The 61,500-nt window shown below is 32.2% G+C and overlaps 4 protein-coding genes across 7 annotated transcripts in view; 2 read left to right on the top strand and 2 right to left on the bottom strand.

The window, feature by feature from the left end:
• Window positions 1-2,172, top strand: part of LOC114169553 (metacaspase-5-like) — a 3,347-nt gene extending 1,175 nt beyond the window's left edge. The window contains exon 2 of the mRNA XM_028054754.1: window positions 872-2,172. Within this exon, the coding sequence (XP_027910555.1) occupies window positions 872-1,785 (914 nt within the window). The 3' untranslated portion in view covers window positions 1,786-2,172. The remainder of the gene's footprint in view (window positions 1-871) is intronic.
• Window positions 2,173-18,060: 15,888 nt separating this feature from the next.
• Window positions 18,061-20,404, top strand: LOC114170591 (metacaspase-5-like). The gene is made up of 2 exons (XM_028056101.1): window positions 18,061-18,549; window positions 19,333-20,404. The coding sequence occupies exons 1-2, from the start codon at window positions 18,204-18,206 to the stop codon at window positions 20,238-20,240; spliced, it is 1,254 nt and encodes a 417-aa protein (XP_027911902.1). The 5' UTR covers window positions 18,061-18,203; the 3' UTR covers window positions 20,241-20,404.
• Window positions 20,326-41,341, bottom strand: LOC114170590 (protein FORGETTER 1). 3 transcript variants are annotated; one of them, XM_028056098.1, is made up of 32 exons: window positions 40,701-41,339; window positions 37,413-37,478; window positions 37,108-37,281; window positions 36,896-37,026; window positions 36,703-36,779; window positions 35,927-36,108; window positions 35,709-35,786; window positions 33,862-33,994; window positions 33,318-33,378; window positions 33,149-33,230; window positions 32,435-32,560; window positions 32,190-32,333; window positions 32,027-32,126; window positions 31,823-31,954; window positions 30,291-30,361; window positions 30,044-30,216; window positions 29,766-29,859; window positions 29,371-29,468; window positions 29,158-29,293; window positions 28,920-29,026; window positions 28,016-28,111; window positions 27,842-27,929; window positions 27,627-27,747; window positions 27,393-27,504; window positions 27,189-27,312; window positions 27,011-27,088; window positions 26,811-26,929; window positions 22,787-22,840; window positions 22,605-22,707; window positions 21,998-22,126; window positions 21,520-21,631; window positions 20,326-20,767 (listed from the first exon to the last, which is right to left on the bottom strand). In XM_028056098.1, the coding sequence occupies exons 1-32, from the start codon at window positions 41,163-41,165 to the stop codon at window positions 20,736-20,738; spliced, it is 3,798 nt and encodes a 1,265-aa protein (XP_027911899.1). In that variant the 5' UTR covers window positions 41,166-41,339; the 3' UTR covers window positions 20,326-20,735. The 3 variants fall into 3 exon arrangements, 2 of the variants coding, with proteins under 2 accessions (XP_027911899.1, XP_027911901.1); XM_028056100.1 differs by having other exon boundaries at window positions 37,113-37,281; window positions 40,701-40,875; XR_003601103.1 differs by lacking the exons at window positions 20,326-20,767; window positions 21,520-21,631; window positions 21,998-22,126; window positions 22,605-22,707 and having other exon boundaries at window positions 22,786-22,840; window positions 27,646-27,747; window positions 40,701-41,341.
• Window positions 41,342-51,709: 10,368 nt separating this feature from the next.
• Window positions 51,710-56,594, bottom strand: LOC114169625 (pentatricopeptide repeat-containing protein At4g17616). Of its 2 annotated transcripts, XM_028054861.1 has the most exons (4): window positions 56,374-56,594; window positions 55,434-55,765; window positions 53,479-55,278; window positions 51,710-52,154 (listed from the first exon to the last, which is right to left on the bottom strand). In XM_028054861.1, exons 2-3 carry the CDS (start codon window positions 55,484-55,486, stop codon window positions 53,649-53,651), a joined length of 1,683 nt encoding a protein of 560 aa, XP_027910662.1. In that variant the 5' UTR covers window positions 55,487-55,765; window positions 56,374-56,594; the 3' UTR covers window positions 51,710-52,154; window positions 53,479-53,648. The 2 variants fall into 2 exon arrangements, with proteins under 2 accessions (XP_027910662.1, XP_027910661.1); XM_028054860.1 differs by having other exon boundaries at window positions 53,479-55,765.
• Window positions 56,595-61,500: the final 4,906 nt, after the last annotated feature.

A 61,500-nucleotide genomic window follows, 5' to 3' on the forward strand; every position in this document is an offset into this window, starting at 1 on the left:
GAAGTTTTCAGAAACTTCAAGAAATACTTTTTAAGTTTTGCATCCAAATAAACACTCAGTCCTTAAGTAAGCAATCTATGCATTGATTTTGCAATGTCCTGAACAATTGGTCAAACGTGACAACTTTATTCACGTTAGCAATTACTATCTATCATGTGCGATATTTTATTAGTTATGGAAATTAAATTCTTCCGGTGATGTCACCCATACATAGACAATGTGAAGTTTTTCCTATAATATCATCCAATTATAAAATACTTTATAATTACAATTGCTAGGATTTTGTGATAATTACTCTGCTAGCTGACCGATTGACGATATAATTTTATAGATTATATTGCTAGTATATGAAAATTAAACTCTTCTTACTGATGCTTATAATTTCATACATTAAATTGATTTATTATTATTGCTTTTTCTTTAATGGGTGATGATTACGTTTGACGAGTATCCTGCAAAGTTGAGACCAAATTTGGTCTACCATGGTCAGAAATGGAAAACAGATGGATCTGTTTAGTTAGTAAAATGAGCCGATCCGTGTTTTTTCTTTAGCCCTATGTTCATGCTGTGTTTGTTTGAGTAATTCCGACTTAATTGGGAAATAATGGCAGTAGTATTTTCGTGTTTTTCGGTACACCATTGTTGCATTGGCTTGATTTATTTGAGTGTGTGATAAACTATCTGTGTAGGTCAGTGCAAACAGGTGATGATTCAGGGAATTTCTTGAAAACTGATGATGATTCTTATGTTAATAGCTACTTAATTCAAACATAGTAGAAGTAAATTGTTATGTTTGAGATGAAAGATTGTTTCATCGGCATGATTTTTTCGTGGGAAGTAACAGGCCATTTGTGTATGTCTGTGAAAACAGATGATGATTTCAGGGAGTTTGTGGATGGGATTCCCAGAGGGGTCAGGATCACAATTGTGTCTGATTCTTGCCACAGTGGTGGCCTACTTGAAGAAGCTAAGGAGCAGATAGGAGAGAGTACAAAGGGAGAGGAGGAAGAGTCTCAGTCTGGCTCTGGCTCTGGCTTTGGATTTTCAAATTTTCTCCATCGGAAGGTGGAAGATGCCATTGAGTCTCGCGGATTCCATATCCCTTCAGGTTTGCGCCATCACAGAGACAGGGATGATGGTGATGAGGCTGACGATAGGGATATCGATCTTCCACATGGGGACTATGGCTATGTAAAGAATAGATCTCTGCCCCTTTCAACCCTCATTGATATACTAAAGCAGAAAACTGGGAAAGATGACATTGATGTTGGGAAACTCAGACCTACCCTTTTCGATGTCTTTGGGGAAGATTCTAGTCCTAAAGTGAAGAAGTTCATGAATGTCATTTTGAATAAACTCCAACAAGGAGGTGGTGAAGGTGGGGGTGGAATATTGGGATTTGTGGGTGGTCTTGCCCAAGAGTTTCTCAAGCATAAGCTTGATGATGATGAGGGATACGCCAAGCCTGCACTGGAGACACGTGTGGAAAGTAAGCAGGAGGCATATGCTGGATCATCCAAACACAGCCTTCCGGATGGTGGGATTATGATGAGTGGATGTCAGAGTGACCAAACTTCTGCAGATGCAAGTCCTTCGGGAAACGCTGCCGGTGCTTATGGAGCTTTCAGCAATGCAATACAGGAAATACTTAAGGAGAGTGATGGTGCAATCACAAACCACGAACTTGTTCAGAGGGCACGAGAGAAGCTCAAGAAAACCGGTTTCACTCAAAAACCGGGACTCTACTGCAGTGATCACCATGTTGATGCTCCTTTTGTGTGTTGATCTGCGCTTTTCCGATGCAGAAGAGAACAAGAGAATAATGTGTTGTTTACTTGTTTATAGTATGCTTGTGTATTGCTGTGTATGTTTGGTATGAAAATGAAGTTATTGCTTTCATACAGTTATCATATGCTGCTCTGCTATCAGGTAAGGACTATTTAAAATTATAGTGTCTTTGTGGTTACATTCATTGTGCTGAGAGACTGAAATATCAGAACAAGGTTCATGCACCAGACCTCAGATTTTGAATCTGAATACTTGGGTGTACGTGGAATTATTATAAAATATAGTGTTAAATTTTGTGTCGTTTGAATTATTCTTGCACCTTTGTAAGGATTTGATTTGTTGAACAAGGTTGTATGTTATGTAATGCTCAGTTGTATCTCTTTCTTTGTTCAGCCGTTCAGAACAAGGTTGTATGTTATTCAAACACTCACAAAACAACATTAATTTGAGACTTGTTAAATTTACAGTGTTCTTAAGAACTTTTGAGTATGATATGCAAGTTTTTGATAATATAACATGTTCTACAAAATTAGGAGTGTACATATCACATGAAATAGGAAACTAGAGAACCATACGGATCAGTGTTCAAACTTCATACCGGTAGGCTCCAAGTCTGATGACCGATCAGTTTCAAAAAAGACAATGTGACAATTAATTATGGGATTATCATATTAAACAAGATTAAAAGATAATTGGGTTATTATTAGATAATCATTAAGGTAAAAACTCATTTAATGATCTATAAAAATGGTATATTTTTGAATCTACTATATTTCTTAAATCATGTCTTAATCCGATATTGACTTGAATGTTAAAGTATTTTTGATAATTTAATAGATAATTGATCAGAAGAATATGACAAAAGATGAAGTCGCGACAAAAAATAAAATAAACAATAACAAAACTAAATAATATAAGTATTAGTGTATATTTAGTCTTACAAGAACAAGAAGAACAAAATTCAAAAGTTTTGTAGGATAAATATCTAAAAACATACGTGGAGAAAGGAAAATGTAGGAGATTAAACACTAAATAATAAAATTTTTGATATAACATTATTTATGATAAAAAAAATTGTTTAAAGTGCCCTGAGATAAAATGAGGTGAAATCTAAAATTTTCAACTTTTTACTGGTTTTCTTGTATTGACCATTAAAAGTTAACTAGTTAACTTTTACATTATCTTTATTCGTATATATCTTGATGTCTAATCGTAGGATAACAATTTACCCCCTTATGTAGTTTCTTGTAAATAAAGACATGAAAATATCCAAAATCTTACATTAGATTGTAACTTTATTACACTCTTTAGCATTTAATCTTACTACATTTTCGACATATTTTTACCATTTATTTTCTTATTCCTTAATACAAAAGACACATAATCATTCTTAAGTAGTACTTTACTTTCAAGTCATTTTTACACTTATTATAGGTTAAATCATATTTTTTTCCTTTTTTATTTATATTATTCAATTTCGAAAAAGTATAAGAACAAGTAGAATTTTGTTATAAATAATTTTAAAGTTTTATTGTAAAAGAAGAAAAACTATTATATGTAATTTTGTAAATGTAAAGTAGAACTATACTCTAAATTTGATTATATATAAATGGTTGAAAGTCACAAATAGCTTATATAAGTTTAAATGTATTTTCATAAACAATTAAAAGGGATTTGTTCAAACAAATTAATAAAAGCATAAAACATCCATTTTTTTAACCAATAAGTCAAATTCCACCATTAGCTGATAAATAAGTCACTCCATATTTACTTAGCTTTTCCAAACTAACCTTCAAATTTTACACAACACTAATATTCTCATGTTCTATGGTTTTGTCTTATATGTGAGAATGAGTTTTGTCTTGTAGTGATGTGTGATAAGGTTTTTTAAGAACAAGTTAGAGCATTCTTAGTTCTTCTCTCTTCAAATTGAAAACATGAAATTTTAAGGTAAAGGAAGTTATCTTGAATTGAATGGTTTAATAGATAATTGAGTTTTGAGAAGGAATTTTGTTGATTTAAGAATTGAGCCTTCAGTTAAACACCATGTAAGTGTACGAAGATAATTGGATTTAATCAAGATTAAGAAATGTTATTTATCTAAAGATTTTGAATATTACTTTAAAATATTAGTAGATGTATTTTCTAATTGGTCTAAATCACCATCACTTTGAAAATATTATTTAGTACGGTTTAATGATCGTTGGTTGTTTATGATGCCAATGGTGACATTGTTGTATGTTTTTTTAGTAAGAAATTAATAAGAAACATTTTAGAAATATGAAAATTTTCAAATTGTTGGTTTTTGAAATCATAATAAACACACAACTTGTTCTCGATAATTTCCTCTCTTGAGCTACAGTTTTACTTAAGCTAAAGATTTCTTACTCGTAATATTTTTACTCAAACATGATATTTACTAAAAATAAATCATTTTCTCTAATGAATTTTGATGCATATAAAGATTTTTTCTCAAGTGAGAGAGATAGAGACCAAATCATTTTTTTTCTTCGATAAATTCGTGCTTTAAATAGAAATCCTGACAAAAATTAATTTTCTTTTCTATTCTTGATATTTATTCACTCAAGTGACTTTTATGTGATGAAATTCATATGTTTTTAAGTTGATAACATTTGGTATGTGTATATAATTGATTAATTGATTTAGAGACTAGTTGTTAAATTTCAAATGATGATTGAATGATTAGTTAAATGTTATGTATGAGTTGAAATAAATAATATTTTTGAGTAATGATATAATTATAAAAGTAAAATTTGCTTACTATATAAATTGTTTATGATTAAATGAAGATTCATAAATCTAATCTCACACCTAAATATGGTGTGTGGATCATGTGTGTATTTATAAGTATTAAGTTGTGTGCATTTATAAGTATTAAGTTGATAAATATAGATATTTTTGTTTCACAAATTCTTAAAGTCATGTGAGCTAAGATACTAAGTTGTGAGAAATTAAAAAAAAAAAATCATTGACAATTGTAACATTTTGTATATTTGCGATTGGGTTGTATTAAATCCATCATAATCCTTTACTCTTAATTAGGTTTGTCCTTGACCCAAGACTTAGATTTTTCTTTGTATTCCAAGATTAATTATTTGTTGGAAATAGTCAAAGTTTGAGTCAAACGTTTCACATCGGATAGAATATATATAAAGTTAAACACTATATAAAGTTAAACACTATATAACATTTTGGGGGTAAAAGTGTGTCAAATGCCTTATATAGAATCACAACAATAACTATAATCCTCATATGAAACATAACTCAATAATGAGAGTTAACGAAGTGACTGACCGCATAATCACAACAAGAAGTAGTCACCATACACCTGAAGGGAAATATACCATATGAAGTGAGTCAAAAGTTCCACATTGAATAAGGGTTACCATACACCTGAATGGAAATATACCATATGAAATGAGTTAAAAGTCCCACATTGGGTAGAATAAACAAAGTTAAACACTTTATAAGAATAAATGTCCATAAAACTATGACTTGAGGCTTTTGAGGTCAAAGTTGATGGGTTTATATTTATATATATATATATATATATATATATATATATATATATTTATATATTTTCCATATATTTTGGTTATATATGGGTTGACATATATAAGATATTTAACACCACTTTAACCCCAAAACCTTAAGGCAATGGTATTATGTGTCTTTATTCTTATATAGTGTTTAGCTTTATCTTTTTTATCCAATGTGGGACTTTGACTATTCCCAATACAAATGGTGCCAAATATCTTATATATATGTAAGACCAATGTCATAGATATCTAGAACCATAATCTCTATAACCATAACTATATGACTATAACCAAACATATGAAACATAATCCATCATTATTAATTTATCATTGTGTTTGAGATATAAGTAAATCATTATTATTGTTCAATTATACAATTATTTTAATTTGTATTAGTTCATAATATTTTGTGTTTTGTTGTGCTTCAATATAGTTCTTGATGGTAATCTTAAATAATGATAATTTTGTATAATACTTTATGACTCTCCTTAACTATTAATAATACAGGGTTTTACAAAATTCCATATTTCTCTTATGGGTGTGACAAAGTGCAACATTTACTTCTCAGTCTTTGTATGTCACACATTTTAAACCTTTAAGTCGTTATCAATTTTCGTTCTCACGCTTCCAATTTTTGTTAGTTTAATTTCTTGTCAATGTAGGTAATCTCTGTTAGTTGAACTTCTTTTTCAATCTAACTCCCTTTGCAATTTTATTTTATTTTTTTAACTTTTTGTGATTAATTTATTTCTTATCTGATCAACAGACTCATTTTTTTTTCAATTCATTTTGCGAACCATTTTTTTTCACCAATTATTGTGATAACTTCTTTTCTTACATTTCTACAAGATTATTGTATAGCTTAAGTTATCAATAAATTTCCTATTAATAATAGAAAAAGGTTTAATTAGTTGCATGTACCCATTTTCGTTCAGATGTATCAATTTGATACCCACTCTAAAAAAAGTGTCAATGGAGTCCCAACTTTTAAAAAAAATGTCTCAATTAGGTCATTTTCATACAAAAATTATTAACGCCGTTAATTTTATTCAAGACTTTTACCACGAAATTTTGATATAAGTATCAATACTTAATTTTGTAAGTCATTTTAAATATCAATACCATTAACAATGTTAATAATTTTTTTCTGAAAGGAACCTGATTGATGCAACTCTTCAAAAGTTAAGACTCAATTGACACATTTTTAAAAACGAAAAACAAACTGACACATTCGAAAAAAGTAAGTATCATCTAACTAATTAAACCAAAAACTAACTAAGTAAAAACTCATTTAAAGACTTGTAAAGATGATATATTTTTGAATATACTGTATTTCTTGAATTATGTCTTAATTAGACATTAACTTGAATGTCAGAATACCTTTAATAATTTAATAGATAATATATTGGAGGAACCTAATGACAAAAGAGAAAGTCGCGAAAAAAATAAATAAACAATAAGAAGTGTGACACTAGTGAGTATTAGTGTATATTTAGCCTTACAAGAATAAGGAAGAACAAAACTCACAAGTTCTCTAGAAAAAATATTCTAAAAATATACGTGGAGAAAGGAAAATGGGGAGATAAACACTAAATAATAAAATTTTCACTATAACATTATTTATGATCAAAATTATTTCTTAAAAGTACCCTGAGATAAGTTGAGGCGAAATCTAATTTTTTTCAACTTTTTACTGGTTTTATTGTAGTGATCATTAAAAGTTAACTTTTACATTATCTTTATTCGCATATATATCTTGATGTCTAAACGTAGGATAATAATTTACCACCTTATGTAGTTTCTTGTAAAAAAAGACATGAAAATATCCAAAATCTTACATTAGATTGCAACTTTATTACACTCTTTAGCATTTAATCTTATTACATTTTCGTCATATTTTTACCATTTATTTTGTTATTCCTTAATAGAAAGGCACGTAGCCAATCTTAAATAGTACTTTACTTTCAAGTCACTTTTACACTTATTATAGGTTGAATCATATTCTTTTTTCTTTTTTATTTATATTATTCAATTTCGGAAAAGTATAAGAACGAGTAGAATTTTGTTATAAATAATTTAATGTTTTATTGTCAAAGAAGAAAAACTTTTATATGTAATTTTGTAAATGTAAAAGAGAACTATACTCTAAATTTGATTATATATAGATGGTTGAAAGTCACAAAGAGTTTATGTAAGTTTAAATGTATTTTCATAAACAATTAAACATAAGGGAATTTGTTCAAACAAATTAGTAAAAGCATAAAATATCCATTTTTTTTTTACCAATAAGTCAAGTTCCACCATTAGCTGATAAATAAGTCATTCCATATTTACTTAACTTTTCCAAACAAACCTTCAAATTTTACACAACACTAATATTCTCATGTTCTATGGTTTTGTCTTATATGTGAGAATGAGTTTTGTTTTGTAGTGATGTGTAATAAGGTTTTTTAAGAACAATTTAGAGCATTTTTAGTTCTTCTCTCTCTTCAAATTGAGAACATGGAATTTTAAGGTAAAGTTGTCTTGAATGGTTTAATTGTTAATTGAGTTTTGAGAATAAATTTTGTTGATTTAAGAATTGAGCCTTCAGTTAAACACCATGTGAGTGTAGAAGATAATTGGATTTAATCAAGGTAAAGAAATAATATTTATCTCAAGATTTTGCATATTACTTTAAAATATTGGTAGATGTATTTTCTAATTGGTGTAAATCACCATCACTTTGAAAATATTATTTAGTACGGTTTAATGATCGTTGGTTGTTTGTGGAATATAGTTATGATGTCAATGGTGTCATTCTTGTAATACTTGATTATCGAAAAACTAATTAGACCAAAATATGTTTATTTTGAATAAGAAATTAATAAGAAACATTTTAGAAATATGAAAATTTTCAAATTGTTGGTTTTTGAAATCATAATAAACACACGACTTGCTCTCGATAATTTCCTTTCTTGAGCTACATTTTTCACTCAAGATTTCTTACTCATAATATTTTTACTCAAACAAGATATTTACTAAAAATAAATCATTTTCTCTAATGAATTTTGATGCATATAAAGTATTTTTGCTCAAGTGAGAGAGATAGAGACCAAATCATTTTTTTTCTTTGATAAATTCATGCTTTAAATAGAAATCCTGACAAAAATTAATTTTCTTTTCTATTCTTGATATTTATTCACTCAAGTGACTTTTATGTAATGAAATTCATATGTTTTTAAGTTGATAAACATTTGGTATGTGTATATAATTGATTAATAGATTTAGAGACTAGTTGTTAAATTTCAAATGATGATTGAATGATTAGTTAAATGTTATGTATGACTTGAAATAAATAATAGTTTTGAGTAATGATATAATTATAAAAGTAAAATTTGCTTACTATATAAAATGTTTATGATTAAATGAAGATTCACAAATCTAATCTCACACTAATATGGTGTGTGGATCATGTGTGTATTTATAAGTATTAAGTTGATAAATATAGATATTTTTGTTTCACAAATTCTTAAAGTCATGTGAGCTAAGATATTAAGTTGTGAGAAATTAAAAAAAAAATCATTGACAATTGTAACATTTTGTATAATTGTGATTGGGTTGTATTAAATCCATCATAATCCTCTACTCTTAATTAGGTTTGTCCTTAGCCCAAGACTTAGATTTTTCTTTGTATTCGAAGATTAATTATTTGTTGGGAATAGTCAAAGTTTGAGTCAAACATTTCACATCGGATAGAATACATATAAAGTTAAACAGGGTTAACGAAGTGACTGACCGCATAATCACAACAAAAAGGGATTACCATACACCTGAAGGGAAATATACCATATGAAGTGAGTCAAAAGTTCCACATTGGATAAGGGTCACCATACACCTGAAAGGAAATATACCATATGAAATGAGTCAAAAGTCCCACATTGGGTAGAATAAACAAAGTTAAACACTTTATAAGAATAAATGCCCATAAAATTATGACTTGAGGTTTTTGAGGTCAAAGTTGATGGATTTTTATACATACATATATATATATATTTTGGTTATATATGGGTTGACAATTGTATTACACATATATAAGGTATTTAACATCACTTAAACCCCAAAACCTTAAGGCAATAGTGTTATGTGTTTTTATTGTTATATAGTGTTTAACTTTGTCTTATTTATCCAATGTGGGACTTTGACTATTTCCAATAAAAGTAGTGCCAAATATCTTTTATATATATATATATGACCAATGTTATAAATATCTAGAACCACAATATCTGTAACGATAACTCATGACTATAACTAAACATATAAAACATGATCCATCATTATTAATTTATCATTGTGTTTGTTTGAGATATAAGTAAATCATTATTATTGTTCAATTATACAATTATTTTAATTTGAATTAGTTCATAATATTTTGTGTTTTGTTGTGTTTCAATATAGTTCTTGATGGTAATCTTAAATAATGATAATTTTGTATAATACTTTATGACTCTCCTGTAACTATTAATAATACAGTGTTTTAACTTTTTGTGATTAATTTATTTCTTATCTCATCAACAGACTCATTTTTTTTTTGACAATTCATTTTGCGAACCATTTTTTTTCACCAATCATTGTGATAATTTCTTTTCTTACATTTCTACAAGATTATTGTATAGCCTAAGTTATCAATAAATTTCCTATTAATAATATAAAAACTTATATAGAACTAAGTAAAATTCTTCTTAACAGAAACAGAAAAATAACATAAGATACAGTAGAATAACAGAATATAAAAAAAGTAACAAAAAAACAAATTTATTCATGACTATATAATCTTATCTAATATTTCCTTAAATGTTAATTTTTTCGTTACATATAAATTAAAGCTCTTAAGGTGTTTCTGCTTTTTTGTAGCAGTATGTTTGGACAAAATTATCTAAAATAATACCCTATATATATATTTGTTTCGGTAGAAATGAAGGAATAAAATAAATATAAATAGATAGGATAAAAATACTATATTTACATGGTTTGCTTGAGAAGAAAACTAAGACAGAATTTTTTTTTTCAATTTAAAAAATCATAATAAACTTTTGGAAACAATAAAAAGGCTAACATATTAAGAAACAGATATTATTTTAAATCATTAAAATATATTATCGTATAACTTTTTTGAAAAATCCCTACACTTTCTTCTACTCTATTCTATCAATCAATCGATATATGTTTTGTATTACATTTTTCTTTGTTTTTTTTAATTTTTGTTTTGTTTTGTTTCTTATTTCTCTTCATTTTGTTTCTTTCACATTTTGATTACTTTGGATTTGAAACTGGAAACGTGTGTCCAAACACGCGCTATTGTCAAAGTCCATTACCAATTAGTGTTATGTTAGGTAACTCCTCATTACACAAAAATGCAAGAGTATGATATAATATTGGTGTTAGATTGAATGTTTCTAAACTTAGTGTTATGTGTAAAGTACATTAAAACTAATATAAATATATATATATATTTTTATATATTATTTTTTTGGAATAATATTGTTTTCAATATATATATATATATATATATATATATATATATATATATATAAAATAAAATTGTTGACTTTTTTTAATAAAACTCATGCTAATCCTTATTATGAAATTTCACATTCCAATTACACCGTTACTCAAAAATTCAATAATGATGTCATCACACGAAACATGTCATAAAAGAAAAAATAAAAAATAAAAAACAAATACATGGCTGAGCAAATCAAACTCATGAAAGAAATATATAAAAATACTCCTAAATGGCATTGTACTAATGTCATTTAAGCTTATTTATCTTATTTTATAGAAGTTAGATTATCCATACGTCAATCCTAAAAGTATGAGATGACTTGAGTTTTATATAACAACTCATTTATTATTATTCTTAACAAATTTTCATATTTTTTTATTATAATTATTTATTACTTATAATTGTGTAGGTTGATAATTTAATATTTTTAAAGATTGGAATGTTGTTCAATAATGTTTGAATCGTTTGGATGCTTAGTTTACTTGTTCCTCATATTATATAGGTTGACACTTTAATTTTCCAATAAGTTCATGTTAGACATCATTGTCATAACATGAAAATTTTATTAAAAAAAAAAGAACTAGACAAAAAAGACAAGAAAACATAGGGTACCACATCAAATCCATGATAAACATATGTTGTATACATAGGCAAAAAAAAAAAAAAAAAACTATGATGAAAAAATTAGGTAAATACATAAATGGAAAAAAGTAACCCAATGCAACACTAGTAGAAAATCAAAGCTCAATAATCAAATTCCTCAACATATTAAACTCTTTCATAATCCATAAAAGGCCTTGAAAACTTATTATAGCTTTTTAGAAACCCTTACTTTTGGAAGATTTAGTGTTAACTTTCTTTGGCCTATCCCTACCCCTACCCCGACCAGGCTTCCATATAGTTTGAACTGTCTCATCCTCCTCCTTATAATTAGAATCTTCCTTCTCATCAAGTATATTAACCCATTTATAGGCATTTTTGCATTCTTTCACAAAATAAGCTTCATTATATGTCAAAAAATTAGGATCTACCTCAAAATTATGATAAAGTGAATCTAAATATTGTAAACCTTACAAACTATCGATAATGGGAGTAACATCCTCCAAAGAAATCATATCATCCAAGGAATTAGAATCCACTAGCACACCACCACCATTAGAAATATTTCTTAATAATAGAACATTCATGCTCAACAGAAACATTATCATGATTTGGTTGAAGTTGTGACTGGGCAACAATATCCAGTACAGACTCCCCCACAAGATCCATTATAGGCTTCACCACATGTTCAATAATAGGCTTCACCACATGCTCCACCAAGAACTCTACCAAAAGGCTCCAAAACATGTTCCAACAAAGGCTCTTAAACAGCTTGCACAACAACCTCCACGAGCTTAAAAATCAAACCTACAAGCCTTTATTTCCACTGTGGGCACCAACCACCTTAGGATGATAAAGTTATTGTATTTTTATGCCAACGATTTTCTCCTCATCAGAAACTACATTGTCATGTTGTAATTGTCGATAATTAGATAGATCATGACCAATCATTTTACAATTTGAACAAAAAAAAAGGTAATTTTTCATATTCCATATCAACAATAAACACAATCTTATCCTTTCCACCAAAATTTAATTAGGCAAATCAGATAACAAATCAACACCAACTAAGATACGTGTAAAGAAACCTCACGACTTATTCTTGGTGGAATCATCTAAAGATAAGAGTGTGTCAATACCATGCTCAATTGAGTAAATCGCCTTTCACTGCCAATATTCCAAAGGAAGGCTATGTATGCGCACCTAACATTGGATTTTCGTGAGCTTCATAGAAGCCGAAACAAAATCTTTAGTCCAAGCAAAAACATGAAGGATTTCGGGAGACGAATTCCAAGCTACAACCGCCAAAGCCCTTCTTGTATCCTCAAGTGTAGAAAAAGCAAATTCATAGAACTATTTTTCAAGAGGAATTGTTTTCCATTGACTCAAATGTTTCGCAGCAACTTCAAGCTTTTTACAAAGATCTAAAGTGTGAGAGGTTTATCCCCTTTTGTTAACAAATATGCCCATGCAAATGATTTTTGCACTCCTCCAGACCAGCAAGATAAACTTCTTCAACAATCTGCACCGATACCATATCTCTCTTTATGCATGGAGAATGTAAATATGATAAAGGAATATCACAAGCATGACTAAGAATATAAGAAAATGTACGTTTTTGTGCCCACACATTTGAAGAAGATTTAAATGAATAGGATTTTTCCTAATCTTGTAAGCAAATCCAAGGGATATGAAACCCCAAAGAAAAAGACATACTTGCAAATTTGCACACCGCAACACACCTGTAACAAACAACACCAACAATGTACACCAAGATCGCGCCATCAAACAAAGGATGAAACACCTCCACATGAAGTCGCAACACAAGGAGTCAAACGGCAACCCTCAACAACAAAGTAAATCTTCAACTTGTTCTTTCTTTCATTATTGAGCAAACTACTATATTTATAATAATGATTAGTAAAATATGTGAACATTTTAATTGTACTACTATAAATAGACAAGTCAAATCAATCTACTTTGATTATACTGCAATGAATATTTTAAATAAATTAGGAGAGCAAAACATCCTTCAATAAGTCAACTCATCTAACCCATCACTTTATATTTACTCCCCTGAAAATGACATCTCAAGCAAAATGATCTTCTAGTAGCACCCTTTGAATTTACTTTGACATAACTAATATAAAAAATAAATTAAAACAGAAAATTCAGTCACATCACTATGCATTGATCTATTAGAAGTTTTACATGACAACTTCATGCAACCTTTAATGGTATTGAATATTGATAAGTAATACAAACTTATAGTCTAGAGAAAACAAGAAAACAATAGACAAACCCACTACTTTCATGCTGAGATGTGGGTTGGAAAAATTACCTAAATTTTAGAAACAGAAATACAAATAAATAAATAAATATCTACTAACGGTCTGTGTGGTTATTGGTTTAATCGGAGTGAATGGAGTGGTGTAGCAGTTTCATGGTGGGATCAATGGAGATTACAAACTTGCCTTGATATTTTTTTCTGCAAAAAACTAGTTTGGGCTTTTTATAGTTGGAAATGTGAATATGAATGATGGGGAGGACAAATGTTCAATATGTTAGGTTCTGTTTTTTGTGTTTTTTGTGCAGGTAAATGGTGTAGGAGTGATAAAGGGACTAAAAAGAATTAAATTTACTAAAAATATATTTAATTCTAATTTTTTAAATTTATTTATTAATCTTTTTGAACAATAAAAATATTATAATAAAAAATATGTATCATCGTGATATCACCAATAATGATAACAGTGTTGTCAAATTTTAATCTTATATATTCTTTTCATCATTTTTTTTCTTCTGAAAATCATTATAATAATAACAAATTTTATTTCAAAATTAATATTACAAAACTTAAATTTATTCACACTTAAAATTATTTTTTTGTTTTATTTTTCTCAAATCAATTAAAATTTAATCTCAGTACTTTTAATTAATTATCATAAATTAATTCTATCTTTTTTTAATTTTTAAATTTCTTTTTTTTTCTTCCTTTTTTAAAACACCAGAAAACAAAAAATAAAAAAACGCTTTCCAAAATTTAGTTCCTGAAGAGGTTTTCAAGACATAAAAAATCAGTTTAAAATTCTACTCTCGTCGCCCTTTTGAAAATAATAATGTTAAACTCGTGAAATATTATTTCCAAATAATGAAATTCCACAACATTTGCAAAACGTGATTTTTATGACATACAAATTAAATTAAGTTGATTAGCAAATGAACAAATATTAATTTGAATGAGTTAATTATTAGTGGAGGATGGGGAGGTACATTGAACTGCTGTGAATTATTACCAAATAGATATTATTTTTAATTTAAAATACCAAAATAACACCTATGCCAGCACACAACACGCAAACACCAACCAGAGTAAAATAATAACGTGTTTGTCATGGTAGGTGTTAAAATTAGATCATTTGACATTAAGAATATTAAAATTTTAGTTTAGCTTCTAATATATGTAATAAATAGTAGTCTATCCATTCTCTCCATTTTACAATTTATTATTATGAGAATGTTAACGTAGTACTCTCTTTAATTCCATTATATTTATATTCAAATCTAAAATAATTAATTTTATTAATTAAAACAAAAAATGCAAACCATTTTTTTACGAATTTTATTAATTAAAATGTAGTTATTTAATTTTTAATTTTTTTGTGTGAAACAAATAAATTATCACTTAGTGTAAGATCCTAGAAAATGACGTTTTAAAAATGATAATGATTTAAAAATAGTGAGACTCGATTATTTTAATATTAACAGATTTTAGTATAAATAGAATCGTTATAAACGAGTTTCATTATTTTAAAACACACAATCTTTTCAGAAATCACTTTTCTAGAGTTCTATAACTTCTCTCTAGAGGTTTTGTCTCTCTGGTCGTCTGATTGAAGAACCGAGACCGTAGGATTGATCCTCTCGGCGAGCTCTTCAAATTGGACTGATCAGTTTCTCCATTCACGTAACTTGAGTTTTCGCTATCTTTTTAGTCTTTTTTTGTTTTCTGTTACATGCGAGCTCTCTTTCACTTACATGCGATGTTTTAATCATCAGTATGAGTCTTTATTGATCAATGATCATAATGGTAGGTCCTGATCGTTCTTATGATGTTTCTATGTGTAGATAGAGCATCTTGTGGAGTTAGATACGTTTTGGTGTTCTTTGAACGGTTTGGGTCTGCAGAGTCGGTTTGTTAGGTAAGGGAAGCCGATAATTGACTTTATTTAAAGAGTTCAATGAATATAATTGAGTGTAGTTAGAATTGACTGCTTGATTTGCTGTGAATTGTGAACTAGTTGATGCTTTATATAAGTGGAATTGTGAATGCATTGTATGAGTTGAGGTTGAATTGGAAAATGAACACTTGAATCATGATACTAATTGGTATCATCTCACTTTGCTTGAAAACCATTTTGAAAACTATACAACACTACCATGGAGGTACCAATTTGGGTCATGAAATCATATATGTTGTTTTTTGGTGTAAGGCTGAGCCTTGAAAAATGCGAGAGGATCAGCGTTGAGCGCCAGCCCAGCGGTGCCTAGCATTGAAAAATGCAAGAAGAATGAGGCTGAGCGCCAGCCGAGCGGTGCCCCAGCTGCAGGTCTGGAACGAAATTTTAATGCTGAGGCTGAGCGTTGGAATCTGAGGTTGAGCGTTGAACTGTCAGATTTCATGTGTTTGTTGTTTTGATGTGTTTCATTGCATTAACTGATCTGAAATGGATTATTTTGACTGTCTTGGTATGCTTTGAATATGGATCTGTTGTATGTGAATTATGGAGGAATTTCGTGGAGAAATTCTAAGTGTGGATGAGGTAGGGTATGCAAAGACATAAGGACTCAGTTTTTGTTGGTATCCTGACGCTCCAATAACCATTAAGGCTCATATAGAGTATAATGGGTTATGTCGTGAGGAATAGCAGGAGGTCTTAGCCACTGGACTCGATCAAGTCTTTGGCGCGAAGGAGACTTACCTGGTGTGATGATTGGGTGATAACCCCTTGAGGCCAAACTCTGCAGAGTTTGGGAATCAGAATCATACACGGTGCAAGCCACCAAGAGGTCCGATGTTAATTGCATATATCTGAATAATTGAGTATAGAGTTGAATGGCGTTTGAGTATTGAAATGTTCATGTGTGAATTTGTGATAATTGTTGTTATTATGCTCTTACTTTAATGTAACCTTCTTTAAATCATTATTAGCTTACCCTTGCTTTCTATGTTTCTGTCTCGTGTTGTATGTTTCCTTTTGCGATGATCACCTTAATGGTGGGTGCAGATGTGGTTGCAATGTTAGAGACACTTCTAGAGGATGAGGAACCATCATTTAGGTGGGAGCTTTAGTGGTGGTTAGTTTAGTGTAAGTGTATAAGTGATATATTTTTATAGTCATATCTTTTGTAAGACTGTATTAATATATTGTGTACACTGAATTACCTGTTTTGAAACTATGATGAAACTCCCTATTTGTATTAGTCTTAAGCTGCTAAAAATTAGGATGTTACACTTAGAGTGTATGATATTTATAGACAATTTTTTCTTTAAATAAAATAAAATTATATTAATAATTATTAACGTTGAAATTTATTTAATATTATAGTTAATTATAATCTTTTACAAAATTCAATATTTATTAATTACATTTTAAATTGTGTCCTTAAAATATAAAATTCATTAAAATGATATAAATTTATATAGTTCTATCTTACTATAGTAAACATAGACTCACTTTTTTTTTTATATGATATTTTCTATGTTAATTTAAGTTTTTTTTACGCTTAATTATATTTTAATTTTAATAATATTAAAATGAAAAAAAAACGTTTGAAAAGAAAAAAAAAGACATATAACAACAACGTTAAAATTACTTTATTACTTAGCTACATTTTATCTCTTTTTATTTTGTATCAAATAAATTATCAATAACAATATAATATATTTGAGTATTTTTATTTTATAAATAAAGTAAAACTATATTAATAATTATTAAAATTAAAATTAATTTAATATTACAATCGATTATAAACTTTTATAAAATTTAATATTTATTACTTATTGTTAAGTATTGACTTATTATTAACTTTATATTCACAATTTGCAACTTCACTATTACCACTAAAATCCTTATACATATTATAAATACTTAATGTAATTTTTTTACATTCGGCCTAATTAATTTGTAGATTAAACAAAATTGACTCATTTTTATTTCTTAATTGTACATTATTTAATGAATTGAGTAAATAATTATGGTATAAATTAATGTTATAAAAGTTTCATTATATCTTCAGTAACTCATCTTTGCAAATTGAATGCAAGTTTAGAAAATTAAAGTACATTAAATGTGTGAACGGTTTTCTCACTGTAAATTTAAACTAAATGCACGTACGAGCTCTCATAATAATATCATATTAATATATTAATTGATTATTTATTATTTATTATTTATTGACTAAAAAAATAAACAAAATAGTTTTGATAAAAAAAAATAAAATAACACGGAATAGAAGATTTAAAAGGTGGCTTAGAAGAAGAAAAGAAAGAAATTTGTGAAAAGTTGTCTTTTGTTAGAAAAAGAAAAAGAAAAACTAACACTCTTCTTTGTTTCGTCAATTGTGAGGTAAAATAAAGTAAGAGAAAGAGACAGAGAGATTGACACACCTGGTTTCAATTTCGGGTGAAAGAGTGAGAGAAAGTTGCAATGGCGAAAAAGGCAGTGTTGATAGGAATCAACTACCCGGGCACCAAGGCGGAGCTGAGAGGCTGCATAAACGACGTGTGGCGGATGCACCGGTGCCTCGTCAAGCGTTACGGCTTCTCCGAAGATGACATCACCGTCTTGATCGACACTGACAAATCGTACAGGGAGCCGACGGGGAAGAACATCCGATCGGCGTTGACTTCACTGATCCGATCAGCGAAGGCGGGAGACGTGTTGTTCGTGCACTACAGCGGACACGGAACGCGCCTTCCTGCGGAAACGGGAGAGGATGATGACACTGGATATGATGAATGCATTGTTCCTTCTGATATGAACCTCATCACCGGTTGGTTACCGTTTCCGTTTTTGCATGTTTTGACTTTTTGCTTTTCAAACGTTTTCTAAAACATTCTCATCCCGTACAAAAATAAATAAATCTTTCTCTATATATAATCTATTAAATTTTGAAAGTTATTTTCCAAACCAGTTAACTCTGCTGCAAGATAGTTTTTCATTCTCTTATTTGTTTCCATTTTGTTTGATCTCTCTAACTTTCGTTTGAAAAAATGAGTGAAATTGTTCTTCTATTATTTTTACTTTATTTTCTTTATTCATCTTGTTATTTTTCCTTTGTTTTTAATCAAACATTTTTTATTTCTATGTTATTTTTCACAGATTTTCATATTTTTGTTTAGTTTCATCATTTCTACTTCCCTAAAAGAGATTGTTTGCGTATTCATAAAGAAACAATCACTGCAACAACAAAAACTATTAATTTATCTTTTAAAGCATGCTTTGCAACTTAGACATTATTACGGTCTTTTTGTTTGATTGAATGGATCCATTCAAATTTTAATTTTGATATCCCTGTTTTTTATGAGATGAAGAGATCAGGAAAGAATACGCGTGAAATACACTTAACATTTAGGGAACAATTATCGTAGAAAATAGTGCAGAATGATGATGATATTATCACTTTGTAACGGGCTTGGAGTTTTTCAGAAACGAGTCAAAATTTAGACTGTGTTGGTCGGTTTCAAGTAAAAATGAATAACTAGATATATTAAGTATTTGTGTTCACTGTAACAGTTTTCCGGTAAGTAATAAAGTTTTTGTGTGCATTAAACAGATGATGATTTCAGGGAATTTGTTGAGGGGGTCCCTAGAGATTGTAAGCTCACAATAGTATCAGATTCCTGTCACAGTGGTGGCCTAATTGACGGAGCTAAGGAGCAGATAGGAAATAGTACGAAGAGAGATGGGCAACATTCTGGTTCTGGCTTTGGTTTGTCCAGTTTTCTACGTCGTACTGCGGAGGATGCCATTGAGTCTCGTGGAATTCATATTCCTTCAGCATTGCGACATCATAGACACAAGCATGATGATGAAGCTGATGATAGGGACATTGAACTTCCACATGAGCAGTATGGCCATGTGAAGAATAGGTCATTGCCACTTTCTACTGTCATAGAGATACTGAAGCAGAAAACTGGAAAAAGTGATATCGATGTTGGGAAATTGAGACTTTCACTTTACGATATTTTTGGGGAAGATGCTAGCCCTAAAGTAAAGAAGTTCATGAAGGTTATATTGAACAAACTCCAACACGGGGATGGTGGAAGTGAGAAACACGGTGGAATCTTGGGGTTGGTGGGTAGCCTTGCCCAAGAGTTTCTCAAGCAAAAGCTTGATGCTGATGATAATGGATATGCAAAACCTGCCATGGAAACAAAGGTGGACAGTAAATATGAAGCGTATGCAGGATCAACAAAGCCTCGTCTTCCGGACGGTGGAATTCTGTTGAGCGGTTGTCAGACTGATCAGACCTCTGCAGATGCAAGTCCTGCTGGTAATGCTGCCGATGCTTATGGAGCTTTCAGCAATGCAATACAGGCTATAATTGAGGAGAGACGCGGTGCAGTAACAAATCAGGAACTCGTTTTGAAGGCAAGAGAGAAGCTGAAGAGAGGAGGATTCACACAACGACCAGGACTTTACTGCAGTGATCACCATGTTGATGGTTCTTTCGTGTGCTGATAAGTTCTCATCTAGTGCAGAAAAATAGAATAATTTGTGATTGGTATGGCATGCTTGTGTATTGGTATGTTTGGGACAATCAATGTTGCTCAAAAGGAATATTTACTTCAACTATGATTTCAGTAATCATTCGGGATATCTGATACAAACTAGTTCAGATTGACTGGACTATATGTGATACAACCTAGCTATCTACTGTTTCGCTTTTTCAGTAAATCATCTTTACAAATATACAAAATCGAATTACATCCCTAAATGGGTGACAAAATAATACTAAAAATGAGACTGCACAATTGTGTTGCGGGCCGAAGAGATTGAGTCCTTCCCCTCAAAAAAATTCTGCGTCAATGTAGAGCCTTTTCCAAAAAAAATAATTGCTTGTCGACATTTGAAGAAACCAAATATCAGTGGTAGCGCAAGCAACTGCCAAAAGGTGGTACCGAAATTCAAACTTCGCAAAAAAAAAGTCGAGCACATCCTACTGTCACATGTCTGTCAATCATCAATTTCTTGAACCCATGCTAAATCTGTAAATGTTCAGAAAATATTAGGTTAGATTCTTCATCAAATCGATAAGGGAATGCAAGATCAAAATAGAGAGAAAATTCATCTATTATTTAATCTTTGCTACACTAATTTATACTTCTCAAGGATCAGTACCACAGAGCCTGCAAACCGAATGACTTTTGTTGAAATAACATCTAAATCAGTCAATTTCACCTAAACTTAGATCCCATGATTTAGGTCTCGATGTATGACTTTTCACGTTAAATCCAAGATACCTAAATTGTATGCCTTGTCATAGAATGATCTCTCATTTTCACCAATTCATTTTCAGCACATCTTTGCTAACTTCTGTTCATTGTACTTGATCATGCATAATTGAAAAATAGTTGATTCCAAAGATCTCTCAACAAAACTATACCATCTACATGAAATACACGTTGGGATACTAATATTTTCATAATGTTTAGCAAGTAAATCCAAAACCAACGTAAAACAGGTAAGTGCCCTCGGTTCACCCTTGATCACTATAACATGCAATGGGCATAGAAAGGAGGTTAACTTTTTTTCAAACTATATGAATGAGTCCAAGCAAAAAAATAAACGGTATCCATCATGAAAAATCTTCAATCTTAAACTCAGTCCAAAATTGTACCGAAGTCTAAAAAATCACTTACCAAGTACATTTACAAACAATTATATACATTTTCCACCTTCTATGTAAGTAAATCATGAGTGCATATTCGGAAATGTGGATGTGTTTTAGAGAGAGAACCTTGAAGCACAGTTTCCACTGCTGCATTAGGAACAAGAAGCCCAACAATACGTTGGGTGTCCACAGTAGTTTCAATGCGTACAACGCGTAACCTCCTATGGCTTAGACGGGCCTGTACAGATTTTGCTCTGCAGTTTAGTTTTCTTGAAATAGAAATATATTTTAAGCAATTTATGAAAGTACTATCAATCAAAATATATCTTATATCAACAATGCGACAGTAAAGTCCCACAGAAAAACATTTAGTGGAAGAAATAAATTCTAACGAACCTCGAAGGTTAATGTACACTCGACAGGATTTCTGTGAATAATACTATAATAAATCATATCAACTGATATCATAATCCAACAAAATCTGCTAGATATTTTACACTGCAAACCCCATCATTATAAAATTCAACTCCAATCACCAGTTTAATTAATAGGCTTTTTTCAATAAAATGTTTAGTGCTTGGCAACTTCTATGCTGCAGAAGTACCTGTTTTGAAAGGGCCTTTTCTACGGCTCCCCACACAGGAAGGATGAGGCCACCCAAGACATTCACTTCCTGTAGTCTTCTACCAACTGTACAAAAGTTGCCAATCTTACAATTGGGACCGTGCATACACTGCCAGTAAATATAAGAATTTGCATGAGACAACGAGTCAACAATAGTATACATTTTTTGCTCTTCCAACTAAATGTTTTAGAAGGTTATACATGATACATTTAACCTATTGAGTGCAACGCCAGTTCAGAATACATGACAAGTTGATCTAAAGAGGGCAGTACAAAGCACAAAGTTCTTGGAGCATTTGTTTATGGATGTTTATTATGTCCCCTTGTCTTTTTCTTTTGTGACTTTACTTCTAAACTTATGAGTAAAGAAATAGACAGTTAAAGAGGAACGATATCTTATAAATTCATACCATCATTGTTCGTAACAAATCAATAAAACGTTGTTTATTTTTGTTCAAATAAAACTGGCATCTGCTTAAACAGTCACAAGCTGTCCTCGACTATTTTTTGTCAAGCCTCAAGATTCCAATCACATCCATTTTTTCCCAACAGGGAAAAGTAACGAAAAGTAACTTAAAGAAGTATACCTGTTTGGATGAAACTTCATATTCCTCTTCCCAACCAGACTGAGCCTTCTCTAAAGACGAAATTTTTCTATATTTACTTTTTAATTCAGACAGAGGCATCTCCCTATATATTTGAGAAATAGGGGTTAAAATACAACTAAACTGAACAAATCAACAAGGCCTGATTACTGGGAAACACATACCTGTTTGATTCTCCGACAGGAGGTCGAACTATTTTATACATACCCGAAGCAGAACTGGAACAAAATGAAAGGAAATACTGACAAAATCAGATCATTAAGAACAACGACCACAAAAACATTAATACTTTTTGATGTCTTGCTGTATGAATATATTTTTTCTATTAATAAGTTCCTGCTGTCTTTTCTTTTTTAATGAAAAAAGATTTTAAGCCACAACCAAGCTACTAAAATAAATAGTAAAAGAGAACTTTATCAGAGAAACTATTTTCGTATTACCATGAATGATGTTGATTTTTCTCCAGAGTTTATCTTTCCCCTATCGATTCTATAATGAGCTCAATAGGTTATTTGACCAGTTCTCTGCATTGACTATCCAATGTAGACATTCCATGTAAAAGTGTTTATAGTCAATTAACGCAAACATTCACTGTAAGAACAGTATTGAAGGGGATGCCAATATTTGGGAAATACCAAAAATTGAGACATCTAATCTTGTAATCATTTGGCTAAATCACTGAGGGTTAAGAATCTTTCTCTCAAACATTGAAAAACACCAAGGTTTTGTTGTGACCATGAATAACTCCACACACTAATAATGTTTAACCATTGTCAAAGCGAGAAACTAATTCATAGGATCATCTGATTCTACAACTTGCCAGATTTCATCTTAAAAACTTAGACAAATATATATTTATGTTGCATTCCAAGAATTAAGGTAGGTGATGTGGGAGATCCTAACAAACACTGCCTCCGCATATATCTATCAAACAAGGCGAGCCTACTAGAATGACAATCACCAAGATGAGTTGCAGGTTTTGGTTCAATGTCAAATTTCATTTTAAACCCAATTTGCATTCAGTTAAGTAACCCAATAGATATACGAGTTGCACTCCAAGAATTAAAGCAATTGCTAAAACAAGCTATAGTTTCTGATACCTTGTCAGATTTCATCTTAAAATCAATTGAAATGAATTGATGTTGCCCAACAGTTGTATAAGCCACACTCCAAAACTTGGAATAAGTGATGTGGGACTTCTAAACACAGTTTTCATATGGATTTCGATCTCATTTTTTTGGAACATGATGCAATTTTCGAGGGAGACTATGAAAATGGTGGTGGAATCAAAGATCTTCATTAGACCAGGATCCAAGCACCCAAGTTCTTTTTAGCAAACCTAACCTCATTTCTCATCCCAATGTTGATCTATGCGCTTAATCTCTCATGCAGATCCAAGCCTTTATTTTCTATTGCTCTCAATTAGAGATAGTGAGTTGTTCTCTATTTCACACCCCCAGTACATTATCAATTTCCCAAAACCTCAACCCACACCTACATTCGTCATCAATCTTTGTTGCAGGATGGATGGATGGATGTTAATGTGCAACTATTTCCTGCCAGTCTTGCCACACACGCACATAACATTTAGGCCTAGAAAATAGCTTGTACTGTGAAGATCTTCCCCCACTTATATACTCTTTCCAAGATGTGTTTCTGACCAACACGAGACTTAGGCCTTTTGCCACAAGACTTGTACTGTGAAGATCTTCCCCCGCTTATATACTCTTTCCAAGATGTGTTTCTGACCAACACGGGACCTAGGTCTTTTCCCACAAGAGACCTTCGTGTGTGGATAATATGATAGGTGATCTTGGATATATTCTTATAACATCTTAACATTTAGATTTTCCCATTACACACCTCTTCCTTTTTAGCTGGGCGCCAGTTTTATGTGGTCTAAAAAAATACATTTTATATTAGGATAAAGTTAGCTTGAGGCTTGAGTTTAGGTTTGATGCCTAAGTTAAACATTTTTTATTCATTTAAATTAAGTTATTAAAAATTGTTGTTATTTGAAGGTTAATCTTTTTATGTTGATCTCTCTCTCTCCCTGCATGTATGTGTGCGGTGTATAGGTAAAAGTCTCTAAATTTTGACAATATTGCCATCAACCACTACAGCATGGTCTCAAATCATCAGAGTAAGGTGACCAGTCAACTCATAACACAACCAACAACACATTGTTGGAGAAACTACTGCTAATATACATGTCAACGCATATCAAAGGGCAAGTAAAAACTATCTTGAATATCATGTTGCATTAAAGAAGCTCCTAGTTCAGATAGGGAAACAATGATTGTTATATGTAAACTTGATTGCATTAAAGAAACAAGATTGTCAAACTTGATAGTTTATGTAAACTCGTGAAAACTTTGTAAACTCAGATCGTAAACTCAAATTTACTTTAGATAAAAAAATATTAAAATATCTATAAATAACATAATAATTTATTGTTATATGCTATAAATAACTTTTTACATTTTCTTATTGAAATATTATTATTACTGTTAGTTTACCAGATTATATATTTGTAAATATTTTTTATATTTTTCTAATATTATTATTCTTTTATAATAATTTTAATTAATGATATGATATATTATGTTTTATATAAAACAAGTTGTACTTGAGGCCCAAAAGGCCAACATAGAAACACAAGGAGACCCCTTAAAACTTCATCTCTAACGAAACACTACCCCTTACCAGCGTGACACCAACGCACCATAGGAACGCTAAGAAGATAGAGCATACTACCAGCACAGACAATGGCACACCACCATGCAGAGACAATGAGGCAAACAAGCTGAGAAGAAAATGAGGGCGCAACAAACGACCAAAATGGAACAACATTGGAGCAACAATTGAGTGACATGCAACGAGAGTGATAGGATGGAGAGCACAGACAACCAATAACATGCGACAACAAACATGGAACCTTAATTGCAAGCAACAATGGAGGAGAAGAACAAATCAAGTTGAGTTTAGTGTATTTAACAAGGAAATGATAATCTATGGGAGGGGTAGAAAAACAGGTCAGCCTGGTTCGTTTTGGCCTGTCCCATTATTGGCCTACCAAATTCAAGTCGGACCGGGCCAGCCCACATGGAGAAAATGGGTTGAAAAGTTAAACCCATGCCGCAACTGGGCGGGCTGACCCACCAATTTTCAATTTTTTTTTCTACAGTTTCGTTTGGCCCAGTTTTCAATCTTCCAATTTTATATCAACCCTACCATGCGTTCTTTAAGGCAAAACAAAAGTAAACAAAGGGAAGAAATAGAGTAACGAAGGTTTCAAAATTGAAAATAGAGAAAGTAGAAGACTTTAAATAACATAGAGAAAAAGGAAAAGGAGAAAAAAAAACTAGATCCTGCACGAGATGAGCGAGAAATAGGCGTCTTCTTGTCTCTGTCTTTTCTCCTTGTTGGTCGTGGTGGTTTTCCTACAACAATTCCCGTTCCTCCTTTTCTCGCCATTGTTTTTTGTACCTCCACACACAGTTAAAATGGAAGAAACAAGCAAACGAGCGAAAATAAAGAATGCATGTGAAGCTATGCCAAAAGACAAGAAAGAATTTGGATACTTCATTGATAGGAATATTCGTAGCACTGAGATACGTGTGGGTGAGAGAGGAGAGAGAGTTGAAGGTGAAAGAGGAGAAAATACAATCTCATTTTAATTATTCACAAGCAGGCGGGCTGATCCGCCCTGTGCCACTTGTAGCCTAGCGGGTTGGAAGGCTAGGCGAGCCGAGCTACTTTAGGTTGGTGGGATAAAAAATCTAACCTGACCCACTTCATGGCAGTCAAGCTGGTCCGTTGGCCCAATCCACTTTGGACTCGCCAACTTGGTTGCTTGATCACAACTTTGACCGAGTTCAAATGAGTCTATCGAGCCTACTCCAAAAACAAGTTTGCTTCCGAGTCAACTCGGAAACTGAGTGTGTGAATGCAAATCTGGACGATTCTATGAGTTGAATCACGAGTTTGATAACCATGGAAAGAAATTTTAAAAGACTGGAAAAATGTTAAGGCCGGCTAAATCTGCCTCTTTAAGTTTCCATGAATGTGAACATGAAACAATCTCAGAAGTAAAATACTGTGCAACCTTAACAAATATTGGAACATCAAATTAAATAAAAACTAAAATTAAATTTAGAATCCTAGATAACAAAAACTAAAATATACCTTTCAAATGCTAAAATGAAATGGCGTCTTCCCAACCACTCCCTCTTGGACTCGTAGAAGCCATCATTGGCTGAACCAAGCCCATCCCTCTGCTTTTCATTCAGCATTGTATTTGCCAACTAACACGTAAATATTAAATTAGAAGTCAGAAAAAGCATAAAAAACACCATTATTCAGGTCATGTAGAAAAGAACATGTACCTCCCATGTGATCCCACGATCTAAGATGAATGTAAACAAAACTGTTGAGGCCCCAGTCAATTGATCAACATGAACGGTCTGAACGGAAGTGAAAAAGTTTCCCATCAATATTAGCTTTATAATAAAGTTAATAAAGTTAATATAGACAATTGTAAAAAGAGGTCAAGCAGAAACTAACCTTTGGAGTCCCTTGTAATTCAATTACATTAGCTTTCAAGTCAACAATGCCGGAATCAAGGTTACCTTCAATGCGAGCATTCCGAACAAGAAGATCCAAGATACTAACAAATAACTCAAATAACCTGTTACAGTATTATTTATTATATTCAATCTAATACCAAAACTTATAAGCATCAAGCAATTTAATTCACAAAAAACAGACCCATTCTGAATATCAGGAGGTAGTCCCAAAATCCTGTTGAGGAACCGCCCAACTTCATGCATATCCGAATCAATAATGCGACCAGATAATCTTCCAAGATCTTTACCATTACCTACAAATATAGAAAGCATGTATTTAACTGTGGTAATGTTACAAAACTTTTACAGACAAACAAATTTAATTATTACCAAACCACCCAAACTAACTTCTAGAATAGAGCAATGAATGAATTACCAAGGACTGTGTCCCTTACTATTCCAACAGATACAAGAGCAGCTTTTGCTTGCACAATAAAATCATGAACTGTATCTGGTTTGTCAGATGAACATCCCGGAGGTACCACAGGCAGAGAATCCTGAAAAAAATTCGTCAGTGATGTATTTGACCATTCTTTTTCTTTTACACATTTCTATGTATATATTCCCTATTTTCAATAAAAAATATGAAACCTGCTCCATTATTCCTTTGTACATAATCATCAGAGCCCTTTTTCCATAGGCACTATCATAATTATAAGCACTTAATGAAGGTCCAGCCCTGCAAACAAAAAATGTCAGGAATAACAGCCAAAATGTTCATCCATGCAGCTCATGTTAAAAAGAAAACTGATAAATTGAACATGCCTGCGGTCACCCTGAGTCAAAGCACCAAGAGATTCTAATCTTTTGGCAACAATTGATGCAAATCTTCGTTCTCCACCAAGATTTGTGAAGAGTATCCTGTACAAAATTTATGGTAATAGAGATTAGGTTAAACTGGTGTGGTGTGACAACTGGAGAGAGCATCAACGAAACTTAGGACTGCAACTATTTTAAGATCTGATCAGGTCTAAAGTGTCTCAATCCTAACTTTTTAAATGTTATCAGGTGTCATGATAATAGTCAACTAATTCAAACCAACTATACAATTGTTTGCTCAGAAGAAAGGCAGCAAGTTTATGTCCATGAAACACTTCCATTTGAGGAAAGATATTGGCACAATAATGTAGTTTGGCTAGGCAATTACACTGATGTTCAGAGAAGTAAATTGCACATGATAGTTTACACAGTCCTGGTATACACAAATATGGAAGCCAGATCCTCCCCAAAATAAGCTATAGCATCACTTCTAATAATATATATCCACTTCCTAACTGCATTTCCTAATCTTTCTTTTCTCTTCTCCAAAAAAGACTCAAACAAGGTCATTTTCCTCAAGCCTCAGTTCTACGTTAAATATCTCTAGCATATTTGAATACATAGAGTGGAAACAATTAATGAGTCTGACTACTGGAGATCATAAATTCTTGAAGAAAGAACAGAATAAACATCTTGTCCATACAGTTGGAAAATAAAGAAATAGTGAGTTTATTCAAGATAATATGTAACTTATAAAATGCCATTTTAATTCATCCTATTTCATTATATTTGGGATGTTATGTGGTTCCAAAGGATGAACTCAACAGTTCCAATAAGATTTCCTTCTTGAACCAATATGAAAGCAATCAAACAAATAGATTGCAGATGTTAATCAGTAGTGCTCAATGACCTGTATTCTGGTGCGGAAGCTTGATTTGATCGATGCGTTCTTCCAAACTGTTGAATTGCACGGTCAGCACTCCATGGAAGTTCCAGGGTTAAATGAACCCTTCTTTTCTGTTGGGAAAAGGTTAGAGAGAACAGAATGAGAAACGAATGACAGCAACTTATGCACAGAATACATATTCAAAGTTCAGTATACTATAAATTTCCAAGCATAATGGTTTCTATCAAAGAAATTTACACACCTGATTTGCAGCTCGTCTATCAGCCTGCAATGAAACACCAGCAGATCCTGCCTCAGAGATAATAGCAACCAACTTTTTACCATCCATAAAGAGCTGCTTTTCATGCATATTAACCATTTCCATGGTCACATCTTTTCTAAAGAGGTATACACAGAAATTAGTAATCTATAATGTAGTGTTGCATGATAATTAGGTAGGCAAACAACAACTCACGTATTACGAGCCTGATAAGTTACACCCTTGCCCGTAGCAGCCCTCACAAGCATGCCTCTCCTTCCTGTCATTTCTGCAACTTTGTCAGGTCCTCCTAGCTGCATATTAGATGACAATAATAGTAGCCAGGAAAGAGTCAGCTGATTCAAAAGAAGAAAAACATTAAGGAAAAGGATAGAAAAGATGACATTCTAACAAGGCCACTGAGGAAAAACTAGAACCTATGAACCTTCACACGATTCGTATCGCAGAGGAGTTGACTTGTATCATATCGTACGATTCGTATCGTGAATCATACGATACTTACTACAATGATTTAAACAGTTATGTTCTGTTGTTCACATATTGAAAAGTGTCCTTCAAAGCAAGAATGTAAGTCGAGTAATGATCACTACCTGATCAACAATATCATCCAAAGGATTATTTGGAAGATCCAAAGACCGAATTATCTCTGATATTTTTGTCTTGCGTTCCAAGGCTGCATCATACCTGAAATAATGTAAGAACACGTTCATCAATTAACACTTCCCTGATTTCTTATATTCATTTTTCTACCACATAATTTTGGTTAACAGAAGATATTGTATCTCATAGAACCAGTTTCTTTACTAATCAGTTATTTGACTTGAAATGATAATTTTTCACCATACAAACATGACCCCAAGAATTCTACCTCTTTTGAAGTTCAGCTATGTAGGCCTGTCTTGCTAGGAGATATTCATCTGTTTTTTCCTTACACAAATGGCATGACCACTCTTCAGGAACTACATCACCAATTGGTGGCATCAAGCATGTGGAATGGACTAGTTTACCGCAGCAAGAACATTGTAGCAATTTTTTCCTTTCCTGCAGGCAAATCAAGTGATTACTGAATCTCCAGTATTGAAACAAATCAAACCACTTAAAAGCAAGAAAATCACCTCCTCAGTAGTACAAATTTCACATATTTGAAACTCATCATCAGAGTCAGTAGACTCAACACCAGAGTCAGCTGCACCAAACCAGAGGAATCATTATAAAAATGCATACAAGCAACCAAGCGAATTTAAAATGTCTTCAGAAATCATTAAATGTCTAACATTTGATTTTTAAAAACGGATATCATGAGAATAAAAAAATTGTATTAATCACAATGGTAACTTTAACACACCATAGCCAATGAAGTGAATCAAATGAATAAAAACATAACAAATAAATAAAATAATCATGTGTCAATGACACTGATTCAATGTCGAACAAGAGAAAAACAAAATAAAATATGGTTACATGATACAGTGGTCAGTGCACTTCGAGGCAGAAAAAACTCTTATCATCATCTATCATGCAAACATTCAAGTACTGTCTGCCATGGTAGTTGAATCGCGTATCGGAGAGCCTATGTTTCGTATCATGGATGTAAGATTCATAAACATTTAAAAAACGTAACATATAAGACATCAATCATGTAAAAATGTAAGTAACAATAACTATTACATTAAAAAAGAGTGGTTATATAGTAACAAATTAACGTAATATTATAATGGTTGGATTGGGTTAGGTTGTATGACCCAACACCTTTGTTAAATGAAAAAAAAAATTATATATATATAGGTTGATAAATATTTGACCCAAAAAAGATTATTTTTTGGGTGCAGTGACGGTTTCCATAGCCACCTTTTTTTCTTTTGGGTGCAGTAGTAATTTTAGAGGGTAAATGGGCTAAAATAAAACCCACTAAAAACCCTAGAGTTATTTGTCTTTACTCATGAATGCACAAAAGGCTAGGTCTTGCCACCGGCAGTGACGCCCTGAGAGTTGCCGCCACAAGTAACCACCGAGAGAGGTGTCGCTATCGTGAGGTTTGTCAGCTTCTTCTCCCTCATCGCTGGGAGGGATTGCACCACAAGGCAGCAATAGGCGTAGTCATGAAAGTTGCTGCAACAAGAGTAGTCCCCATGAGAGGTGCCACGGTGAGTATATCTCTGCCCGTGGATGCTACAATTCAAGCTACGGTTCGGAGCGAATCATTTGATTCAAAAATCAAATCATACAATACGAACATGATACGGCAACAAAAATGATTTATGGAGCAATTCGTATCCCGGAGGTGGAGAATCATATCGTCTATTTGTATCGTGAATTGTATGATACTTACTACTGTGTTGTCTGCAAACAATTTGTCACAGAACTAGTGTTTAATGCAATCAAAGTTTCAAGGAGTAATTGGAAAATTGGGACTGGTATATGATTAAAACCATTCTCGCAATTATTCAGTTTCTCATATATATTCTACAAGTTTCCTTTGCGTTGGTTGAGCAAATTGCAAAGTCCAAGGGCCTTATGGTTTAAGAAAGTGTTCTCTGCTTTCAATAATAATACTAATTTCAAAAGGGACCCCTTATTTTCACTTACGGAGGCACAAGAGAAACAAGGACAAGTGTATTTCATCAGAATTTGTTTCTAAGAGACTCACTTTCAGATTCTTCATCACTTTCAGCATCACTAGGAGGTTGCCACTTGGCTACTTTTCTGACCCTGCCTTTTACTGAAACACCAGGAGTTGCAGAGTGCCTCTTCCTTTGGAGTTCTTTTACCCCATCTTCTCCTATTACAGAAGAACGATTAAATTCACAATATATAAATAAATGAGAATCATCTAGAAAAACAAGTCTAAAACCTGGGAGAAGTTCAGGTTTTTCTGGTAAAGGGTAATTTTCTTCCACAAATTTAAGCAGCAATTCTCGAGGTCCAGAAACAAAGTCATCAAGTTCAGAACCCTATCCAAATAATAAACCATGTTAGAAACTGAAATGCAATGAACAGAGTATTCAAATACACACATATTTTGTCACAGCTTCCTCTGTCCTAGCTTCTCCGGTGCTCTGAAGACCAATGACTACACATTTTTCTTGAGCTAATGCTTCCTTCGCTAGTCTAAGAGCAGCAGGGACTTTAGCAGACATACATAGGTGCCTAAAGAAACGCTACAGCATTACAGGGAAAACGAACAGACAAAAGGGTATATGAATATTAGTGAACACAAGAATCCAAATACAGATTGAATCTACCACATCAACTTCAATACCTGATGGCTTGCCCAGTATAAGCGCCATAGTTGACTAGAATTAGGTTTATCATTTAGGAAGGCACTGGCTGACAGCAATTCTACTCGTAATTCAGCCCAAAATTCTGCTGCCTTTTTATATATTTCCTGAGGTTATTATGCAAAATAAGATCATAAGACAAAAATATGGAATTCAAGGGATAAATAAATGCGTCCAGAGATAATATTGATAACTGTACACGTTATAATTATATGAAAAGAAAGTTGAACAATCTACAGCCAGGAGACATTTCTAGTTTCTTACAACTTCAATTCCTTCTTATTATCATACTTAAGATAAGAAAAAGGAATTGCAACGCACCAAAGAGAAAGATAAAGTACATTCCTGATTTGGCATGCTTAAATAAAAATCATATCTGAAAAGACACATGCATACCCGACTGTATAACGTCAGCATTGATTGATACAAATAAATATGTTTGACTTTGACAAGCACAAACCAAATGAAACCCAGACCAATTGTCAGAAAAAAGAAACGGGTAATTATTTTAAACAATGTGACATAACTAACAAACAACCTTCTGAAACTGATTGATGGAATTCCCTTTCTTTTCTCTTATGCTCTACTGATTATTATTTTCAGATGCCAGTCAGTATTTTACCAGATAATTTTCATTGTTTCTTCAGTAAAGAAATTACAAATTCCATAAATAATGGCAAATAAATTTTCTGTACCATCATTTTCTCTTCTAAAGGTGCTTCAATTACTTCAAACTCTGCACCTTCATAGCTAAGCGTCCGACATAAATACATACCCCTACAACAAGAGAAATGAAGAAAAACAATTTATCTCTCATAAGCATATATTTTCAATAAGGTATGTTGGTCATGAAATTATTATAACCTTGCTTTCATGTCCATGGCAACTAATTCAAGAGCTCCAACACCCCCTCTGTCCAAAGCACCTGGATGTATAACTTCAAATTGTTAAATTCACAGACTTAGGAGATGGGGACATCAAGGACAAGAAACACGAGTAGAAAGCAGAGATATAACAAATTCTTTTAACTTCCTATACTATGTAGTTGCAGGAAGATTAAATCAAAACAATCATAAAATATTAGTTATCTATCATAAATGCTTACCAATCATGAAATATTATTCATAAACTATTGTAAAGTAACAATATTGGCGAAAAAAAAAAAGGTCATCAAACAAATAGAAGAATGTATATCAGAATAAAGACATCATCAATTAGACAAACATAATATACCTCCAAAATGGGCAGCAGCAAGTATTTGAAAGGGAAAAAACGGACCATGAGTGGATTTATCGAAAACATTATTTGAGCAAAAGAAATAGAAAAGCATGTTCGAAAGAAGAAAAAAATGAAGATTACCAGTTAAATTGTATTTAAAAAAATACGAAAATAATAGATAAGAAACTACCTAAAAATTCACGAAAATCTAAGAAGGACGTCCCATCTCCCCAAAGACCAAGCCGAACCATATAACCCAGGTTGCGAGGTTCAGAAGCTCCAGTTGCTGAGCAATAAACAACACGAGCTTCAGGCAGTCGGTCCTGTGAAATTAAACAGCAATAACTCAGATACCACATCCTGTGTCCACTATTTCAATGCTAAATAAATATTGCAAAGTAATAATTTCACTTTAACATACATTAATGCAGATAAGGTAGGAGAGATCAACGTGAGAGGGGGTAGATGGCATAAGCAGACATACCCTCTTAGAAAAAGCACTTTAAACATAATTCAACCTCATAAAATTGAATAACATAGAAAGGTTTGAACCCACTAATATATTATAATTTGGTCATATATCCAGTCAATATGGAATCTCCAACAAATCAGAATCACTATTACAAGGACATTTGTCAAGCTTCATAGATGGTACAATCAGATACACAGAATGATTGGACTTTCAGCAACATAAGGTACCCAGGAGTAGACTAAGTTCATAAATTAGGATCAGATTCTCTAGAATTGTGTCACTACTCATAAATTTCATTATATACTGTTATATAAGCACCCGGACCAGAAAAACAACTGTTCACTTAAACCTTCACACTTATCCAAAAGCCAGAACTGAAGTGTTTGCATAACCAATTTCAAATAATTGTTTCAACCCATTTAAAATTAAAAAAATATATATAGTAAAAAAAAAGTCATATTTGCCATCTAGAAAGAAAAAAAAAATGACCCCATGAAACTGCATTTTGGATAGTAGGCCTTAAGGTGTTATTTTGTATCAATTCAATGCCTCCTTCCATATTTGCTCTTCTTGCAGTAGTGGCACTGCACCACTTCTCTCCGACAAGTTTCAAATACAGCACAACACAAGCTTCACAACTTTGAGAATTCATTATGAATGGTTGTATGAACCTATCAACATCTCATCCAATTGTTCATATCCCTATTGCATTCAGCCACAAGCAAGACAATTTGGATTTGGAACCTTACTTTAATGGTTGAGTTGTTAGCAACACATCAGAGAAACATGACAAGGATTTGAGCATATCATGTATAATGGCTGTTTACTTCTATCAACTCACACCAATAGACCATTAAAAATTGAATTTTCAATTAAATCATGACAGACTTCCATGAGTTAGGCGAGAACAAAAATGACACCATATTATTTATTGTGAAGTTTCTTTTATGCTGAGGGATGAAAGAGGAAAAAATTTTCCAAATCTCTAAAACATTGCTTTACACCTGTATAACCTAAATGGCTATTGGAATTGCCATTTGTGGTAAGAATGATAAGTATTACAAGTTGTAGCAAACTCGCATGCATGGCTATGAGATTTGCGATTTATAGCAAGGGTCATCCATATTATAATTTGTAGCATAATGGTATGAAAATCCAATTAAAAAGGCCCTTCACCCAATTCCATGTAAGTTTATTTCACATGAATATGTTTCTTTTCCGCCACTAGCTTTAAACTATTTTATTTAAAATAAATAAATTTTAGAATCTTCATTCTATCGCTGTACTTATGCTACAAGTTGCATCTACTAAGCATATTAAACAAGACCATTGTTATCTTTCTTTCTGCTTAGATATCACTTATCTTATACACTTCGCATTTATATTCACTGTATTAAAAATATTCCCAAAAACACTACATATGAAAATAACAAAGAACAAGGAATATATATTTAAAAACAATAAAAAGATTATATCTGCACTCAACATAAGTTCACAAATGAAAACAAGACAAACAATATAGAAACTCTTGGCCACTACTTCAAAAGATTGAAATGAAGAACAACCTGGATATCAAGCACCGCCTCTCCAGTTCGGGTTGGTTGACTGCCAGCTTCAGGGACCAAATTTTTTGCTTTATGACACTACAATAGACCATTTAAACCTTAGTAACAAAATGGTGGAGGAATAAAATTAAATCCAAGAAACACTTGAAATAACAATTAACAACTATCAAATTAAACAATCATTGGATGCTAGTTGACACTGGAAAATATTTCCATACCTCGTCAAAAATTATAAGACCGTCAAACCCTGGTCCACACCACTGTACAAGCTGCTGGAGACGAGTACGACCTTTCTCAGAAGAGGCTATGAGACTATTGTACGTCGAGAAAACAACTCCCTCCCTGATCCCAACAGACTTTGAATCAAGCTTAGAATAAGGCAGTTTGTTCAAAGCATGCACTGGATAGAGGGAAAACAAAAGGAAGATATTTAAATTTGTAACAATTCTGTGATATAGATACAACAATAACAATTAATTTTAAAACTAAAGACTTTAACACAGTTACACAAACACCTGAAATGGACTACAAAAGAAAATTTACCCCAGGATGATAACAAAACAGCAGAAAACTTTCATTTTTTGGATAAAAAGAAAAATAAAGGTAAGAGTGTGCACAAGAGGAGGTTAATAACAAATTTGACTCCCAAAATAGAGGAGGATAAGCAAAATTCCATTTAACAGGACCAAAATTAAAGGAATCACTGTATAATAACAGTGTTAATCTAATTGAAAATCACTGGCCATGAACCACCAACCTACACATATCCAAAATCTCAATTCTGTGAGATATTGGGCAAAACTACTACCCCAAGAAATACCCACACCTCACATATCCCAGAACTGAAAACAAAAGTTTAAAAATATGTATTAAAATATCCATAATGAGAATTACTTTTGCAAACATTATGTATTTAACATAACAAGCAAACCGGCTAATCAAAACATAAGTAATAAATACAACCTTGTCTGTATAAAGTTTTCTAGGAAAATACCTTCAACACATGTTGCACCCACATCATCCAAGTCTCTTCTAGCATCAAACTTCAAGTCTGAACCAACAGAAATCCACCTGTGTAAGATCATTGGAAATGTGACAAAAAGCATCAAAACAACAAAACTTCGAGAGCATCTTAGTTTTCAATAACACAACCATAATTTCATGTGGATGCCATGACCCAAACTTACAAAGCTTTCCTCCTTCCATGATGCCAGTTCTCCCAAATTAGCCCTGCAATTGTTCGACCTTTACCAACACCCGCTCCATCTCCAACAAAGAATCCTGCCCTAGCACCATTTGGGAGATGTTGAAGGTGTCTCTGTCATAAAAACCAACATCATACACAGGAAAGGCAAAGCAAAACATAACCATATATTGTCAATTATATCATAGAAGAAACCTGACAAGCATAGACCAATGTCTCAATTTGCAAGCAAGATAAAGTCTTTGAACTCTCCAAATCATCTCTAATTTTTGGATCATAAGTTGGCTCAGGCGGCTGCACTGCAGACAAGGAAGATGTCTCCACAACAGGATCTGGGTGTGGAGGTCCAATAGATACTTTTGGTGGTCGCTGCACAAGGAGGCATCTTAATACTACTAAAATGTGCTAGCATAACATGAAATAACAACTGAAATAATAATCCGCAAAAACAAAGTTCTAGCAAACAATGCTTTCAAAAGGAGACAATTATAGTAACTCACATAGTCTGTAAATGTTTCTCCAACCATGCCACCTTCGTCCTCATCTCGCTCCACTTCAACAGCAACCTGATTTAATTGAATACATGATATTAAAAAAAAATATTGATATAAAGACAATAAAATGTACAAATAACATATTTTGAAACAACGAACTTTCATAAAAAGTAAAAAGAGACAAAATTTAAATTAATAAAAGGAAACGTCACAAGGACAACTGGAGAAATAAACAAATATCAACAGAGGTAGGGGACAGTCCATTTTTTTTTCCGGGGGGAATAATGCATGATCACAAATTGATTTTCCTTTTCAAAAACAAAAACACAAAAGATCCTAAATATGAAATAAATACACATATGCAGTATACATACATGCAAAAGAATCAGGAACCCTCTAAAGTCCTAAGTACACATTAAAAATAGAGGTAACAAAAAAAAAAACAGAAATAAAATTGACTCAAAAGAGCAATCAAGCCCCTAGGTAGGCATAACCTATATAGATAAATCATGAGCAGAATAATTTTAGCAATAAACTTCTTCCCAAGATTTTGTTGGACAAGCTTGTCTTCCTGATCCTAGCCTCATATTTCTCATTGGTAGATCCCAGCTTGTAATGAAAAATAGCAGGCACAAGGTTTGGAGTGTCTACAACAGGAGGAACAAGAAATAACAGATAGGAATCTGCTTTCGATTAAGGAAATTAATACTTATTACTGTTTTTGTATTTAATATTAAATATTACTGTTTTGTATTTAATATTAAATTGAAAGATAGGAATGTGTTATCCATTAAAGCTGGTATCTTTTACTGTTTCGTTTTTAGAATAGGATTATCTAGGAAATTGATAGCAGCAAGGCTTATCTGGAAAGCTGTTAAGGAGTAGTATGTAAAAGAGATGCAAGAGTCTGTCAGGGATCACGCTTAATTATTCTCTAAGGAAATCATTAGGAGCTTATGCTTTGTGGAGCAGGGTAGCAGATCTCTACCCGTAATTCTTTTATTTCAATAAATTAGTTAGTTATATTGCTGAAACTCAATCACTTCCTGACTCCATTGAATGTTTCTATATCATACTTGCAAATGACTGGCAGGCTATGCTCAAATTTACTTGTTTCTTTCACCATTCAATTTGGTCCCTCCTTCCATCTCAAATCTCACATGAGATGACTGAACATAAGATCTCAATGCATTCTTCACATTGCACAAGATACTTAGGGTCAGCTTACTTGAACAGGTGAAATTTGGGAAGGCAAAAAACAAAGAGGATAGAGTGAAATTGTTTTCAAAGAAATGGTAAAAAGTCAGTGCATTTTATTTTCCAGCCCCTATTTCCGTTACACCAAAAAAGAATAAAGTTATTTCACTCCAAATTTTCCACATGCCCACTTTCCACCAACTCAACAAAGGTCTGAATGGAGGGATTTACATAAAAGGGAAGGATGGTGATAAGCACCTAATTAGATGGTTAAATTCTTGTTTCAAATTTATTTAAAAAAATGGATGGTTGAATGCTCACATAATAATCCATCATTCCATTCCACGTTTAAAATACATGAAACATCCACAAATATAAGTTCAGTTCCTCACTCACCAAGGCACTAACACTAAACACCTTCACCATAAAATAATGACAAGATTATGTGCATGAGATGAAGCAGAGAGGCAATAAATCCAACAGCATAGAACCACATAAGTAGTACCTTAACAAGTAAATCCATTCCCAGCAGCAGTAATTCCCACTTCCCTAATTAGCAAACCACTCCCCCCCCCCCCCCCTCTCAAGAAATAGAATAACCCATCCTTCTTATTATTATCATCTTTACTTTATCAACCATAAAGCATATTGTACATCCAGTTTCTTAATTCGTCCTAACATCTTCACCTTATCAACTATAAATGACATTCTTCTTCCTTTTTGAAATGTGAATTCATTCTTGCTACAACTTTACCTCATCAACCAACAATAAAGCACATTCCACTTCCTTTTCATAATGCCAGCTCATCTTCATCCTTGTAGCTAAACCACCATATCAACTACCATCACTCCTCACTGTATGTCCTCCACATCAACCATGAAATGCTACACCCACTTGACTAACTACCAAGCACATTCTACTACCATTATATAATAATCCAATAAGCAACACTTACCATGTCAAGTTTTCAGCCATAGAAAAACTTACTGTACATCCTCCATATTAATCAAGACAAACTGAAGTACACATAGAATCACATACTCCTTTTCAGAATCCTCATTCTTCCCTATTGGCAGCATATTAATATCAACCACCCTAAAATTCACACCCTATCAAATATCCTCCATATCAATCAAGATGAAATAAAGTATACACAGAATCCCATTATCATGCAAAAACAAATCAAGGCTTCCGCTTAATCATCGTCATTGTTCCTTACTAACATCTTCACATTAGCAACCATTCATCGTACTCATATTCTGCTATCTTATTTCTTCATCCTCATTAGAACATTATAATATCAACTGCAATCACAATCCTAGTTCATATTGTAGGTCCCCTATAGCAACCAGGACAAACTGAAGTGTGCATTGAAATCACACTGTAACCTAAAATAACACTACAAAGTATCATTATAAACAACAGACTTTCTATATTATGTGTGCCCAATAATAAAGGCAAACTAAAGTACACATAGAAATCCAAATGTAACCTAAAATTACACTACACACAAGCATTATAACATCAACCACCTTCACAATCACATTTAATATTGTGTGTCCCAATATAAATCATCGAAAAATGAAGTACACATAAAAATCCAAATGTAAACTAAAATCACCCTAACCACTGACATTATAACATCAACCACAATCACAATCACATTTTATATTGCACGTCTTCTGGTGTATTTGTTTGTCTCAACGGATACCAACTTATACAAGTAAGAAACAAAATTTTGCTTTTACGTTTGGCCTGATGAAATGTGTGTTGACCGACTAAAGCTTTCCAAACATGCTCCTCGGCATCAATGAAGACAAACAAAAGCATTTGTCAACCATCAAGCACACTTAATCTTCTACTTCCTTGTTTCTTCATCCTCATTGGAAGCATTATAGTATCCACAATCACACTCTGTATAGTATCACACTTTATATACCATATCCTGAATATCAACCAGAACGAACTAAACTACACACAAACCCTACCGTAAGAATCACACTACACAGTAAACCAATGGCACCATTTCCGTTCGCCACTTCTCAATCACCGAAATCGTCGATAACCAGAAAAGAAGCAACAGAAAGGAGGCAAACCTCGTTAACTTCTTCCGGCGGAGGAGCGGCGGGGAAGAACTGTTTCACCTTGGAGACATCGACGGCTAGGTCAACGTTGCACTGAGGGCAAGCGAAGCGCGCGAGGCCGTGAGGAACGTTGAGGATGGCTTTACAAGAAGCGCAGGGAAGCTGGATCTTAGTGGGATCAATGCCGTGTGCAGGCGCGTGCGGAGGCTGCGACGGCGGAGCGGACGTCGGAGGCACCGGTGTAAGCGCATTTGGTGCGGCGGCGCGCTCCCTAGGCATGAGCTCCGGCGGAAGCATCTGCGGCATTCGGCAGGTAGGGCAGGCGAACTCCGTGAGGCCAGGCGCGACTGTGAGGATCATTCGGCAGCCGGCGCAGCGGACGCGGACGCTCTCGGTCTGCTGAGGTGGCGGCGGAGTTGTCGGTGGCGGTGGCGCCAGCGGCGGAGGAGGAGGCGGAGGCGCTGATGGTTGTGTCATTTGGGAGGAGAGAGCGCGAAAGGGTTTTTCCTTTTGGGAAATTGCGTTTGGCGGGCACGAAGGTTTTTCTTTTCTCTATTTTCTTCCTCTCTTCTCTCTTCTGCCTTTGTTTGATTTTGAGATGGTGTAGTTGTTGTTGTTGTTGGCGTGTGAGAGAAGCCCAAAAGAATTTCTTATTGTCGAAGTTGGGAAATGGATATTGGGGACTGTGGCTTTTACGGAAGTTGGGCTCACTTCTGTTGAGCTTGCAAATCCCCACGTGCCACTCACGTGATACAGCTTCGTAGTTTTCTTTTTAATTTATTTGCATCATTTAATTTTATTTCATTTTCCTTTTATTAAAAAGCCTAATTTCTCATACTAAGATTTATTAGAGATCACCCCAAAGAGTATCAAATTTAAATTCATATTTCAAATTTATAATATTTTTCTTCTCAGAGATGATGTATGTGTTCGATACATGTAAAAAAGTTATCTCTCGTATTTTATATACAGTATTTAATTATAAATTTATAGATCTTCATTTTTACATTATATTTAACTTTTTTTATTTTTTTTAGTGTAAAATTTAAATTTACACTTTAATCCCCAACAAATAAGATAAAATTGTACATTTCATAAAAAAGATTAAAATCAATAAAATAAATATATTCAACAATTTATTATTCATGAACAAACTTAAAACAAATAAAATCATCCATAGTTTCACTTGAAAAATAAAAGCAACACATAATTTACATGAAAAAACAAAGACAACAAAAGTGGTCCCTATTGACATATTCATGTCATGCACTATTGTTTGCTCCTCATTCAAAAATTGTGTCATAACAATTAAGCCTAAAAGTCTCAAAGGAGGAAGACTCCATTTAATGGAGTGGAGTAGACAACTTTAGTACTTGTAATGTTTGAAGGGGATTTTCAACTAGCTATCAAATCTATTATATTCATCTTATTCAAGCATAACTTCACACACAATTTGATCAGCAACAAGATTTTGTCTATGAATTCATTCCTCATAAAGGTTGAATTAATCATATAAGGCACTATTACAACCTTAATGTGTAGTTTATTCCTAGGACATGGAAACTTTGAACAAAAATACATCAATTATAAGAAATCAATCTATTGTAGATTTCATATGCAAACTCAAGGCACAGGTTGTTCAACAAAGTTCAATGATGAGGTTAAAATCACGGGACATTATTAGGTTTGTGATGTATTTAATCTAATGTTTGATTTTTTTTTTAGTGCAAATATAGTTAATGTACTTGTGCATTTAGATTAAGTATATTTTTTTATGAAATTTTAAATTGAATTTTGGTGAAGATTTAAATACTTATGAAATTAATATTTCGTGAGAAAATGTTTAATGAAAACTTAAAATTTAGCTTTCAAATATTCTGCCATATTAATATTTTTAGTATAATTAATTTGATTGCAATCTAAATGATTTTGTATCATCTTAAAAGTATGTTGCTGTTTTCTTAATTTTGTCACTAATCTCATTAATAATTTTGTTTCTAATTCCTTCTTTCAAACAAATAAGTAAAAACATAATTTTGTTTCTAAATTCATTTTTCCAAACAAATAAATAAAAACATAAGGTAATTAGAACCATATCATACCATTTCCCTTCATGTATCACGACCAAAGAAAAAAAAAAGTCAACTTTTTTTTCCAAATTACGTGTTATGACAATATGAAAAAGAAAAAGAATAAGAGAAAGAAGACAACATACAAATTTACATGATTCAGTCAATTTAACTAACGTCCATGGAGCAATTCAAGAGTTTCTTATTTTTGAATAATAATAGAGAAATACATGATACATATGTCTTTTAGCCTTATAAAAGGATAAAAATAACAATCCCTTTAAACATTGTTACAACCTATAAATATATCAAGTAAAGGAGATAAAGGGACAATGTAATATTCAAGGCATCTTAACAATTCTCCACCTTGACTTGAATTTTCCCAAGTCACCAGTAACCAAGAACAACTCTCATGCCTCTTCATCCCGAAGGGTCTCAAGCTATGCGAACATTCACAAGGTCCAAGCTATGCTTAAACTTGGCAGAAGATAGGGGCTTAGTCAACATATATGTTGGATTGTCTACGGTTAATATCTTCTCTATGGAGAACAATTTGTTTTCAATTACATCGCGTATGAAATTCAACATGACATTGATATGCTTTGATCTTTCATGATAAACTGGATTTTTAGTCAAGCACAATGCCCTTTGACTGTCACAACAAAGTACACACCTTTGCACATTCAAACCCAAACTATTAATAAGACCTTGCAACCATATACCTTCTTTGACTCCTTCTGTCAAGGACATGTATTCTGCTTCGTTGGTAGACAAAGCAACAGTAGGTTGAAGTGTTGCTTTCCAACTAATAGCATAACCATAAAAGTGAAGATATAACATGTCAAAGATCTTCTTTTCACAAGATCTCCACCATAATCAGAATCTGCATAACCAATAAGACCACACTCAATATCATTGGAACCATAAACCATGCAGATATTACTAGTACCTTTTAAATATCGCATAATCCACTTCACAGCCACCCAATGAGCTTTCCCAGGATTACACATAAATCTACTAACCACACTCACACCATGAGCCCAATCTGGTCTTGTACAAACCATGTCATACATCAAGCTCCCAATAGCACTAGAGTAAGGAACCTCATTCGTATAATTCCTTCTCTTCATTAGTACTAGGAAGAGTGCTAGCATCGAGTCTAAAATATGTTGCCAAAGGAGTACTAAAACGCTTAGAATTCTCCATTTGAAAAGACTACAACAAATTTTCAATGTATTTCTTCTGAGATACATAAAGTAGACCTGCATTCATGTCTCTCTAAATCTCCATTCCAAAAATCTTCCTAGCCGCACCTAAATCCTTCATAGTTTTGCTCTTAGTTGCAGTTAACATGTCATCCACATATAGTAACAAATATCAAACTCCTACTATAAACACAATTATCAAACTCATTTTGAACAAAATTATAGAAAACCATAAAAACATCAAACCTCTTGTACCACTACCTCAGGCTCTATTTTAAACCATACAATAATTTTTTTTCAACAAACACACATGGTTCTCTTTCCCAACCTCAAGGAATCCATATGGCTACGACATGTAAATTTGATCCTCTAAATTCTCATTCAAGAATGTAGTTTTCACATCAAGTTGCTCTAACTCCATATCCAAAGCGCTCACCATGGCCAACAAACACATGGATAGTCTTATGTTTTACCACAGGTGAAAACACTTCATGGTAGTCAATTCCCTCTTTTTGTGAAAAACCATTTGCCACAAGTCTTGCCTTAAATATAAATGGTTCAACATCAAGAATCCTTTTTTCTTCTTGAACACCCATTTGCATCCACTGGCTTCACACCTTTAAGTAATGATACTAACTCCCAAGTATGATTTTTCTTAAGTGACTACATCTCCTCATTCATGGCAATTAACCATTATGACGCTTCTTTGCTCTAGATTGCATTCTTATAGGATTTAGGCTCATCAGAATAAAGATTTTCACCAACCGCCAAGGCATACGCAACAGAGTTAGTATCAATAACACATGTAACATCTGCATACATTGCATGTTTTCTGATTTCCCTTTTCGTTCTCCTTATTGCTATACTTTGAGGTTCTTCTTGGACATTACTAGATTGATCTACAGGATCCAAAATTTCTTTATTTGAATCTTCAAACTCAAGCTCCACCTTTTGATGAATTCCCTTATTCCCTGCAATATTTTCAACCTCCTCTTTTTGGCCAAACATAACAGACTCATTAAAAGTAACATCTATGTTAATAATAAACTTTTAGTTCTATTATTTTCAATACACCATAATTTATATCCTTTGACACCCGTAGGATACCCAAGAAATATACATTTCATTGCCCTAGGCTATAATTTACCATCATTCACATGAGCATAATTTATCCATGTTGTAGCTTCCCTTTCATGACAACTAGAGCACCTTTGGAAACCGTAATTTGTCCATCTTTTTCTAGAAAATTATACCCTTGTTTATCTAAGGTACCAAATGAGATCAGGTTCTTCCGCAAGCCAGGAACATACCAAGCATCAAACGTTCGAGCAATGCCATCAAACATTTTTATCTACACAACGTCACTGCCTTTCACACCAAGGTCCTCATCATCACCCAATTTTACACTGCCATTTCATTCCTTAAATAAATTGAACAACTCCTTGTTAAAAGTCGTCTGATAAGAAACACCGGTATCCATGACCCATGTATCAGTAGAACCAATAGTATTGACCATCAAAACATCTTTGCCATCTCCTTCATTTGAGCTCCCACCAAAGACAACTGCACTAGAACGAGCAACAATTGTTCTGACATTATTATTTCTTTCTTTCTTCAGTTTTGGACAATTCTTCCTTATGCGTCTCACCTCTTTGCACTTGTAGCATCTCATTTTCTTTGACTTTGAAAGTGAATTACTTCGTGTATGACCCTTGCTACTATTTCCTCTTTCCATGCTTCTACCTCTGCTAACTATCAATCATGCATCATCCTCATCAAAACTAGAGACTCTTCTCTTCAGTTTTGTAAATTGCAAATTGTCTTTCACGTTATTGATAGTAATATTATCCCTGCCATACAACATAGTATCAACAAAATTTTCATATGGTTTCGACACAAAACATAACAAAATAATAACTTGAACCTTATCATTATTCTAACTCTAATACTTTGTAGATCCAAGGTAACTCGATTAAAATTAGCAAGATTATCTCTTTTCAGGGTTATTAGATCCACCCTTAGAACAACTCTTCTATGCTCTACCATCTTAATCAACTTCATCATCTTAAAATAACACATGGAATGGAATTGAAAAAAACAAGTTAGAATATAAAAGATTGTTCATGGAAATATTTTGTTTTAGAATTTAAATTAGACAAGTTAAGTTACCATATTCATGAAACACGCGCTTCCAACTGTAAGTAAAAATTATTTCTTCAACATGTTTTGACAATAGGCGACTTCTATACTTATTCAAAATCCTTGAACCAATGCTGAAAGCATATTCAGATGCAACTGTGGTAATTGGGATACTTAGCAAGTCTCTAGCCATGATTGACAAATCTGAGAAATGTTGAGTATTCCTCTTCCACCATTCAAGAGCATTTATAGGTTCAGTAAATGAAATTACCAATGTTGGCTCATCCAAGTATATGTCAAGTTGGTTCTTTCCCACATTAACAGAAGCCTGAAGCTTGTGTTTTGTTAATTCGTAACATAAAAACCAAAATCATAATTTAATTTATATGCTAATTAATAGTGATTAAATTAGTAGAAACTAATATGATTATATGACTTACATGAGGAGCATTTGACTTTATCGAATCAATTGAGGATGTGATAAGTGCAAAAAATTAGTAAAATTCATACGGAATTATGGCACTTCTGCTTGTAATTTGTGTTTATATGATATTGATTTTCCCTTATCTAAGAAAAATGAGCTTCAATCACATGTTTCCAAGTTTCTACTTAAAAGAAATCATTTGATCCTTATTTTTGTATATTTTTCAGATAAATTAAGGTAGGAGGAGGAAAGAACATAAGAGAGGAAGAAGAAATCAAGAAACATAGAGTTAAAGGAAGAAGTCTTGCCACTGTTTGCTCAAGGAAAAGCAATTCGCTCAAGCGAGATCTATTGTTACCAATCTCACCTAAGTGAGAAAGACCTCGCTTGAGCAAGAGTTCGTGGAGAAGGGGCATTCAAGTTAGGCATTTCTCACCTAAGGGAGAATAGTTTTGGTCAAGTGAGATGACTTTTCTTCAACATGAAGTACCTTCTCGCTTAGGCGAGAATTAGCTAGCTTAGTTGAAAATTCGTGCTATATATATATATATATGTTAAATTACTCTTTTGGTCCCTCTATTTGTCACGAAATTTTATTATGGTCCTCAAGTTTTTCGTTGTCTCAATTTGGTCCTCATTTTCTTAAAAATGACTCAATTTGGTCATCACCGTTAACTTTGACCAAACGATGTTAAAGTCAACGTCACGTGTCAATTTATGGTTTTTTTATTTTATTTTTTTAATTTTTTTTTAATTTTTTTTTTAATTTTTAAAATTTTTAATTTTTTTTAGACACGTGTCATTTCATAGTTGTGCCACATGTCAAAGTAACTCAATTTGGTCCCTACATATGTTTTTAGTTTCAATTTATTCCCAATTTTTGTAAAAAGGAAGCAATATTGTCCTTCCTCAAATTGTTACTAAATTTACTTTTTTATAAATTTTATGGTGATATTCTTACTAAAATTAATGTTTTTATTAAATATTTTATAAATATTTTAAATTAACTTTAAATTCTACACAAAAACATTAGACTTTGATCTTGTTTTGAACTTGAAATTTAGTTCTTAAACTTATGTGTGACAAGTTATTTGATTTTTAATTTTTACTAAGTTTGTATAATATGATACACTTGATGTCTTTATATATGATGACAAAATTGTTAACTTTTGAAATTAAATTTGGGGTTTAACTTTGTTTAATAATAAAACTAAAAAAAAACTTATATTTAATAAAAACGTCAATTTTATTAAGAATATCATCATAAGTTGTATACAAAGATTAAATTGAGTCTCAATCTAAGGAGGACAATATTGCTTCATTTTTACAAAAATTGGGACTAAATTGGAACTAAAAACAAATATAGGGACCAAATTGAGTCACTTTGACACGTGGCACAACTGTGAAGTGACACGTGTCAAAAATAATAATAAATTTTAAAAAAATTAAAAAAATTAAAAAAAAAAAATATATATATATATATATATATATATATAAACAGAAATTGACACGTGGCGTTGACTTAACACCGTTTGGTCAAACGATGAGGACCAATTTGAGTCATTTTTAAGAAAATGAGGACCAAATTGAGACAACGAAAAACGTGAGGACCAAAATGAAATTTCATGACAAATAGCGGGATCAAAAGAGTAATTTAATCATATATATATATATATATATATATATATATATATATATATATATATATATATATATATATATATATATATATATATATATATTCCAAGAGGCAAAAAAAACCAGAGGATGCAGGAACAGATCTTGAAGGAGCTTTAGAGAATCACGAAAAGCAGAGGAAGCATTTTCTCTAGGTTTTTCTTCTTTAGCTCCTAGGATCCCATGGCTACCATGAGTGGCTAATCTTTTCTCTTGGGATTGAATGTGATCGATTCAAATGTAATATGGTGATATTTATATATAGCATTTTTTTCTACTCAATATTGGTATTATTGTTTTGTTCTTAATGCCTGATTCTATTTGATAAATAGATTCTTGATTGTGATTTTAGATATGATTGGAAAGTATTTCTAAAGATCTAATCTGAACAATTGTACTTGATCTATTGCGATGCTAGGAATAGACTTCAATATATCAATTGCTTATAACACTTGAACATAATGTTGGATTAATCTGTTGAATATGTGAGGAATCAATATTCAGGGTAATGATCTTATGAATTTTATAGTGAGGAATCAATATAAATGATTTTGGAGTGTTGCATCAATATTGGTATTTTCAGATGTTATATATTTATATTTATCCAGATTACAAACAAGTGAGATAGATAAAATTCAATCCCAGCTTCTCTTACTGAACTTTTTCTAAACTTTATGCTTTTATTGTATTACTTTTATGCAAATTTAGTATTACAATCAATGATGAATCAAATGGATGTCTTTGTATATATGCCGATTGAGATAAGTATTTATTATAATCTGTTCCTCGTGGGATCGACACTCTTACTTCAAAATCATTATAATACAATTGAATTTTGGTGCGCTTGCCAAGAGAACAACAAGTATTTTTGGTAATATTGCCGGGGAACGATGTTCTTTTGAATTTTTTAGTTATCTCATTGAGCCTTTTAAGAAATTTTCTTAGTTAGATAGTTTATTCAATTTTCTTCTTTGTATTAATCCTTGCTTGAGCTGTTTTGATTTATGTTCTTACGAGGTCAGATTTCTAAAGATCAATTGGCATTTGACTCGGAGATAGAAAAGACAGCTCGAAGGAATAGAGGCAAAAACAAAAAGAAGCAAGGAAAAACAAAGGAAGAATCTTCTAACACTTCCATCACAAATCAAGAAACAGAAAATATGGCAAATCAAGGACCAATTCCACCCAGATGAACACTTGGAGACTATGCTATGCAACAAGGACCAATATACTTTTCTAGCATAGCAATACCACACACCACTAAAACATTATAGATAAAGCCAACTTTCCTTAGCTTAATTTGTTCTCATCTCACCAATACACATGTTGATATTTAAGGACACTTTGAAGCATCAAATAAGTAGAGTTTCACCTTGTAGGAACATCTATACACAAAGCCACATTGGCATCAATATCCCATATTTTTTCAATACACTGTTTAAACTTCATCATCCTACTTTCAGAACCCCTAACATATTTTTTGCTCTCCCTAATATCATTTAAAGAATCACCAAGAGCTTTCAATCATTCTTGCACAATTAAGTTTAAAATGTATACACAACAACGCACATGCAAAAACTCACCATCACAAACCAAAGCATTTTGTAAATGAAGCTCACTTTTTAAAGTTTTTATCAAAACATCATTAGTAGATGCATTATCCAAAGTCAAAGAAAATATTTTTTTCTCAATTCCTAAATCATGTAAAAATCCATTTATTTTCTTTGACAACTCAAAGCCAGTTGGAGGTGAAGGAAAATGGCAAAAGTTCAGAATTTTATTGCACAATCTCCAATTTGTGTCAACATAATGTGTTGTCAAAGCAATATAACCCACACCAGATATAGAAATCCACATACCGGATGTCAAACAAATCCTTTTTCTTATTTCCTGAACTCTTCCTTTAACATGTTTTTTTCTTTCCTATGTATTTTCAAAACATCATTTTTTATCGTATTTCTAAAAACTAAACATTCATCAGGATTCAAATAACTTATCCAAGTTCTAAGAGCTTCATGCTCAACAAAGTTGAAAGGTAAACCATGATGGATAATTAAATTGGCACACAGCTCACGGGAAACCATTGGATCTATTCTTCTTGCTTTTAACTTTCCTTGCTCGTCCACTATCATTTACCTCACATCTTCACATTTAAGTTTACTACATTTCTCAATGTGATGCTTCAAATGAGAAGTTCCATACTTTTTACTACCAATAATGTATTTTTGGTTGCAGCCTTTACACCTTGCTCTCTCTTTTCTATCATCACTAACTCCAATCCTAGTGAAATAATTCCAAACATCAGAAGTTGTTGACTTATCAATTTTTTAGAAGAGGATTCTTTAAGTTCAACACTCACATCCATATCCTCTTCAACCACATCAACATTCTCAGTTTCATCATTAACACTTAGAGGAGGATTATTAGTATTTGTATTTGACTCATCCATTATATCGTACTAATCACCCCAAATTCATTAAATCCTAACACAAACAAACATTATAATATAACTCAGTCAGAAAACCACAAACAACAAACCAAAACAACAACATAAATAGCAACACAACAACTATGTCAGCTCAAAACAACAACATAACACAAATAGATGACAACATAGCAACAAACATGTCAATTACATTTACAACAAACAATTACAACAATTTACAACCACATAAAATCAACAAACAGTCCAACAATTGTTCATTTTTTTTAAAATAAAAAGCTTGATATATATGGTTACCTCAAATCTAGAGAAGCCTTGTACGACAACAACTACGAAATCCAAATGGGGGCAAATGACTACAACACCAATCACAAAATGGCTCGAAATTGGGGGTTGGATCACACAAACACCAATCATAGATACCTTTGTTTCCAATTAGGGGAAATCAGAGTGTTAAAGAAAATTAGGGTTACAAAAATTACAAATTAGGGCTACAAATTAGAGTGTTAGGGAAGCAAAAGGCCAATTAGGAACGAGCCTGTGGTGGTCGTGCATGGTGGTCGCCCTTCGTTGTTGTACCTGAGATTGTAGCGTGGTGGTTCTACTTTTGCTGAAGTCGTGGTGGTTGCTTTGCCTTCATGGCCAGCAAATCATTTGACAATGATGCCATACTCTTTTAAAATTGCCGATGTGGGACCTTATAGTTTCATAGTTTTGCTTACACAAGACAATTGCTTTTCATTCCATTATTTTTTTTCTTTTTCATAATCTCTCTTTGAAATTTGACTTTGATTAATCTAGTTATTTAACGTGGAACCAACTGATACTTCTGACCTTATTTTAGAGTAAAAATGCTTGATGTTTGTTAACCACATGCTTAAGCTTAACACCCACTTCTTTTTCTTTATCCATCGAATACCTTTCTAGCTTTTGTAATATTTCTGTGTCATTGGTATAATCAATTTGAAATTGTCTATTCAATCTGATTTGAAATAGACTGCAATCTTTTACATGAACCTTTTCGATAAATTTAACACATCCTGAACTACACCAAAGAAAACGAATTATGACAATGAAACTTCATTTGATTTACTTTCTTTTCCATTGGAAAAACAATTTGTATTCAAAACCAAATTGCGGGTTTTGGCTTATGAAATAGCTATTGGTCAATTACATTCACTTTAATAACAGTAAAGTTTAAACAACAACCTAATTTAAAAAATGTGAAACTTTATACAAGTATTAACTTTATGCCAAGCTTTCTATGGCAGCAGTATTCTACAAAGAAATAAAAGAAACCTTTATATTAACAGTATGATGCCATAATTTAGTCATCAACAAAATAGAGTAATCAAGACGTTCCATATCTCTTCCCCTAAATGAAACTTCTGCTGCATAATGCAGGTGAGATTTGATTCATCCAGTTCTCCTGCAGATAAAGTTGGTTTCTGACTAACTCTGGTTGGATTGGATAGGGAATTATTACTTTCATCAGCCTCATTTAGTTATCTGCCAGTAGGAAATAAGAAAATAACTTTGAAGTCCAAAGAACATTAATGCAAAGAAAGTCAGAGACAATATATTAACATTAGAATATAATCCATAAAACAAACACCAAAAAAACTGATTGCTTCAATTTTTCTTCTTTTTTTTCGACAAATTAGTTGTTAGTTTTTTGGTTAGTTGGAGAAGTTCACCCCACAACCTCTCTCACCCTCCTTTCTAAACCCACCAAACCAATCTTATTTCTCTAAATTGTAAGCAGGGGACTGAACACACAAACTTTCCTTCCCCTCCCTTCCATCTAACCACTAAACCAAGTTATCACTTCCATTTAATTGCTTCAATATTTTGAATACAACATGGGAACGCCAGAATTATTGAGCATATGCAAATGTGGCCATCATCAAAGGCACAGACGGAGTTACTACATATAAGATCACTCCATGTAAGCTAATTCACTATTACGTGGATCAAACCCAACGCAGAATAAAGTACATAAAGTGGATTCCAAATGGTAACATGCGGCTAAAATATGCTACAGATGTTAAGTCAGAACTGAAGTTCTCAGTTGACTTGGATCGTTTATTAAAAGACTCTCTACCTACCCCGTTATCTAAAAGAAAAAAAACCCTTCGAAATAGAACTACTTGCAACTTAATTGATACATGAATCATCAGTTGAATCTAATTTACACACACAATAAGGAGAAAAACCATCTGAAGCCATCTAACTTATAATCCCTCCACATTTCCACCACTGAACTAATTTTTGAACCACTTTGTAACTCATTCTATAACTTCCTGGAACCTATCAGAAATCAGAAATATTAGAACAGAACTTTTACATAATGGACGGATGATTTGCTAATTGGCACAAATATATATATATATATATATATATATATATATATATATATATATATATATATATATATATATATATATAATTAAGTGCTATTCATCTTATTTAGAGAGAGCAATCCAAAGTCAAATATCATGAGTCACCTTTCTCTCAATGAGAAAAGATGACGTAGAGTTTTAATTCAAATAAAAATTAGAATATGCAAAAACAGATTATCAATTCTAAATGCAGTGTAAAACAAATTTAGGTTTATCTATGGAAGAGAGTGACAAAGATCAGTTAGTTATTTAGTAGGCCACAAAAAAGAGGGTTTAGTTCATGCTGAGAAATTATTACTCAACCGATCTTAAATTGTTCGGCCAAATTGCTCTATGGAGTTTTTCATTCAGGGCAATTTGGGTGTGTCCTATGTCCCTAGTTCATACATTTATTATTAGCCTTCATGGTTTTGGTAGAATAACAAACTAACCATTTTGTCGCAATGAACAACCTATCCTGCTTCGATAGTATTGGGGGCCAAACTCTGACATGTTTAGGGATTCATTAGCACAGCACTGGATTTAGAAATTTGGCCTTCTTAACACGAGTTTGCTGGAAAACATGGAGGTACAACGGCACATGAATATTCATCAGAGACCTTTAATCAATACCCACCCATTTCCTAAACTCCTGAACATGCTCAAGCCGCTTGCTTTGGGCTTCTGTTCTCGTATTTGATGCTTTTAAACTCCTATAAAGATTTTTATGAAGTCTAAGGAACTCACTTTTGTAAATCCACTTGTCAGCATACATGTTATGGTCTCTCATATGGCTAATGACCTCCATCACTCTCTCAAAGTAACCACCTCGAAGAAAGTTTAGCAATAGTAACTCATAGAGATCTCTATTTCCCACTAGATTGTCACTCTTCATGAATCTCTTAATGTCTCCCCACAAGATTGTGATCTCACGAAACATACCAAGAGAAGAATATCCACACATTAAAAAGGCAAAAGTTTGACTTGTGGGCTGAACATTCACGCTAAGCATTCTTCTATATGCCTTTAATGCATCCTCTATCATTCTGGCCTTGCAGAAAAAGAAAATGGAAGAATTGAAGTTATACACCAAAGGAAAAACTGTCCGATCTTCATCTTTCAATATTTGAGCTAAGGCAATGGCCAAATCTGTTTTACCAAGTGAATTTAATGTTTCTTCACAGAGGTTGTGTTTGTCCGTAGCATCATCAGATAACGCTTTGTCCAGCAAACCAACCTTTTTCATTTGTTTCAGTAGTGCCTTTGCTTCTCTTTGCAATCCCTGCTTCTGGTATGCTGACACAAGTAAAAGATACATATCCTGACCCATTGGAGAACCAGTAACCTCTATATCATCCAAAATGTCATGAGCACACTCAAGCCATCCTAATTGAATACAAGAACTGATTACATCAAAACACAAACTGGAGCCTGCCACTGAACATAATTCCCCTTGAATAATAAGTAAGAGTTTTGAAAGTTCACCAATCCGCCCATCTTTCTTGTAACCACTGATGAACTTAGCCAAGGCTCTATTACTAAGAACTAGTTTCCCACCCCTATAAAAGATCAGAACCTGTCTGCTTTCAACCTTAAGGACAAAATCCTTACACATTTGCTCAGGTTCAATGTGTATCTTCAATGCAGTCCTGAGGTTAGGAGATCCAATGGAAATAAAACAAGGATTTTGCAAGTGTTTCCCATATTCTTTCTTAACATTACAATTATGCGAGCTAGTCATATCTAGAACAAGCTTAGCTGCAGCATCAATGTCATTAAATTTGAAGTGCAGGCTCAGCAAACTATCATAGAACTGACAATAGTGACAAACATAAGCAGCCGAAACTCTGTCAATATGGTCTTTCAATTCCTGCATTTCATCTCTCAGACCATTCATCTCTAGAATCTGAGAAATTATTACAATGGAGTGTGCGTCAGCCATGGTCCCAGTCAGCGACATTAATTCAATCAGTCTCAGGCCTTTTAAAGACAATTTAAACTTCACACAAGCATCAAGAACAAGGTTAAAGACCAAGGTATCCAGCTTGACCGTGACTGCATGGTGAACCTTCTTATCATTCAAGCAATTGTAAAGATCACAAACTTGAAACAGATAATTGGATGAAAGATGTGTTCCAATTTCTGACTTCACAATATGAAAAACAACCAAGGACAATAAATGCATAGAGGGCACACACCCTTTGTCAAGCATCAACCTAAGAATCGCTGAGGCAGGGGATGGCATTTGCAACCTAGCAAGGGAAAGTGCAAGTTTGGTTAAGGTATCATCATGAAGTAAACCAGACTTCTCTCTAACAATCTGCAACACCAAATCACAAGCTTTTCGCATCCAAACATGATTGGAAGAATAGGACAATTGAACAATGAATTGGTTCAGTAGATGAACCTCAGGGTAACCATAAAGGCTTCTAAAATCCTGAAAGGACTCCCATGCTTCATGCACCTGATGATTCCTCAAAGCAAACTTAAGCTTTCCCAATAGAATATCTTTGGTGGAACGTTCCCATGATAATCTTTCACAGTTGCCAGAAGTGGAAAATTTTTGTAGGAATGGACTGTGCTGCTCAAAGCAGACATGCCTTTGCAAAATCTTGCCTAAACAAAAAACCTTCCTGAAAATGTGGTTACGAATAGGGCTGTAAAAACAGGCCAGCCCAACCTGATTGACCCAGCCCACTTTGGCCCACCTCCTCAATGGACTGGCCCAACCCAGCCCACCTGAAAAAAAATTAAAAAAAAAATCAGACCAGCCCCACCGGCCCACTTAAATTTAAAAAATTTGAAGGAATACCAATCTAAAATGGAAATTGTCAATGACTACAAAATGAAAACTCCAAATATCATATGCTGAAACAGAATACAAAGCAATGACTACTTTTAATTTCTAAGTTGCTATGACTTAGACAAATCCTACTTGCTTTATCTGTGAACATGTACAATCTAAATTCGTTAAATCCCAACATAAAAAATAAAAATATCCATCTCAGCCTGGAATAGAAATTTCACCAAAACTGGAACATGTTGTGGGTGAATAACTCAACCTAATAACTCCAACATGCTCTATCCGTGAACATGTACAGTCTGAATTCATTAAATTGGAAGAAATAAAAATAAAAATATCAACTTCAGCCAGTGATAGAAATTTCACCAAAATTGGAGCATGTTTTGGGAGAATAACTCAAACTAATAACACCGATATGCTTTATCCGCGGAAATGTACAATCTGAATTCATTATATTGGAATATAAAAGCACAATAACAATCTCAGTCACCGAAAGAAATTTCACTAAAATTAATCTGTAATAACAAAAAAAAAAAAAAAGTACCTTCAACGAAAATCTTGCTCTCACTGTTACGGAGGCGGCGTTGGTCGCGGGGAGGCTGGTCGAGTTGCGGATAAGAAGTAGGTTTCTCGCGGAGGTGGGCGGCGGCGGCGGACTAGTATTGTTTGCGGGGAGGAGAGTGTGAGTGTGAACAGGTGTGTGCTGCCAAGTGAGAACCTAATTGTGCGTTCCTCTGAGAACATCAAATTTGAGAGTCAAGTGTGATACGAAGAATTTGAGGGGTCAATTAAATTGGAGGTAAAAGAAAGAATGTGAATTTTTATTTTGTAGTTAAAATTAATATATTATTATTATATAATAAATTTAATTATATTTCAGTTTTTGTTAAATTTTGGAAATTTTAATTAATTTTTTGATAAATTATTGTGATTTATTGAGAATTTAATAAATTTTAATTTTTTTAATTGAATATCTATTATTAACTTTTCTAATAATCAGGTGATGTGTGTTAAGTAATTTAAGTGATTATTATCTTGCATTATGATTTTATGAAATATAAAATTATAATATATTTTTAACTTTTCATTGAAATAATAAAATTATAATTTTATAATTATACAATTTTAATTTAAAATAATAAAATTATGATGCAAGTTTTTTTTTCTTTTTTAAACAAATAAAAAATTATTTAGTTAAATAAATGTATTGAATGAAAAAGTTTGTATAAATTTTTGGATATAAAAAAGTATTCTATTAATTTTATTGAAAAATTTATTAATTATATATATATATATATATAACAATAAAGGGGATTCTTTTTTTATAATATCCGTTTTACCTTTACTTATGTTAAAAATTAATTATTTTATAAGTAATTTACTTTTAATCATTTTTTTATAAATCTCTTTTATCTTAAATCATCATTTAAATTTTCTTTTTACATATCTTATTTTTCTATAATTTTATATTTAACAACTATTTTAAAAATTATATATTTGGAAAAGCACCTGTCATACATTTCCATTCTTTCCCTTCCTTCGTATTAGTAAAGCTCAACATTTCCGAGGATGCAAATGCACAAGAGCTATTCCTGTAAAAATCAACACCTATCTCCTTATCTAATCAAGGTTCTTAATTTATCTATTTGTAACAATATATAAAGAAACTCTCTCTTTTGTGTCCACAATTCAAAATACCAATTTTATCCTTTAAAATATAATTATTTATAAAATTTAAAAAAAATCACCGTTACTTTTGTAAATTCTTTTATAAAATCTTCTATTTCTCCTCTTTTCTTTTCTCTATTTATCAATAGTTATTCTTTCAATTTTTTATAATATATTTTACTTTATTTTTAATAAATATAATTTTATTTCATAAATTATAACTTAATAACATTATATTATCATCACCTACTAATATACTATTACGTATATTTAAAAAATGCACACACACAGGCGCAACAACGCATGTGCTTACGGTATTTTATGTATTAAGACTTTTATTTTAAGTAAAAATTTTAATTTTATATTTCTGTACACGACTTTTTTATAATCACTAAATTACGTACTAATATAAAATATATATTTTAAACATCATTGTTTTCCGAAAAAAAATATTATTTAAGAAAATTAAACATGATAATTATATTTTCACATTAGATAAAATAAAAACTTTTCTCAAAACTAACGTTCTCTTTAAACTATTTAATTTATTCAATTTTAATTTTTTTTAATATGTGAGTCTGAGATTATAATTATTTTAATATATATATATATATATATATATATATTACTTTTTCAATTTTATTCTTTAACAAATATTTTTTTTAAATTAAAATAATTATCATACTAATTTTATTATTATTTTTAAATTAAAACAATTATTAATAACAAAAAAATTATTCAGAAAAAAAATATTTTAATATTATTATTATTAGAAATACATATAATTTAATTTATTAAAATTATATTATTATTAGTATTATTAAAAAAATTAAATACATTTATTTCGTAGTGTACATATTTTCATATTTCGATATACTATAAATAAATTTGAAGGTATCATATTTTGATATGTTATTTTAATATATACATTACTTATCCAATTTTATTCTTTAACAAATAATATTTTTTAAATTAAAATAATTATCTTTTTAATTTTACTATAACTTTTTAAATAATTTACAGTAAACATTCGTTTAAATTCGCACTCATTTAAATCAGCATGTCATCTAAATGCACATTTAGAAAGGGAAAATTCTAGAATCAATAATTTCGTGACTTTATTTTAGAAAAAAGTCACTAGAGTTATTTGACAACTATTTTTGATTCTTTTATGTGTGATAGTTGATTGACCATTTTGTAAAATGCAAGAGTGAAGAGCACACATTGAATTTGATTTAATTGATCTAATGATAAATAAGGATAATCTTCCAACTTTCTCATATTGACATGAAGATTGATAACACTTTCTAATAATTTGAAAATAACATCGCGTTAATAACCTTCAACTTCGTTCAAACCAATTTGAGATTTATTATCATTGGATTCAATAATAGACTCCTATAAGATGACCTCATTCATGATTTGCTTGATCTCTTCTGGGATTTATTGTATGACTCATTTTTGAGAATATTTACTTAATTATTTTAATTAGTTTTTTAAGAAATAGTTTTTTTTTTTTTATAAAAATATATTTCAATATTAGAAATTAGTTATTATTTTAGAATTATGAAATCAAGATTGAGATATTGTAAATAATTTTTATGTTACATACTCCAATGTAGTAAGGGCTTTTGGTCCCGGTTGTTTTTTATATTCTACTTTGGTTCTAGAATCGAGACATATTAGAGCGAGGCCAAAAGGGGATGGCTTTTGGCCTCGGGTGTGAACCGAAGCCATAGAGCTACTATTCTGCCTCGGTTCTAATGTGAACCAAAGCCATTCTGTAAAAAATTTGGAGCTCGCGTTTCTAGCCACGATGTCTCACAACGGCACATCTGGAGCTCTTGCACCAACGGTGGTCGCCGGGAGACACGATAGTTTTTCGTCATAATGGCTGGCCAATCAAGAGCTCACGGTTTGCGCTGGCCTCCATCTGCAGCGGTGGCTCAAGCGTGCCCGTAGTGGAGGCATTCTCGTCGTGGTAGTGTGTTTGTGGTGGGGCTCGTGGCTCGCGTGTAATGACTCGAGGTGCCTCTATCGTGTCAGTTCTCGTTCGTTTTCTAGTATGGTGGGTTACGATGGTAATGGAACTTCTTCACTTGCGGTGTCTCTTCGTGATAGGGCAATGGTGTGTTTTGAACCCTAAATCTGTGAACCCCAAAGCAACACAAACGAATAAAAAGCACAAAAAAAAACGCGAAGGGAAACCCATTTTTTGAACTCGTCGGTAGAGAGAGGCAACGATTTAATCGGCGATAGTGGATGGCGCGACGGAGGTGATGACGCGCGACGAATGGCGGTGGCAGCTGGTCGGCAACGGAGCTGGACAATGGTGGTGGCAAAGAGTGCAAAGGGTTCGCGTAGAGAGAATTGTGAGAGATGATGAATAGTGGAGAGGGTTCACGAATTAGGAATTATACAGGCTTTATGGCTTCGGTTCAATTAATAACCAAGGCCTAAAGTACTTACTGCCTCGATCCAATAATACCCGAGGCCAAAACATCTGACGTTGGTGGCATTTTTGAAATTTTGGTTACTGGGTTTCCTTATAGGCTTCGGTTCATTTGTAACTGAGGCATAAAACTTGTTAATGCACCAGTTCTTAGTAGGTCCGAGGCAAAAAAGTTTGACAAACTTACAAAAATGTTATCGTCTCCTTATAGGCTTCGGTTCCGCTATAACCGAAGCCTATAAGGCGGATTAAAAAGTCAAATTTGCACTAGTGATATCATCTATCATATATCTCATATTTTAATAACACCTAAAAATTCCTAACACCCATAATAATTCATAGTGTAATAATATGATGTTCTATTGTAATTAAATGACTTTTAAAATTTCGTTAGTCCACATCTCAATTATATCCACATCAAATTCTTCAAATTAGTATGCAAACTTAAACAAATGTTTACTAAAATTACATTTAAGGTTAATTTTTTAAATAAACTAATTTTAATAAATTATCGTCTTATTAATTTTACATTTAATTTTAAATTATACTTACTCTCAATAATAAATGTATTTCACTTATCATAAATAAAATATATATAATAAATCATAGCGTTATCTTTTAAATAAATGGTAAGATATATTAATGTTAAAATGTAAATTAAAATAATTTAACAAAGAAAAAATTAATATGATTAATGAATTATTTATAAAAATTTATTTGTATAACTACTATCATCAATAACAACAAATTTATATACACAATACATAATATATATAATTCATAATATAAAATATATAGAATAATATATAACATTGTATAATATATGATACTTAAAATAGATAATATATTGTTTGCATTCAAATATTTAATTTTCACAATTACTTTTATTGAACGTTTATGAAAAATCATGTTTCATTTTCTTAAAAAAAATTTAACAAACCCCTGCAATTTTTGTTTGCAAAGAATGAACAATATTGATTTATTTCCGCCATAATATTAATCATAAAATATTTATCGATACAACATGCATGTTAATAAACTAAATCACACGAAATATGTGAGAACCTAGAAAATCTTATTTTAAGAGTGGGAGTGTTTTTAAAATAATGAGATCTTAATATTATTTTAATACATAAATGCTTAATTATAAATAGAAATTTCATAAAATGATCTCATTAGTTAAAAACACTACATCTCTCTAGAAACACTTTTCCAGAAGCCATCTCCCTTCTCTCTACAATATTTCACTATTTTCTCCTCTATTTGAGGATCATAGACTACAGGAGCGATCCTTGTAGAGAGATCTCGAAGTTCATTCGATCAATTTTTTTATTGAGTAAGTTGGTGTTCTGATCCTTTCTTTGTCAATTATTCTATCCCTTGCAAATGGCCAGTGAAGGATTGTTTGTAGATTCTGAGGTTACCATGTGAATTTCCTCTGATCAATGGTCTTGATGGCGTACCCTATAAGACCCGGAAAAATTAATTAATTAAATAATTACTTAATTAATAAATGCGGGTAGTGGAGCTTTTATGGCATTAAATATTGAT

Source organism: Vigna unguiculata, chromosome 11 (assembly GCF_004118075.2).
Source record: "Vigna unguiculata cultivar IT97K-499-35 chromosome 11, ASM411807v1, whole genome shotgun sequence".
Classification (NCBI taxonomy): Eukaryota; Viridiplantae; Streptophyta; class Magnoliopsida; order Fabales; family Fabaceae; genus Vigna; species Vigna unguiculata.

Excerpts from the sequence above, each read along its gene's own strand:
- LOC114169625 (XM_028054860.1), bottom strand. The coding sequence starts at position 55,376 with ATGCGAAAAGCTTGTGATTTGGTGTTGCAGATTGTTAGAGAGAAGTCT.
- LOC114170591 (XM_028056101.1), top strand. The coding sequence starts at position 18,204 with ATGGCGAAAAAGGCAGTGTTGATAGGAATCAACTACCCGGGCACCAAG. Across the intron at positions 18,550-19,332 it reads TGATATGAACCTCATCACCG|ATGATGATTTCAGGGAATTT; the intron begins GTTGGTTACCGT and ends TGCATTAAACAG.
- LOC114170590 (XM_028056098.1), bottom strand. The coding sequence starts at position 41,165 with ATGACACAACCATCAGCGCCTCCGCCTCCTCCTCCGCCGCTGGCGCCA. Across the intron at positions 27,930-28,015 it reads TTGACTCAGGGTGACCGCAG|GGCTGGACCTTCATTAAGTG; the intron begins GCATGTTCAATT and ends TTTTGTTTGCAG. Across the intron at positions 22,841-26,810 it reads TTCATTTTAGCATTTGAAAG|TTCTGCTTCGGGTATGTATA; the intron begins GTATATTTTAGT and ends ATTTTGTTCCAG.